At 34.5% G+C, this 72,089-nt stretch overlaps 1 protein-coding gene across 1 annotated transcript; it reads right to left on the bottom strand.

Moving 5' to 3' along the window:
* Positions 1–17,170: 17,170 nt before the first annotated feature.
* LOC129230611 (uncharacterized) lies at positions 17,171–64,506 on the bottom strand. Its single transcript, XM_054865027.1, has 3 exons — positions 64,389–64,506; positions 21,691–21,824; positions 17,171–17,570 (listed from the first exon to the last, which is right to left on the bottom strand). Exons 1-3 carry the CDS (start codon positions 64,414–64,416, stop codon positions 17,400–17,402), a joined length of 333 nt encoding a protein of 110 aa, XP_054721002.1. The 5' UTR covers positions 64,417–64,506; the 3' UTR covers positions 17,171–17,399.
* Positions 64,507–72,089: the final 7,583 nt, after the last annotated feature.

Raw genomic sequence — 72,089 nt, 5'->3', positions numbered from 1 at the left:
ATAAGTCAATGGATAGCTGAAGCTTTGCAAGGCGAAATTGAAGGCGAGGGTTTTTACTTGTAATTTTGTCTTAGCTTAGCACAGGGATTCGCAAACTTTGAACCTGTGGTGGACAACAAAATAATAGCTTGAATAATACACATTTATAAGCAAGCATTTTAGTTTGATATACAAGAATGGTAAATTTAATTTATTGCTATTATAATAACCCGATAGAAAATTTTAATTATAAAATATTAATCTTACTTAATAAGTCTGTAATATTAATTAACACCAAACTTGCTTCTTAAATTTTGTTTCCATAGTCGGGTTATTAATAAATTTGTTTAAAACCCGCGCCAAAAAGTCGGTCAAAATCATAGAGTAAAGAAATTTACATAGAGAGGTCTCGTCTATGGTAAAAAGGAGATGAAATTGAAACCGGAACTATGGAATACAACGGTGCAATGATAAGCGGGATTATGATATCATGATCTCTTCGCGAGAATAGTTTTCACCAATCTCGCAAAGGGACCGAATAAAGTAGCTGGCTGATTGGTTTGCATTTTAGTTCATGTTTTAATACAATTTCAAAACCGTGCTTTATAAATTGGAAAAATATCTAAGTTTAAATTAACATCCAATTGAGATTTAGTAATGGAATGTTTTGAATTAAAATGCATCTCAAGAAGCTAAGGATCTTGGGATACAGCGGTGTAATTTCCGGCTTCAATTTCTTAGTATACCGGGGCCTCTCTAATGTAATTTCTTTACTCTATGGTCAAAATCATAGAGTAAAGAAATTTACATAGAGAGGTCCCGTCTATTGTAAAAAAAAGGAGTTGAAATTGAAGCCGGAATTATGGGATACAGCCGTGCAATGATAAGCGGGGTTATGATATCATGATCGCTTCACGAGAATAGTTTTCATCAATCTCGCAAAGAGACCCAATAAAGTAGGTGGCAAATTGGCTTGCATTTTAATTCATGTTTGAATGCAATTTTAAAAACCTGCTTCATAAACTTGCAGCAATATCTAAGTTTAAATTAACAACCAATAGAGATTTAGTAATAGAATGTTATGAATCAAAATGTATCTGAAGATATTTAGTAAGAAGCTAAGGATCTTGGGATACAGCGGTGCAAAATCCAGCTTCAATTTCTTAGTATAGTGGAGCCTCTCTGTGTAATTTCTTTACTCTATGGGTCAAAATCGAGAATTACAAGGTAAAATCGAATCTCCCAAGGTTGAAATCTGTTAAAATGTTACCTATAATATTTGGGTCATAATAACGAATCCATTGACGTCTTATTCATTAAAATTGGATAAATATTTCAGGCGCTAAGGGGAAACATATGTAAATACAAGACTGCTAAAATTAAAACAATTTTTTTAAAAAAAATCGTCTCTTGCGATTGTTGCAGTCGGTTCTAAAATGTAGCCTATGTTACTCGTGATATAATAACAAATCGATATACACCTTATTCATCAAAATCGGGTGGATAATTTAGGCTGTTTAGGTGCTACGGTGGAACATACGTAATAAATACAGCAAACATACACACTGTTTGACCGCGGATTGTATATAATTTGGAAATCTGCCAAGTAAAGACTATTCCATCTGAATGAATCTAGCAGGGGAGAAGGGAAAATAACGATGGGATTTTGATGCACGCGCTTTATAATGTCACTAGTGCCTTATTCATTTATTGCATTCTCTAAAATAAAATAAGGGAAAACAAAAATAGTTCCCATGGAAACAACAAAAAGAAAATAAAATATTTTCATTTCGTTCAGGAACGTAAAAGCAAAATGGTAAGCTCAAAACTTTGTTGTGGCTAAATAAATCAATTAATTTTTGCCGTGAGAATATAGATAGAATAGACTTCAGATTTAAAAAAAAGGTGCTGAGAGCAAATTTTCATTTTTTACAAAACTAAGGCTAAATAATAGAGGCAAAAGTGCACATCTGTAACAAACCAATTAACACCCCCAACTAATAGATAGGTCCATTTCTGCCTATAAACCGGATATTAGCTTTTCCGTGTAATCGATGGTCAGACAGTATTCAGTAAGTTACTGCCCAATAATAGGGCTAAGGCAGAAATACATCGCCAGCTCAGTCATTCCAGCCGACGACTGCAGTTTCGTGCTTATTAGCACTCATCAGCCCGGCATAGAAAGCAGGGTTGTCAACCTTGGACAAACAATTGGAGGAGCATCTGTTGTGATTTTGAGGGGCAATTTAAAATTTTGCTGAGCAGTTTAGTATTTTGTATGAAAACTAGAGGACCCGACAGACGTGCTTCTGTTCAAACTTTGTAAATTGAAAAGTTAAAAAATTTCAACAAACTATCAAGTGTTTGCATCCTTTTCTTGAAAAAAAATAAGTTAAAAGGAAATGTTTTAAGCTGCTTGGTGTCAGAATGCGTATATTTTTTACAACTTGATTTATCTAATGCCCACTTAGCAGTTGTTTTATAAACAATTCTTTCTCGCGTACTTGAAATATCTTCATCATAGATTGTATGATTTGTTTGAGAAAACCACTCACCCTCCCCCCCTCCCAATGTAAAATGAACATTCTTCAACTAACATGACTAAACACTCCTTAAGAACCGAAAACAATTCTTTGCAATTTGAAATATTTCGCTAAATAAACAGAATTACAATAAATTACACTAACAGTAGCTTTAAAATGCAAACAAATAATCCCGCAACTCTATTGTTTATGGCAAAAGTCGCCAAGTCAAAACGTTACTGCAATCCAACCGATCAGTTAGCGAAGCGAACTCCAACCGATTAGCGGTCCGATCTTTTGAACGAAAACTTTTATATACCACTCTCTTGCTGGGAATTTGTCTCACATACTATCTTTCCTTGCGTACTTGAATGGCCTTCATATATTTCCTAATTAAATCCTTCCGCCAAGGATAAAAATCATCTAGTGCACTGATCTTTTGTTGTAATTTATCTGGACTAAAATAAAATTTGTTTCGTCTGAATTCTGCCGTATTTTCCTTTAATAATGTACTGATTAGTTTGATAATCCTTGCCATTTGTCCAAAAACTCTGATGGATTTGAGATGAGAAACTAATGTTGCTAGGTACGGTACTTTCTGATCATTTGGTTAGTGAAAGAAACTAGATTTCTTCCAGTACTTAACTTTAAAATAGTATATCATGGGACCTAAAATCGTTGCTTTCAAGAGAAATGATGGCTTCACTCTCTCTACGTTTTGTCTGGTCTCAACTGAAATGTCACAGTAGAAAATTTCAATGCAAAAACCAGAACTAGCTTTCTTATTGTCCTTCGGCAACGGGTTAAATATTTATTTCAGTTCTCGCTCAACAATAGGTTAAAATAAGTATTAAACATTTGGGAGATATAATCATCCAATGTTTAAATTGATTAATTAATTAACAAAAACGTTTCTGATTCGATCCATTGCTCTTCTAAACCATATTCGCCACAACTCAATTACGCACAAAAAATTTGATTAAAATCGGTCCTGCCGTTAAAAAGCTTTATGGTGACAAACGTCTGCACAGAAGATTTTTATATATAAAGATTAATAAAAGTATCTAAAACCATCTACCTAAAAAATGATTTTATAGCTTTAATAAGTCATGTTAAGTACGGGTATAAAAACAATTATTTTTAAATTAATAAAACAGCTTTGAACACCATTTTAATCTTTTAGTATGGGTATCTTCAACTTCCCATATCAACCTGCTTGTTATTAATAAAATAGCAATATTTAAGCTTTTGAAATCTTTTGGCCGGGAAATGCGGCCATGTCTTGCCTTCAATCTTCGAGTTGAATCGAACCATTGCTTCGGTCACTCGTCGTCTGGTCTGTGTTAATTCTATACAGTTAGACCTTGATATATGGTCACCCGCTTAGAAGGTCACCTCTCATATAAGGTCACTTTTCGAAAGTCCCGGCTAGCTGAATAGGAATTCTATGTTATGTATTATCGGATATATGGTCAGGCCATAATACATTAATCGCTTATAAGGTCACTTTTGTCTAACTTTTTTAAATGATTTCATTGCCTTATCGATTCACTTCCAAGAATTTCCCGCGATGTACGATCCTTAAAAAGTGAAGTCATTTTTCCTATTAACATAGTAAATTAACAGCAGAAAGTGAGTGTTACGAAGGTGATACTAAAATATGAAGCAAAGTAACGTGAGCACTCAGCATGTACATATACCAATTTTTTACCTGTCATTAGAAGCCGAAGAAATTTTTCCTAAGATACTTAGAAACCATTGTACTTAAACTAAAGAAATTGACTGCATTCAAAATTTCTTATTAATTCCAAAAATTTCAGTTGGTTCAAATCGATTCAACTGTTATAATTTAATTAACAGATGTTTTTGGACGTATTAAATTTTGAAAAGAATTAATGTATACATCCTTCTAAATACATCCTTATTTATCAATAAATACATATATGAATCGGTTATAAGGTCACCCCGCTTATAAGGTCAGTTTTGTGAAGTCCCGTGGAGTGACCTTAACTATATCGAGGTCTGACTGTATTAGCTACCAGTTTGGCACTTTTGGCTTCCTTAAGAGGTTTTCCACCTCCAGCTCAGTCACTCCTATGCCGGGCTGATGAGTGCTAATAAGCACGAAACTGCAGTCCTCGGCTGGAATGACTGAGCTAGCGGTGTATTTCATGTATTTCAAACATACTGTCTAACCACGGATTGCATGGAAAGGCAAACATCCGGTTTACACGCGGAAATGGAAGGATGTCAGATTTTGCAGATGTATGATAGCCTTCAAATTAAGCAGAGTCTCATTCAAATAAGCAAAATGCGCGCATAAAATTTTTATTTTTCCCCTCATTCAGATGGAGTCGCCTTAACTAGATGTTTGCCAATTCCATACAATCCGTGGTCAAACAGTACGGTGGTCAACCGTGGTCATACACTGTTAAAATCATAATTCTATATTAGCTACCAGTTTGTTTCGCACTCTTGGCTTCCTTAAGAAGTTTTCCATCTCCAGTTTAGTCACTTTCCTATGCCGGGCTGAAAAGTGCTAATAAGCACGAAACTGCAGTCCTCGGCTGGAAATGACTGAGCTGGCGATGTATTTCGTGCATTCCTTTTGGCTCGGCAGTAGTCGGGTAAAAGAAAGCTGAGGACATAGCAAAGAAAGTGAATGGAGTTATAAATCCCGGAAATTTATCCCTTCATTTTACATTGCCAAAGGTAGGCTAGCAGGGTGTTTTTGTAATTTTGATTTTGAAAGAAAACCCCGGGGGAGAGTTCTCAAGCCTCATCCTTTCCACTATCTTCATCAGAGATGTGTAAATATGTAACGTGTGTTTATGAGAAATTTGTTATATAAGTGTTACACTGCTTTCAAATCTTGAAAAAAAACACACACACAAACACACACACACACAGTTTAGGTGCTATTCAGGCAAGAAGGAAAAAGAAGAGCGAATTTTTTTTCTTCTTTCCGTTTTTAAGATATGCTCTTCCGAAACTTCGAATTTATAAAACGGAGCGGTTGATTTTATTAAGGGATGATTCTAACATGTGTTGATGTAGTAATGATTCTGTTCCTCCAGATTTGGTTTTATAAAGTGGCAGATTTCATATTCTAGTGATCCCGCTTTAGAACTGGCCACTGAATTATAGGTGACAATTTTCTACCAGTTTTTTTTAACGGCTTGTTGTATTTATTAAGAGACCTGCATCGTTAGCTTTTATAGAATTAAATAAAAGCAAATCATTATTCAAGTGCAGATAGAAACTCATGTTTCTCGTCTGTGTAAAACATAAGATAAACATCCCTTTGCGAATCACATTACATACATTTTTCTGAATTATTGCATCGTATTATATGCTGGAAGCAAGTTTGTTAATTTTCATTCCCTGTTCAAATGTATGAAAAAATAATCCTTTTTCCAGTTTAAAGAAATAGGTAGGCTAATAGAGAAATGTTATATAAAAATTATAAATGAATAACTCTGTTCCTAGGCTTGCCAGACGTACCGGTTTGACCGGAACAGCTTCGGTTGTCAGACAAAATCCCGGTGTCTCGGCCGGTTTACTTTATGTCCCTTAAAAAGATAAATTTGATTACAGATGACCAAAAAATCTAAAAATAATTTACTAGGAAGGATAATTACTTTGTCATTTGTGACAATGACTTAAAAATTAGTACCGCGGATAAGAGCTTGTGAAGATTTTTACAACAAGATTAAAACCAAAAAAGACTTCCTTGCAAATGAAAATTGTTCCAATTTTTATTCCTCGTTCAAAGTGTTTCTTCTTACAAAATAATTTGTAGATATTAACATGCAAGAAGTAAAATTTTTACTTTTTTACTTTTTAATTGGCTTTTCAAACCAAAGTAGCAGTTTGCCATAGCCAGGCGGCAATTGATTTCAATGCTAATATCATTGTTTCTAGTGATGACACTTCCAAGATATTTAAACTCTTCAACGGATTCCAATGAGTAGCCATTAACAAAGAATGGGGTAGAATCAAATGATTTATGGTTCATTTCCATATATTTGGTTTTGTCAGCATTAATGCTAGTAAACTTTTTTACCAAAATAAATAAATAAACATATACGAGACCCTTTTAAGACCAGTCCTAACTTATGGAAATGAGTGTTGGGCTTTAACTAAAGCAGAAGATAGATATATTCTTCGAATGGGGGATAGATCGTGGGATTTCGGGTCCCTTTATCTTGTCTCATTTTTACAATTACAGTTAAGTCGATTTAAAGTTAAGAAACTTTAAAACTGTATCTTCACGGTCACAAGTTAAGCTTGCGCCATCTAGTGAATTGCTTCAGAAGAAGTTTTATTTGTTTTTAAATGTTTAACTATTGGGATAATTTAATATTTAAATAAAAAATTTAAATAATTTCGAAATATGATGCATCTCATTAGTACAAAATTCAAGTTCTCTGATTGGGAGAATGCAATGAACAGGGGAGCGCTCTCATTGGCTGGCTGCAAAGCCGGTTGGCCTCTTTTCAGGGAATTGCTGTTAATTTTTAAATTTTTTGATTTTTAATTGAAAAATCGGTAATTAATGATTTATTTATTACTACTGGTAATTATAGAGAAAGGTCGAGTTACCATAGTAAAATTTAGTATGGTAGTGTTTCAGTGATATTAGAACTTGGAGTGTTATTCATTTTTCCAAGTTCTTGTATTATTGTTTTGATAGTGGTAGTTAGCGTTTGGAGAAGAGGATTTTCTGGAATATTTGGGACTTTATTAGTGTTTTCAGTTTGAGAAATTTCTAAAGTCCTGGGAATAGTGTTTTCATTTTTATTTCTTTGGTTTTTCTTAAATCTAATCTTTTCAATGATTAACAGTCTAGCTGGACAATTTGAATAATTTGCAGTGTGTTGTGCACCACAGTTAATGCATTTGGGGGTTATTTGTGATTTGTTTTTACTGCAATGTGATGTTTTATGTTCCCCAGCGCATACCAAGCAAACTGGGGGACGGTTACATCCGAATGAAGAGTGATTATATTGCTGGCAGTTCCAGCATTGTTTGACATTGTTAATTGTGTTCAATTTTTCTGTGGAGATTGGAATTTCTCCCAAATTTTAAATATCCCAAATATTTTTATTTGAGCTATTTTCATTTAGGTGAATTAGGAACAGTGGCAGTTTTCGCTTTTCTGGTCCTTTATGTAGTTGTGATAGGTGTAAGATTGAGAAATTTTTATCTTCAAGTTTTTCTTTTATCCAGTCAAGGTCGGCGTTAATTGGGAGGCCTCGTAGGATAACTTTCATGATTTTTTCAGTTTTTAATCTTACGGCGTGGTGTGACATTTTGTTTTCTGTGAGAAAATTTTTAAGTTTATGGTATGCTTCAATATTAGGTGCATAGCATAATAGTTTATCATTTTTAATTTTCCCAGTAATGGTTTCATTAACAGCGTTTGAGAACATTTTTAGTTTTCCTTCAGTGTTTTTTATATCGTCAACCCAAATGGGCGGGATTTGTGTCCTTTTTGATTTTTCAAAACCCTGGAGTGAGCTTGTTTCACTACCAGAATTTACATTTTCAGATGTATTAGAATCAAGTTCAATCTTGTCATTATTTGTTATGCATTATTCATTATCATCAGAATCAGCTTTTGATTTTTCCCCTTCCAAAAGGTTTTGGTCCCCGGGGATGTCGTTAATTTGGGTGATTTTGTCATTTGAATTATTTTGTTCAGTTAAAACTGGTTAATGAACTTTTTCTTCATTTTTGATATTTGAAATCCCAGTTTCTTCATTTTTATTGATTTCGGTATTCAAGACCGTTTCCTTTGCTTTTTGTGCTTTTTGTTTTTTATTTTTCTTCTTTTTACTGCCGTTGGTAGAATTTTTTACTTCGGAATTTTCCTGCGGTTTGTAGTTAATATTTAGGGATTTTACCCGTTTTTCTTCAGGGGGTTTATCTATTTGCAATTTGAGTAAATCAATTGTATTTTTAAGTTTTTCAACTTCTGAGAATTTATTTTCGTTAATTTTTCCCATGAGGAAATTATATTCATCTTTATGCCTTCTTTCGGCAGCAATTATCTTATTTTGCAATTTATCGTTGATGGTTTTTGAAAGGAAAATTTTGAAAAGAATTTTTGGTGCTGTCCAGGAAAACAACAGATGGCGCACTCTCTATAACTTTGAGATACATAAAAAATTCTATAAACAGCCAGATATTGTCCACTTTATTAAAGCCAATCGCATCAGATGGCTGGGGCACCTCTTTAGACTAGGTAGTAGTGACCCAACCCATAAAGTCACCTTCACAGTTCCAGATGTTGCGCGCAAGAGCCCATCAACCAGATGGCTCGACTGTGCCGAAAAAGACATAAAAACTGTTGGCCTCAGTGGATGGAGGAAATCTGTTTCAGACAGGGCTAGAAGGGACTCTAGACAGGGCGGGATGGAGGAAACTGATTGAGACGGTCTTGGTCTGCCTTAGGCTGTAGTGCCGAAAAAGAAGAAGAAGAAGAAGTAAAATTTTTAAATTTATCTGCTTGAGTCATTTCTTATTACCCTCGTTTTAGTTTCATAATTAGAAACAGTTTACTCCTAGCATTGAGAATGAACTGCCCCGTAAAATACTCTAAAAGTCAGGCAGGGATGTTTTCTATAGTCCACACATGACGCTGTAATCACAATGGCCTATCCATAGCCTTTATAATGTGATTCGAAGTATAGAGCGATAAGTACGACTGTTGGATGATGAAAAGAGGCTAGCTAAGAAGTGAAATAATGTATTTCATTGAAGAACGTGTTTTTTTTTTTTCTTTTTTCTTTTTTTTTTTCTGGAACTGGAGTTCCACCGATTACAACGTCGTCCTACGACAACACGTCGCAGCTTTCAAAACCGATTCAATGTTCTACTGAACGTTACGTTAAACTTTTGAATCAATATGTCAGCAATCAGCTAGCGTTGGAAGCTTGGCCAGGCATCGACTGGTCTTACTGACACAGGTACAGATCGGCCACCATGTTCTCCTAATCTGACTCCTTGTGACTTTTTTCTGTGGGGCGCATTTAAAGATGATGTATGTGGAAACAATCCCGCTTCTCTAGATAAGCTTGAATCGTTGATTGGTGTTACATGTGATTCCATTTCCGTTGAGACATTGTAAAATGTCTCGTCGAATTTTATTGCTCGTTTACGCCACGTTATTGCTTCGAACAGTGAACACTTTGAAAAAATTGTATTCTGATTGCAAAAACAGCTTCACACACACACACACTTTATTTGGTTCTTTTCAGATTCCTTTCAAAGAAAAAGTTTTCAGCGCAGAGTGCCATCTGTTGACGATTTTCGTAACTAAGTTTTCTAAACTATTGTGCACCATTTTTACAGTTTTGCTAATGAACGTACAGTTTACCGCATAATTCTATCGATCTTTGTTGTAGAGATATTTAATTTTGAAATCAGGGCTTATTCGCTGATCAGTGATCACCCTGGATATAACCCTAAAGTTTGGGCTTTAAAAAAAATCTTGAAAAACTTGTATTATTTCACAGCACGATGACTTTGGAAAAGTCAAGGAAGGATTGTGCTTTTATGAAAATTCAGAGAAGCAGTTAGCGAAATAAGTTCGCTTGGGGTCAGAAGGACCCCTTTCGTAACTCTAGTGTTAAAAAAGCATTACTGGTCATTCGAGAAACCTTTTAAAACCCTTGCCGAATACTTTCCGCTCACCCATAACGACTTTGGATCGACGTCATTAAACCCGTTTACCAAATGGCACTGATCACGATGGGCGATTAAAGACAGAAATATTAATCTTAAAACGTTTTACGTCCAGAATCATCAGAAAAACGGTTTATGATGAAAATGTAATTCTTGCAGAAAATTCATGTGGCGAGCCGTAAATTTTTCCCCCTCCAAAGTAGCAAATTTTAGTTCAAAGTTTTTCCAATAGATGGCGCTGCAGATAGTAAGCCTGTAAATCACAGAGAGATTGAACATTACATCATACTTTTTCGAAAAAGTTTTTAATGAACAAAATTACGTAACATTTTTTTCAAAATGTTGAGCATCGACTGTAATCACATGTCACAATCGAAGGAAAAATCTGTGAATTTCAATTCTTCGTTTTAGTCTTACAAGCTTACCATCTGCTGCGCCATCTATTGAAAAAATTTTGAACAAAATTTGGAACTCTGTGTGTGGGGGGGGGGGGGATTTACTGCCCACCACATGATTTTTCTACAAGAATTAATTTTTATCATTAACCGTTTTCCTGTTATAATTTTTTAAAAACAGTCAGTCTGTTTCAGGACACCCTTTAGTTGAATATATATTACTAAATGTTAAGGGAAGGGTATGGCAAGGGGAGAGGGTTAAGGACTATGAAAATTATATGTCGTTCTTTCTTCCAAAAGCTGAGATCCAATTGAGAAGCTTTTTGCAGCTAAACAAGGTTTTTCCTTTCACCTCTAAAGACGTTGTGCCCACTAAAGTCCCTTGTCACCCTCTTAATTTCGGAACGGCTGCTGCTATCTCTATAAAAGTGGCATCTCGAAGGAGTAAATCGGATATGCGCTACAGAAAGAAACCGCTCACCACGCCACCTGGAGGAAAATTGCGGAGTTAGAATTTCTATCTCGAATACGGATTGGTATAGGGTAAAAAAAGTGATTTACAAAATAGTAAAGCATCATCGATTGAACAAAACGACACCTTGTGAACATCAATGCAAAAGTAGAACGATAAAACGCGGATTTGTTTTTCGTTAATTCCAACACTGAGACGTGAGAAAATGATCTGAGATAGAAAAAACAAATACCAAGCTGTTACAGATTACCTTTGTTTGACATTTAGGTGTCATGTTTAACCCGGAAGATTATTGTATGTCATTCCTTCCAAATTTTGTGATGTCACAGGAACGTGAATCCGGGGCGTTTACGTGAAATCACGGAAACCAAGTACACGTTTTAACCGTTCAACTTTTCACATCCTTTTCAAAAAGGTGTTTTTTCGTACTTAATCGATAACGCTCCACAACTTTGTAATTAACTTTTTTTCCCTATCTCGTTGCGTTTTCAAGATACGAAAGCTTACTCCGCTGTCTTCCGCCTAGTGGCGCTGTGAGCGGCCTCATTCGGTAGCTCTTATTCGATTTAAGGGCAGTTCACTTATCGGCCGACCGTCCCGTCCATCCTGTTTTTTGACGTGACGGACTGCCGACGAAAACAGAGTAGCATTCACATACGGTCGCTGCACATCAATCACGTAGCTGAAATCACCCGCCAGAGAGAAAAGTGCCCTGCTTGGCGGGAACCAATGAAATGCTGTCCTACTTTTGACGGCCGTCAGATATCAAGGTTCTTCTGATCCAAGATGACTTGCTGTCACGGCAACCAGCAAAGAAAACCTGTTTCGGGTGGAAAAACTCGGGATTGACGGGAGGGACGGCCGACGAAAACATGGTAGCACTCACATACGTTCATAAAGATACATCACGTTCATAAAGATAGCAGCAGTCGTTCCGAAATTAAGAGGGTGACAAGGAACTTCAGTGGGGATACTGTATGTGCATGTCATTAATTGCTGATGTTTTCCTTAGTTAACACTGTTTTCATCGATTTTGATTTCTCCAAAAAAGTGCTATGTAGTTTCTTAGCATAATTATTTTTTTTTTTTTCTAAATCCAACATAACATTTTATTTTTAATTCAAGTACCAAGTTTACATCTAATAACATGCTCTTTACTTACATAAACTACTTGCATACAGGAATTAAATGCTGTCACCAAGAAATCATAACAACTGGAAGACTGTACGTTAAATTTCAAATTTAACCGTTCTGTCCTTGCGTTTCTTATGTACATTTCTATAAAGATACGATCTTCGAAGAACAATATTTGGAAATGACAAAAGGTGAACTCGTAACTACAAAACTAGCATTTTGCTCTTTATAACATAGTGTTTATATAAAGTTAAAGGTCTATCACTCTCTCTCTCTCTCTCTTTAAAAAATCCAATCAACCAATGACAGTTGTCAAAGCAATCGCCAAGTTATCGCCAACCCTGGATGAATGTCACTTCAATGCGTAGCTATAGGGATAATGTTTTCTTCTTTCCTTGTGCTACTTTCGTGAGAGTAATTTCAATTGAGAAGCAACATTCAACAATTTAACATCATACTGGATTGGGTTAATTCGACCAAAGTTAATTACCTTTTTTTTGCGTTATGTATTTATTTTTTTTCATGTCATTCGTCTTATTTATTTATTTATTTTTTATTTTGGTTAGTTGTGAAAAAACAGATAATAAAAAATAAAAAAATGAAAAGTAAAAAAAAAAACACTTAAAATTTTGATTTGTTGGCAACTTTCTCCGTGAATTTGAAAATAAAACCCTTTGCTTTTTGCAATGTTGAGGAAAATTCAACTCTTCCAGGTGCTTTAAATGAAATTTAAAAAAATGTGTCAGTTCTCTTTGGTTCATTCTGTAACCGAAATAAATTCACATTCAGTCGAAATAGTGTATTTTAACCAAGGAGTGTATCCCAGTTTCCAAAATGTGCTGAGGCATATTAATAAAAATTTAGTTTCAACTCTATGCTGATTTCACAAATGAAGTTATTTGTTCTGCGCCTGTACGTGAAAGCGGATGAGCAAATATAGAGTAAAACAGAATTCTGCGGTTGCAGTAGTCCAGCGTTTCTCAACCTACAGGGTGTCCTGGAAAAGACTGACTGTTTTCAAAAATTTATAACAGGAAAACGGTAAATAATAAAAAAATAATAATTCATGCAGAAAATTAATGTGGTGGGTCGTAAATGTTTTCCACCTGAGAAATTTTAGTTGAAAATTTTTCCAATAGATGGCGCTGCAGATAGTAAGCCCGTAAATTTAAAAAAAATGAAAATTATATCATAATTTTTCAAAAATTATAAATGAAATAAAAGGAACAATATTTTCAAACAACCGTCGGTTGTAATCACATGTCGCAATCGTAGGAAAAATCAGTGAATTTCAATTCTTCTTTTTTGACTTACAGGCTTACTATGCGCAGCGTCATCTATTGAAACATTTTTGAACTAAAATTTGGAACTCTGAGGGGGGGGGGGAATTTAGCCACATGAATTTTCTGCAAGAATTTGCTTTTTATCATTAACCGTTCTCTTGTTATAAATTTTTGAAGACAGCCAGTCTTTCTCAGGACACCCTGTATTTTGACCCGCGGACCGGCAAGAGCATTTAAAAAATACTTCTGTCATGTGTTTTCTTTCTTTTTTTTTTCTTATTCATCTTACATTTGCGAACAGTTAAAAACACGTTTCTTTACGAACCAGCGATGTTTTCCTCCCCTCCTCCCACCATTTTTGGAGGAAAATAGTTTTATTCTTGTGGAACGTTAAACATTTGCGAAAAATTTCTGCGAACGGCTCAGAGGTTTTTCCATTTTTACAAAATAATAATAATAACAAAGGAATTAATAAATACATATAAAAAACTTTACTTATTAATTAAGAACTGTTACAAAAATATTTGAATGTTATGAATAATATAAGTAATTATCGCAATATAATTATGCATAAGTATAATAAGCATTGCAAAAAAAATAAAATAAAAGAAACTTCTAAAAATAATCTCAAAACTCGTGTAAAAAATGTATGAAATTATAACAGGGTGTCCTGAAAAACACTGACTGTTTTCAAAATTTTATAACAGGAGAACGGTTAATGATAAAAAATGAATTCTAGCAGAAAATTTATGTGGTGGACGCTAAATTTTTTCCCTCAGAGTTCCAAATTTTACTTCAAAAATGTTTTAATAGATGGCGCTGCACATAGAAAGCCCGTAAGTCAAAAAATATATAAATAAATAAATAAAATTCACCGATATTTCCTCCGATTGCGACATGGAATTACAGCCGACGATTGTTTGAAAATATTGTTTTGTTATTTCGTTCATTATTTTCGAAAAATTATGGTGTCATTTTTTTATTTACGGGGTTACTATCTGCAGCGCCATCTATTGGAAAAATTTTCAACTAAAATTTGGAACTCGGGTATAAATATTACGGCTCACCACATAAATTTTCTGTAAGAATTTTTTTTTTTAATCATTTACCGTTTTCCTGTTATAAATTTTTGAAAACAGTCAGTCTTTTTCAGGACACCCTGTATGTGATTGATGAAAGTGTTTTCTTTCTCTCTTTTTTTTTCTTAAAGAATATTTTTTTACGTGGACAAGTGAAAATCTGTAAAGACCGGTCAAATTTTTCTGCGGACCGGTATCGGTCTGTCGAACCACCGGTTGAGAATCACTACAGTAGTCTCTGAGGCTCGAATGCGTAATTCCCCCAATCGCGTTTGCATCACTAGGATGTGTTGACAGGGGCACGGCCCGCGGACCGATGCGCCCTCAAGTCGGAACACCTTTTTTTATTAAAAAAAAGTTTTTTTTCAAAGTAATTTATTTTTTTAATATTTCGGTGTAATTTCCTTTTTTTTTCGCTCACAAACCTGTGCGACTTCCCTTCGATTTATTTTTTTTTTCATTTCTTTTCCTTCTTTCTTTCTCTTTTCTTTTCTTTATTTATTTCTTTTTCTTTTCTTTTCTTTCAATCTTTCTTTTTTTTTAATTGCAGTTTTTTTTTTGCCCTTTTTTATGCACCGTTTTTTCCCCGCCCTTTAGAGGCCAAGGTTGACGACCTCTTGCGGGGATCCAGTCCGCCCCTATGTGTTGACCTTTCTAACAACCTCTACTTCTTCTGATTTCTCTATATATACATTTTCGCCCTGCATTTCCCACAGCTCTCTTTTCAGATTTATATTAATCTGGATCAGTTTTCCTTTTGATATTATACCTTTGCCTCCCAAATGCACATATTGTTTCGGATTTCCCGCCCAATACGGAATTTGGTCAGTTGGGATGGCCCTCTGTCTCAAATTGTCGATATCATCCATCTTAAGTCCGAATTATTGGGAATTTGTTATTATTAATCTAAACCTATGTAGATTCCAAAATCGCCCCTAGATTTTCTCGATAATTAATCAAGATTTTTGTTGTATTTCTCACAAAACTCCATTGCTCCGAATTGTTCGTTCTCAGTTCCAACCAATCGCAATGCTTCAAAAAGCCAAATCTACCTAGATTCGCCAAGCGATCCCACAGTGGTTTCTTGTTCAGTATTTAATCCGGATGTTCGTTAAATTATCCCACATACCTAGACAACGTTCCAGACAGCGCCAGTTCCCTGTGAAAATCAAGCTTTTTTGCCAAAACCTACCTGAATCGCTACAATTTGCACGAATGAAGATTTTAACTGGTGTGGAAAATATTTCTAGTTACCAGTATCAAAATAGTCTCAGCATAAGATAAAAAAAAAATAACCTTTGTGCTGTACAGTAAAGTTAGAAAAACAACGTTAAAAAAAAGCACAAATTTGCCAATTACAGCAGACACGTGTTTCGGCGTTACAGGGAACGCCTTTTTCAATGCAAAAAGTAATGAGCTTATGGATGAAAAGACTTTGCATTGAAAAATGCGTTCCCTGTAACGCCGAAACACGTGTCTGCTGTAATTGGCAAATTTGTGCTTTTTTTACGTTTTTTTTTTTTCTTCTACTTTAGTCTCAGCATCTCGACTACGATTCTTCTAGATTGATTGAGTTCTAAATGAGAGTGTATTGACTGTGGTCTGTAGTTCACCAAGACTTTCTGGCAAATAAGGCGTTATTTATTCTCCTGCAATTTTGTGTTAGCTTTGGCCGCATTCGCTAAAAGGCTCTTGGAGAACCTAGAACACCAGGATGATGCTAATCTAGTTCTGTAAATATATGTAAGTTCTTTAATCCTTCCTGATTTATTTCATACGCGTGACTGTCTTTTATTTGAAAGGTTTTTGAACGGTTCAGAAAGCTTTCAGGTTATTTTCAGAAAGACTTTAGCTTAAAAGCTTCATGTTTTTTGGCGAGATATGTTACTGGCAAAGAATTAGGCGCAATAGCTGCCGATTATTTTTCAGGAAAGTTTTTTGTTATTTTTTTACTTTATTTTATTTATTTATTTTTTACAGTGTACGTGTAGTTATCCCAACTCAAATTAAACTGGATGATCGAAAATCTTTGATGACTCTAAATCGATTTCAATTTAGATTAATGAAAAGGATGATCTGAAATCTTTGATGACTCTCAATCGATTTTAATTTAGATTAACGGAAAGGATGATATAAAATCTTTGATGGCTCTCAATCGATTTTAATTTAGATTAACGAAAAGGATGATCAAAATCTTTGATGGCTCTCAATCGGTTTTAATTTAGATTAATGAAAATGTATTGCAACTTTAAAAACGCAATCTTATTCAGATGAGACTGTCGCCATGAAATCAAACTCATTGTACTAACAAATCTCTACTAATAATAAAGCTGAAAGTGTGTCTGTCTGGAGCTCTGTGACGTGCATAGCGCCTAAACCGTTCGGCCGATTTTCATGAAATTTGGCACAAAATTAGTTTGTAACATGGGGGTTGTGCACCTCGAAGCGATTTTTCGAAAATTCGATTTTGTTTTTTTTTCTATTCCAATTTCAAGAACATTTTACCGAGCAAATTATCATAACGTGGACGAGTGAATTACCAAATTTTCATAACGTGGGACCATACCATGGGCGAGCAAATGAATTTTGCGAATTGGCGAGAAATTCATCATCCATTATACAGGCGAACCACATGACCTTTTAATTTTCTACTACGGGCAAAGCCGTGCGGGTACCGCTAGTAAATAAATAAAGTAACATCGTCATAAAAACTCAAATGTTGCTTTTCTCTCGGAAAATAATTCAACTGATGGAGCAGGGTTTTAATCATAGGAGATGAAAAATTCATGAAGCTAAGTTCTTCGTGCTACGTTCTCGAATACAAATTGTCGAGTGGAGCATCATCAGTCGTCGTGGTCCGCCTCTTGCTGCAACCAGATGTAACCGGTTCTGGTGATGGAACAGTAAGCATCGTAGTACTTCCCCGGAGACCTGCAGAAGGACCAGCGAGGGCACCTGCACCGGAATCGAACTTGGAACTCTCGTTTGCAGACTTCATTCCACCAGCATGTCCTCTTTAAATTGAGAAAAAATGAAGAAATAATAAGAATGGTGGCCATTTTTATCATAGCACAATTTCAGGGGAGGAAGAAAAAGAAAAAAAAAACTATATTTGGGGCAAGCGTAAACCGGCTAATCGCAATGCTGTAATTTAGGACCTGCGGCGTAGCCTTCACAGTGCTCCCAGGTTAGGTTTGCACCGACTATAGGTTGATAAACCTTTACGACCTGAATTTTAATTTGAAAACTAAAATTTCTTTCGTGAACAGTATGCACTCAAATTTAAATATAAGAAACAACAAAATACGTAACAGATATTTTTTCTGTTACTACTACTACACACGTACATTCAGGGTCTCCCAAAAGTGACCGGTCACTTCTAAAAATCAATAAAAACTAAACGGGTAGACAGATATATAAGACTACAATGAGAGACAAGAGAGATATAAAGATGGAGAGAGAGAAGTGAGATATAAGAGAGACATATAAGAACTAAACGGGTAGAGAGATAAATAAGAGAGAGATATAAGACTACACGCAGTTAAAGATGCGGTTTGTTGCAATATGCTTAGGACAACAGTAAATTTTCATGCATACAAACATAAAAATTAGTTACAATGTTCGACGATAGATGGCGCTGCAGGTATTTAGAGGAGGCTTCAGAGGTGTCTCTCTAAAATCTTACTGCTTTTTCAAGCATATTGCAAAGAAACGGTGTATTTCTGTCGCTGTCTTTATTGATTTTTCAAATGTTCCGGTCATTTTAACGATCTTACAGACTGCGTTTTCTTTTATACCTTTTAAACTACCTGTAGCGCCATCTGTTGAAGAACATTTTAACTAATTTTTTTATGTTTGCATGTATGAAAATTTACTGTTGTCCTAAGCCTATTGCAAAGAACCACGTCTTTCTATCTTTACTCGTTTAGTTTTTCTTGATTTTTCAAGTGACCGGTCATTTTCGGGACGACCTGTATATCGCTCCCTCTTTTCAACAATGTCATATCACAAAAAATGTGATTTTTCAGGAAAGCGATTTTAAAAATTAAAAGTAAGATATCATGTAGTAAAACTATATTTCAAGTCACTGATTGAGCTCTTTTTTTACGCATAAGGTTTTTTTTTTTTTTTTTCAAGAAAATTTTTTGTTTCTTCATGAAGAAGAAGCGTAAAAAAGTGTAAGTATTGAAAAAAAGCGTTTTATTTATGACTTTCTTACACTAAATTTTAAAGATACTATTTGAAATATCTTAAATTTGCACTTTGAAATTTAGAGCAATTATTGCAACTAATTGTTCTCCTTACAATACGGACATTAATACAAATATTGCCGTCTTGATTAAGATATAAGGATGAAAGTGCTACTTTTTTGTGTGCAATACTGTTTTCCGACTAAATGATACTATCTTTCACTAAACGATACAGATGTTTCATGCCTAGTGGATCAAACACAACCCAAGATGTGAGATTTTTGAAAAGAACATTCCGAAAATATACTTGAAAATGCAAATGCTTTTGCTCTCTAAAGCATTTGCGAAACTAAAGCATTTGTAAAAACGATTCATGAACGTTGCTGGAAATTAACGGGCAGCTGATGTGCCAATTTCTGCTAGTAACATATCTTGCAAAAACCAGGAACGATTTCTGCTATAATTCAGTAACCTTCCTGAAAGGAGCTTTGAATCTTTCCGAAAGAAATAAAGGAAAGTGGTCAAAACCTTCCACAGCTACTAAGAAAGCTCCAGAAGCATCAATGCTACCTTAACCAGAGCGAGCGCTAAGGCAAAAATGCAAGTAATGTGCCCAATCTACTTTGACTGCAATTCTTGCTTTGCAAAGTTGCATTTATCTAGATGCTTATCGGTTCTCATTGGGAGCTCAGTCAACCCAGGCGGGTCTTCATCGAAATAAAGACGATACACTTTATAAATAAACTCAGTTATTTTTTTTTTTTTTTTACACCTGTGAGAAGTTTGCGTTCTTGCAACTTGAAGCGATTCAGGAGTTTATTTATTTATTATTATTTTTTTTTTGCAAAGATATTTGATTTTACGGGGTAGTGGTGAAAACCCGTGAAATCCCGCAACGTTGCACGGAAATAATCAGTAACGTTTCAGAATTTTTTTTTTTACAATGTAAAGGTGAAATATTAAGTTATAGAAATGCAGGTCTTGCAGAGATATGCTACTTATTCATGGCAGTTAAAAAAAAAAAAAAAGAATAACTCAAAATAGCGATTTTTTGAGTTATAACGTTTTTGAAAGAAGTGAGCGATATATAAGGGCACTATACTATCGCAGCCAGTTTGCCTTTTGTGTGTGTGGGAGATGGTGACATAATAGTCCCTACATGTAGCACTGCAAAAGCACTTATTTTCGCGCGTCGGAATTTTCGCGAATTTCGTAAGGGCAAAATAGAAAGTTTAAGAAATAAAATTTCGCAAAGCTTCAAGTTTCGCGACTGCGTGCAATGGCCTCGTGAAAGTTAGTGCTTTTACAGTACATAAACTACCGTATTAGCGTTGGCAGAAAGTGTTAAAACCAACTGTTCTAGAGAGTTTCTGCACCTAAACCACCCCACACAACCTGCGGCACTAGTACAGAGTGTTATGCTACAGCGGTCATAGAATGAAAATTCGAATCAGACAACATTGCAGGGTTCAAAATGCATTCTTCGTACAACAAAGGTCGTTCTAGGTGTATTCTATCTCCCTTCGAAGTTTGCAACCACTGTCGTGCTATACCGTTTCGTAAGACGGTATAGGGGGGGCGGTATATATAAGGGGAGCTGACTTATCCAACATTTTGGTTTGAAAATTGAGGGGCGAAAAAAATTGTATTTTTACAAAAGCCTCATTGTAGAAAACTGGTGTCCAAGGTTTAGATGCGTTGCCTGTTTGATGTTTGGTTATTTTATTCTGCAGATGAATACGATTTTATTAATACAAGTAAAAAACAAATAAGGTGTGAAAATGAGGTTTGTTACAGTAAACATTTCCCGATACATTTATTGTTGAATTTGTGAACTAAGTTATCTTTATAGATTCACCTTAAGTGACATTTTACCCAACTTACCATTAATCGTTTTACGACATAGCAACCAGCGAATATTATAACGTATTTATAAATACTAGAAATGAGGTTGGATCTAACTTTGTCTTGGAATCAAAATGTCGGCGAAGACAACCTCTCCGTTTCAAGGGGCTCTACCGTCTCGTATAGCGCATTATTATAATTTACGCAGAAATATCATCACGTTTGGTGCAAAAGTTCAAAGGTTGCTGCGTTCATTCATCAAAGGTAGTTGCGTTCAAGGATTCGATTCGGAATCACTTTCATCGAACTGGTTAGACTTTTTAAACAGATAGGGCTACAACGGTACTAATAATGGTGGCAATAAGTTTCTTAGAATGGAAAGGAAGTATAAGCGTATTACTCACTTTTCAGAGTGTGTAATAAATACCAATTTTTTTATATCTTGAAAATCATTGCTTTTCTGATATTTGCTAACACTTTTAACTTTTCACTCCAGGGTCCCCCGAACCTACCGTTTTTGTGCTATAACCAGTTGGATGGGACCCTGAAAGCAGCTCTGATTTTAGATCCAGGCCAGAAGTAGAGCAATCCTTGGTCCAGCACCCCCAGAGGCATCGAACCCGGGACCTTCTGCTAACACTCGCTGAAATCTTACATTTACCATTTTTAGTGTTTTTGTACGAAAGGAGAAAAACACTAAAATGTGCATTTGTATTGCAGAAGCAAAAAAGTAAACACTGCATTAAAGGAAATACAAATGTTGCAGATACTAAGAAAAACTCGTCCTTTTTTTAGCAATTAGTTTTCTACACACCTAAAAAACGGTTTTCTCTATTATTCTTTCCATAGTTCAGAAAAAGAAAACATTTCATTAATTCACTACGCGCATCCGACATTTTATCCAGTTGGTCGTGATGAAGAACGTGACCTGTGCGTCTTGCGTTTTGACTGCTTTCGCATTTCTTCGCTGCATTCTATATCCTGCATCATTTAACGAAAACTGAAAAAACAAAATAGCAGTGTGTCGCAAATGGCATACACTTTGACGACAAATTTTATGTAATTTGGGAATCGGTCAAGTTAAGACGACGTTACTTACTTCGCTGAAGTATGCACCGATTGAGCTGTCGCTGTAGGCTCTCTTACTGCCAGTATCCTCACATTCCACACTTATGATGAGGTAGATGAGTCCAAGAGTGAAAGCCCACGCTGCGCTCTTCTTCTCCTGGGTTTCTACAAAGTTATGCAAAAGGTCAGAATCCTTGACATCCTCATATAAATAATAGCCGATGATCGAGTAACCAGCGTGTTTCAACAATGATACTCGCGCCACGGCATGATAATTTGATAATGTGTTTTGGTAATGTATAACATGCAGGGAAAGGCTTTGTCGTTACAAGGCTGAACGCAATCCGGCAACGTAACAGTTTTACTGGTAACATTGTCGTTTCAGGAGAATGAAGAAACGAAAAAGTGGTCAACAGTGAACGCTACCTACTGAAGTTTAGGGTTAATCCACTGTAGTTAGGGCTTCAACTTTCAAAATATCACCAAACAGGCAATGACTTCATTCAAATGTAGAAGCAATTTTCACCCGTCATACCTTGACGGGCGATTTTCTAGTCCTCTTATATATAATAGCCGATAATCGAGTAACCCGCGTGTTTCAACAATGAAACTCGCACCACGACATGATAATTGGATAATATGTTTTGGTAATGTTTAACACGCTGGGAAAGGCTTTATCGTGACAAGGCTGAACTCGATCCGGCCACTTAACTGTTTTACTGATAAGACTGTGTCATTTTAGTGGAATGAAGAAACGAAAGAATGGTCAACAGTGAACGCTACGTACTGGAGTTTAGGGTTAATCCACTGGAGTTAGGGTTAAAATATCAACTATTGAAATATCACCAAACAGGCAATGGCTTCGTTCACATGTAGAAGCAATTTTCACCTGTCGTACCTTGACAGGCAACTTTCTAGTCACAAAATAAAAGCTGTCACAATGAAAGAGATATTAGAGATAATAACTGTTGTTGTTGTTACTTATACCTTGCGGGTACCCGAGACCGAATAGCGATGCTCGCTTTAAAGCAGAGAGGAACGGTTTCCGTTTATCGAGCATCAATTTAGGTGGAAGTTTGATTTTGCTGAAACAGCACGCGGTGGATGGCAGCACCAACTATCAACATTTCGATATTTAGAACCAAACCCAGAAGCCGAAAGGTCCTTTTGTTATGACATGCTAACATTTCGTTTTCATGCCATGAAAAAAATTTACTCAGCAAAAAATAAATAAATAAATAAATAATACTAATAATAATAATAATAAGTTTTCCTTTCACACATTGCTTTGCATATCAGTTTGTATGAAGAGGATAATTTCTTTACAAAAATAGTGTTCGTTAATGCGCACAATGTTGCAAAATTGCGAGAAAAATTGCCAATTGATCTGCTTTTTCCCGTGGCTGACGATCAAAAATTTTATTGAGTAGCAGCTAATTCTTTGAGAGAAAGTGACCGAAGAATGGAATCATTTTAAAATCTCTGTTTAAGTAAACCGGGTGAAAATTAAATATTTCTTGAACATTGGAGAAAATTTTACTGCATGTAAATCCTTGTTCTATGAAGCGATTGTGTAAGCAGTTCTTGGAAAGTCTGCACTGTAAAAACGATTCAGAAACGTTCCTGGAAAATAATGGGCAGTTACATACCTTGCAAAAACCAGAAACGTTTTCCGCTAGTATTTAGTAACCTTCCTGAAATTATCCCGGAAGCCTCCAGAAAAATTCAGAAATCACCCCGTTTGAAGCCAGTCGTGTCTCTGGACCTTCAGAGTAAACTTGAGTAGGTATAATACACTGTAAAAGCGATTCAGAAACGTTCCTGGAAAATAATAGACAGCTGATGTGCCCAATTTCAACCAGAAACGTTTTCCGATACAAGTGAGTAACCTTCCTGAAATGCTGGGAAATATCCCCTGTTAAAGCCAGTCGTGAACCTTCTACACAAATTAAATAGGTTTAATGTATTTGATTAGAGCCTTCCTGGTTTACCAAGAAGGGTCCAGAAGCATTACCGCGACCATGGCCAAAGCTGCAAAAATAATTGCAAGCGAAAACCAACCATATGTCTTACCTGCAATTCCTGCAGCTATCCAGTGACTTATTTGCTCCCATTAGGAGTTCAGTCAATCTGGACGAGCCGTTATCAAATTGAAGCCGATACACCTTATAAACATGCTCAGTCATTCTTTAAACTGGCAGCAAAAAATATCTTTCACACCAGTGAAATGTCTGCATTCGTGCATCTTTTAGCAATTCAGGAAACTTTTTTGCAAAGATACTTGATTTTGCGGGGAAATAGGTGAAAACCTCTGAAATCCCGAAACGTTCCACGGAGATAACCAGTAACGTTTCGGAATTTTTTTACAGTGTATAATATCTTGGCACCTCCCTGATTTATTAAGAAAGTTCCATAAGCAGTTTTGCAAACATGGCCAAAACTAAGCCAGAATTGCAAGTAAGAAACGAGAATATTACTCGCCCGCAATTCTTGCAAAGCAAAGTAGTTCACATTTAATTCGCTACTTTGGGGAGCTTAATCAGCATGGGCGAACTGACCTGAAATCGATACACTTTATAAATACGCTCCGATAATCTTTAAACTGGGAGCTAAAAATATTTTTCACAACAGTGAGAAATCTGCATTCATGCAACTTGTAGTAATTCAGGAATCTTTTTGACAGTGACACCTGATTTTACCAAGAAGTGGATAAAAACCATCGAAATCCCGAAACGTTACACGGAAATAGTCAGTAATGTTTCGGAATGTTTTTACAGTGTGGTATTGCAGATTCTGTTAAAGAATCTGTACCCCCTCCAGCTAATCCGCAAGTAGTAATCAGATTTCGCAATTGTTTTACGGCAGTACCTTTAACGTTCTGAAAACGTGGTTGAATTATGTTAACATAGTGAATGACTTTTTCAGATGAGTAAAAAAACTAAACAGTCGTTCAAAATAACTTCTCATTTCCAAGTATCTAAGTAAACTTTATTCTCTGCAAAGATATTTTTGCGCAGTACTAATAATTAATTTCATCCAAACAAGATGGTTATAGCCTCTTACTATAGATAGCCTCTTGCTATACTCTATAGCAATAGACTACTGTAGCCACTGGTTATATATATAGATAGAGCATTTTGCTCTTTTCCTGAAAAATATATTTTTTTTTCTTGAGAAGGCTGGGAGGGGAACTCGAACTACAGATTATTCGGAAGGTTTTAGACGGTCTCTTGGGACTCCGAGTTATTGAGAGTTGACTGTACATGACTGTTTAATAGCGATTGAAGTCATATTTCCTCTTACCCCAACACTGTAAAAACAATTCAGAAACGTTCCTGGAAAATAATGGGCAGCTGACGTGCCCAATTACTGCAAGGCACATATCTTGCAAAAACCGGGAACGTTTTCCGCGCAAATTCAGTAACCTTCCTTAAAAAATCAGAAATCTTGCTGTTAATGGCAGTCGTGGCTCTGGAGAATAAGAATCAAGTAAGGAAGATAATATAACAGTATTTGGCGCTTTCCTGATTTATCAATGAAGTTCCAAAAGCAGCATTGCTAACATGGCCAAAGCTAAGACAGAATGGCAAGTAATTAACAAGAATTTTTCTATGCCGCAATTCTTACAAAGCTACGTTTTCCAAGGACTTATTAGCCTTCTTTGGAAGCTCAGTCTGGACGGGCCGTTGTTTAGAACTGATGCCGATTCACTTTATAAATACTTTCAGTTAATCTTTAAACTGGGAGCTAAAAATATTTTTCACAACAGTGAAAAGTCTCCATTTGTGCAATTTGTAACAATTCTGTAAACTTTTTGACGATGATACTTGGTTTTTCCAGGAAGTGGGTAAAAACCATTGAAATCGCGAAACGTTACACGGAAATACTCAGTAACGTTTGGAAATTTTTTTACAGAGAAAGAGTAGGGGTAAATGGAAACACTCTATTGATTGCTCCATGTATGAAACTGTTGACTATTTGACCGTTCAATAACGAATGAAGCCATGTTTCCTTTTGAACCCGCGTGTTTCTTTTTTAGCCCAGAGACTACGTTATAAATGGAAACACTCTGTTAAAGGTTCCGGTGCAGTTTCAAACTTTCTTGAAAGGACGACACAGTTCTTGAGAAAAACACAGGAGATTTATTTACCCTATGAACAGGAAAGATCGTTAACAAATGCTAAATTAATCATCAGCAATTAAGCAAATATCAATCAACACCGTAAACTCAACGGTTACACACGTATTTACATCGAAATACGCAAAAATACAGCTCGAAAGGCTTCACAAGACAGAGCAATACATGCTCTCCAGCGTACCGCTGCAACGATTCAACAGCAAAAACTAACTCGTGACTGACTTTTTATCATGCGGGACGGATATTTATAGACATCGGAAGAGAATTCTCAAATATTCCACAAGATTCCCGAAAATCGTAGACCGTTATCTTATTTCTTTCCATTCACAAATTTTATCAATCAGAAATGAGGGGATCGTATATTTCAGCCGAATGTACGGGGGCTGTGTATTCATTACAAGAAACTATTTACAGGTTACGTTACTACAATAATTTTAGATGAAAGATAATTTAATAAGCTCCAAATTTAGCTAGATTACGATAAATTAATCACAAAAATAATTATTATTCACAGAATTTGTAACAACTCTATTTATTTCCCCATGTGTGAAAGATTTTGACTACTTTCTGTTAGCGAATGAAATCATGTTTCCTTTTAACTCATCAGCGTTTTCCCTCTTACCTCAGAGAGTAGGGGTGAATGGTAACACTCTATTTATTTCCCCATGCATGAAAATGTTGACTATATGACTGTTCAAAAACGAATGAAGTCATGTTTTCTTTTAAGCCCGCGTGTTTCCTTTAATATCAGAGACTACGATATAAGGTAAATGCACCAGTAGTGGCCACTGCTTCAGTAGTGGCCACTTTAAGGCTTATATTTTAAAAATAAGGATTCTAGGGGTTCCAGTGGATTCAAACTTGCAGGAGGTAGATCTCAGGCTATAGTGTAGTGGGCAGTTCAAGGAGGAGTAGGTAGAGCATCATGGAAAATTGTTATCAACTATTTAATACGGTCGCCTGGATTGTCGATGTTTTTTCAACTGTCTTCTAACGCTTCTCCGTAACGTGGTATATAAACATTGTGTTGTATTATGAATAGAACAATGCCAAAAAATAACATTTTCAGAGCTGTAACCATGTGATGAAATGTGAAAGATCATGTTTGCAACGTTTTCAACTCGAAATAGTTGCTTTCTTGACTGACAATTTACCTGGTCACTACTAATCCCAAAAAAGTTGGGAAATTCAAAAGTGGCCACTGAGTGGCCACTACTGAATCAGAAAGGTTTTTCATAAATCAACTCAATTTTCCTTTCAATAGGTTGTAATCTCTTTACATAAAAACCTGCCCCATTTCTGACATAATATTATTGTGTGATTTAGTAGTGGCCACCCGGTGGCCACTTCTAAATAGCAATTTGGCCACTACTGACTCATGTACATTATATAATGGCCACTGATGGATCAAATTTCAGGTTTGAGAAAAAATTAAACAAATTGATATTCTGGCATTTTTAAAAAAGGGACGATTAAGGAAGAGTAGGGCTAAAATGTTGACCATATGCCTGTTCAAAAACGAATAAAGTCATATTTTCTTTTAAGCCCACGTGTTTCCTTTAATATCAGAGACTACTGTATAAATGAAAACACATAATTTGTTTCCCCGTGAAAATTTTTTATTACAAAATTTCCACTGTATACACGATCAGTTTAGAAGCTAAAAAATTTTACACCAACATTACTCAATCTGTGGCACGCAGGTCGCATGAGACTCACTGAGTCCTCCAAATGTAATTGGAAATGGTTTAAAAAGAAAAATCCTACAAAAAAAGTACCTCGCTGAATTTATGTAAAATACACACAACACTGTTATATGCACACAAAAATTTATATGTCCAATAAATAGGAAGGGTCAAAAACTCAGTTGTTTCCATTTACTCCAGAATACAGTAGTTGTGGGTTGGATAGAAACACCTACATTGCACATCAAAATTGGTTGTGAAAGTGAAATTCATAACCTAATGCTTTTAGTAACATTCTCATTTACTAAAAGTAGTTGAAACCAGTTACCCTAAAAATATTGTAACAAATTCTCTAAATAGTAATTATTTTTGTGATTAATTTGTTGTAATCTGGCTAAATTTGGCGATTATTCCATTATCTTTCATCTAAAATTGTCTTAGTGACGTAACCTGTAAATAGTTTCTTTTAATGTACATACAATCCCCATCATTCGACTGTAGTATACGGTCCCCCCATTTCTGAATGAGAAGATTTGTGAATGGAATAAAAAGTAAATGTGAGAAAGTTGTAGAATTTCGTCGAACTTTCCAAAGCAGTATAAAGGCGCGTGGCATTTGAATAAGAGAGTTTAGTTTTTGCTTGTGAATCATATCAGCTGTGCGCTGGAGAGCATTGTATTGGCTCCGTTTTGTGAAGCCTTTGAGTTGTGTTTTTGCGTATTTGGATGTAAATACGTGTGCCATCGTTGAGTTTACGGTGTTAATTGATATATGCTTAATTGCTGCTGATTGATTTAGCAGTTGTTAACTACGTTTCCTATACATAGCTGTAAATAAATCTCATGTGCTTTTCTCAAGAACTGTGTCGTCATTTAAGGAATTTCTTGAAGTGGCTGGACTCGTAACAATATCTTCTATATGATACCTTATCATTTCTCATTACCAGTTAGATTGTCACAAGTAAGGTAACGCTGGAGAGTGAACTGGAAGCGAAAACAGCCTACTTAATTTTATTACGGAGTATCGGCAAGAACGCATAAGCAGTAAAGTCTCGCGGATTCTACCTATATATTGCAAAACGAAGTGCATGAAATACACCGCCAGCTCAGTCAGTCAGTTCCGGCCGAGGACTGCAGTTTCGTGCTTATTAGCACTCATCAGCCCGACATAGGACTGACCGAGCAGGAGGTGGAAAACCTCTTAAGGAAGCCAAGAGTGCCAAACAAACTGGTAGCTAATATAGAATTAGCACTGACCATCCGAGTGACCAACACGACCAACCGAACCATTGTTTCGGTCACTCGGCTGGTCTGCTAATTCTATATTAGCTACCAGTTTGTTTGGCACTCTTGGCTTCCTTAAGAGGTTTTCCACCTCCCGTTCGGTTAGTCCTATGCCGGGCTGATGAGTGCTAATAAGCACGAAACTGCAGTCTTCGGCTGGAATTGACAGAGCTGGCGATGCATTTCTGCCTTAACCCTGGCTATATAGACCAGTGCCAATAGCTTTGAAAATGGTAAAAAGTCGAAAAAATTTAGAACAGGATAAAACCAATTAGAAAGGTAAGAAAATCTAATAACATTAATAGGAAAAATAAATTACGGGCGAGGTGAGTTCGGGAAGGGGGGTGTAGGGGGGTTTAAGGGGGGGAAAACGGTTTATCACAATTTCCGGAAAAAATAAGAGTCCTATCGAAAAAAACTAAATTGCAAAGTTGTTGGTAATAAAAAGATCTACAACTTTTGTATTTGCACTTTTTTTCTATAACCTCAAAATATATGCGAAAAATTCAAAAAACCGACTTTTTGGTTTTTTATTTTTATCTCCCACAAAAAAAAATTTTTTTTCACTAAATTTAATGAAAAGTTACCTTATTATGTCCCAAATACACTGTAATTTTTTGGATTTAAAATATTTATTTTTTCTCCTTATTTTGATTCAGTAGTAAAAAATCATCAGAATTTTCAATCAAAAATTCTTACGTCAAAATATCTGATTTTTTTTAAAAATCGGAGCAAGTTTCTTTCGTTGGAATCTCTACTTTTCGATGGTATAAAAAACAATATACAATACTATAGAAATTTTTCGCAAAAAATGAAAAAAATCAAAAAACTCGAATTTGAAAAAAAAAAAAAGTCATAACTATGTAAAAATTTTAAGCTCCTTATTAAAATGTACACTTTAATTACTCGAAAAATGAAATTTTCCATGTGACATTGTCACAAACTAAAAATAAAAATATATTAAAATAATTAAAAATCAAGCTACAGCATGCATTTGTTTTATACCCTTCTCATCCATCATTAGACGGTGACTGCAGTGCCCCCTATAGTTCTTTGGAGTTACGAATAGCAAGCTACACTGTAGGATGGGATAAATGAGTAATTTCCGCAATTTCGAACTGTGTAACCTTGAATATTATGAAAAATAATCAGTTTTCCAATTGTGTTTGCTGTTAATTATTGTGTTTGCTGTTAATTTAATAAATAGCTTAAAATTCTACATAGTGATGATTTTTTTTTCAAACTCGAGTTTTTTTGATTTTCTTCATTTTTTGCAAAAATTTTCCATAGTATTGTACATTGTTTTTTATACCATCAAAAAGTAGAGATTCCAACGAAAAAAACTTGCTCCGATTTTTAAAAAAAATCAGATATTTTGACGTGAGAATTTTTGATTGAAAATTCTGATGCTTTTTTACTACTGAACCAAAATAAGGAGAAAAAATAAATATTTTAAATCCAAAAAATTACAGTGTATTTGGGACATAATAAGGTAACTTTTCATTAAATTTAGTGAAAAAAAATTTTTTTTTGTGGGAGATAAAAATAAAAAACCAAAAAGTCGGTTTTTTGAATTTTTCGCATATATTTTGAGGTTATAGAAAAAAAGTGCAAATGAAAAAGTTGTAGATCTTTTTATTACCAACAACTTTGCAATTTAGTTTTTTTCGATAGGACTCTTAGTTTTTCCGCAAATCGTGATAAACCGTTTTCCCCCCCTTAAACCCCCCTACACCCCCTTCCTGAACTCAGCTCGCCCGTAATTTATTTTTCCTATTAATGTTATTAGATTTTCTTGCCTTTCGAACTGGTTTTATCCTGTTCTAAATTTTTTTGGTCTCAAACATTATTGGCACTGGCCTAATAGGGCGGTAACTTACTGAAAATGAAGTGGTCTGCCTCTGCTTACAATTCACGAGCCAACCTTCCGGGTCAAGCTTTCATAGTGATTACAGTACACCCTCTTTTTACGCGGGTTTATTTTACGCGTTTTCGATTATACGCGGTTTAAGATTTGACACCTTCATTCTATTTTACGCGGATGAGTTTCGGTTTTAAGCGGATGCGGCAATGCAAAGAGATAACATTTTCCCCACTTTCAAAATCCAGACTCCTAAAGATTGCAGATTACACGCATTAAACTCCATTTCGACGTGCTAATAACCGAACTTGGGACCCTGGAGACATTTTATGCGATTGGTTCCAGAGCTCTGTTATTAAACTCGCACAGTTCAGAACTCATCGGAAGAAAAGCTTTTAAGACTGACAAAGGCGGCCAAAACCAACGAGGATACCGACTTCAGTGACACACAACCAAAAACGTTCACAATGAAAATTCAGAGTCATTTCTAGACAATAGAAATGATATTTTCTGATTTGTTAGTGAAGGAAGAGTCTATCATGGAAATGACGCAAGTGATCATGGATGCGTTAATGCTCTGCAAAGTGTTACAGAGAAAAACTCTTAATGACTGCCAAAAGAAGATCATAGCCAACTCCTCTTTATAAACAAGACGCGATTTTTTTTTTTTTTTTAATGCATGTTGTGCATTAAAGTCGATATAAGTACACATTTAACTTATTATACAATCAGTCATCACTAGAATAAAGTATTTTGTTATCTACAGAGCCAAACCCCTATTTTAACACTACTATTAGGTCTCAATACAGTGAAACCTGTGTAAGTTGAAAACTTGCGGTGCAGTACTTTGGTGGTCAACTTAGACAGGTGGTCAACTTATAAAGGGGGTAATGGTTTTTATTTTATTTTATTTATTTATTTATTTATTTATTTATTTTTGACATTTCTTGCACCATGTATTCATTTTTTGACTAATTGACACTTATTCTTTCTGTTCAACTCACTTTCATTGTTTAGCATTACTTTGAAACAATAATTTAAAATGTTATTTAAATATTTTTAGAGATTATTTTCCCAGAATGACATATAATGTGTCATGTAAATTTAAAATTTCAGTAAATTGATCAAAAAAAGTCTTATTATTTATGAAAAGTTACTCATTTGATATTAATAGTTCCTAAAAATTCATAGCTAATCAAAAATTACAAATTTTTCGCTTTTTTTTTTCTCATATACATTTTTAACCCCATGATGATCTACTCAAACTCAAAAGGAGGTTTAGTTATGCTGCTGTTTCATTTAGTTGGTAAAATGCTGGTCTGACATCAAAAATATTCTTGGAAAGCTATAAAAAAAAATAATAAAAAAAATAATTTGCTAAATAAAATTTTAAAAAATAAACCAAGTGGTCAACTTACAAAGGGTTTGTTACAATACTCCAAACCAAATTTGGTGTTCATTAGTGGTCAAGATAGAGAGGTGGTCAAGATAGAAGGGTGGTCAAGTTACAGAGGTTTTCCTTTATTATATGACTAATTCCGTTCCAGACATAAGCGGTCCACATAGACAGGTGGTCAACTTTACAGGTTTTACTGTATACGCGCTTCGATTTACGCGGCACTTCCGTAGAATGTTACTCCCGCTTAGAACGAGAATCTGCTGTACTTCCATCTCCATTGGCCCGAATTATTAGCATGCCATTGTGTACCATTCGTTCACAAAGGCTTATTTAAACTACACCATTTCCTGGAGATGGCTTACGACCATTTCTTTGACTAAGTTTTTATAAAACAAAGTTGTGTAAATAAAAAAACTGGTAGAATTAACACAAAAGATTTTTTCTTGCCAAAGCCCTTTTTTTTTTTTTTTTTTATTTATTTTATTTATTTATTTTTTTTTTTTTACGTCAGCTGTAAATGGTTCTTTTAGTATAAATATAGAAAAAGGTTTCGGGTCAGAGAAATTGGTAAATGAGAAAATAAATTACTTTTAAATTTAAAAAAAACGCTTTCAAAAAATACCCAGGAACGAAAAAGCAAAAAATAACTGATTACACTTACATTCTATTTCCTACCCAAGCATAGAAATGAAATTTATTTTACAATTCCAGTAGTGTAGACTGGGGTTAGTTGTTACACAGTGTAAGTTGTTACATTCGAATTCAAAATTAACCGTCAGGAGAAACTGACTTTCCTTGCAGTAGATGATAGCACTTACCCATCTGCATTCTCTGACAATAATTGGAGGGCTTGCAGTCAGTAGCATGAAGAGTGCTCAGGGAAAACGGTTTTTGGAGTCTGGAAGTAATTATTCTTTCAGCTGTTATTTTTCTATTTGTGACGAAGCCGTTGCAGATAACGAATTTATTTCTATACCACGTAAAAGCCTACATTTTTAGGTAAGTGCTAACATATTTAAAAGTTTTATACAAAGATAAAATACCAGTAATATATGCCAAGAACTAAAATGGCGTCGTATGGGGTAAGTTGTTACAAATTTGTTGGGGTTAGTTGTTACAAGTAACAACTTGCCCCATGCAAGTTTTTATTTAATATTATGTTTTTTTTTTAATGTGATATGGCGGTTGCTATAAAAACAAGACAGACAGGGACAAAACACCTAAAGAAACATACCTGGATGTGGCTAAAGAAGTAATTGCAGGCAGTTCATTGCGAAAGGCAGCCGATGAATTTCATGACTCTAGAGCAGCGGTTCCCAACCTTTATAGTTCTGCGGCCCATCAATTTTGTAACAAAACACCATTGAGGCCCACTTAACATTATATATTACTTGCGTAGCCAAAATTTACTTTCTGGGAGAAGGGGGGGGGCAACTGCTTATAAAAGCCTCTCGAGTGTCTCAATTCACTGGATAGTCATGCCAGTTCAACAAAGAAGGAGCATTTTTAACTTGAAGCTAATACTAGTTTCTTTGGCAATGGTCTTTAAAGGAGTTTCTGATTCATTAGATTTCATCTTCAATTATAAGGAAAAGTTCTTAAAAAACATGAAACATTCCAATCCTAAAGTTCCTTATTGGCTGTGAGCCTGGGAGAGCTTTTGAGAAACGGCTCATCACAAAGCAAATTTTCTCAAAAAAAAAAAAAAAGAAAAAAAAAAACCCGGAAATTTAGACCCAGGGATTTTTCTTGATTCCGATTCTCAATTAAAAAAAAAAAAAAAAGAAAAAAAGAAAAAATGGAAATTCAGACCCAGGGATTTTTCTTGGTTCTGATTCTCAATAAAGGAAAAAAAAAAAAAAAAACGGAAATTCAGACCCAGGGATTTTTGTTGGTTCCGATTCTCAATAAAAAAAAAACTGAAATTCAGACACAGGGATTTTTCTTGGTTCCGATTCTCAATTAAAAAAAACGGAAATTCAGACCCAGGGATTTTTCTTGGTTTCGATTCTCAATAATAATAATAATAATAATTAAAAAAAAAAACGGAAATTCAGACCCAGAGATTTTTTTTGGTTCCGATTCTCAATTAAAAAAAACGGAAATTCAGACCCCGGGATTTTTTTTGGTTCCGATTCTCAATAATAATAATAATAATAATTAAAAAAAAAAAAAAAACGGAAATTCAGACCCAGAGATTTTTTTTGGTTCCGATTCTCAATTAAAAAAAACGGAAATTCAGACCCCGGGATTTTTTTTGGTTCCGATTCTCAATAATAATAATAATAATAATTTAAAAAAAAAAAAAAACGGAAATTCAGACCCAGAGATTTTTTTGGTTCCGATTCTCAATTAAAAAAAACGGAAATTCAGACCCCGGGATTTTTTTTGGTTCCGATTCTCAATAATAATAATAATAATAATTAAAAAAAAAAAAAAACGGAAATTCAGACCCAGAGATTTTTTTTGGTTCCGATTCTCAATTAAAAAAAACGGAAATTCAGACCCCGGGATTTTTTTTGGTTCCGATTCTCAATAATAATAATAATAATAATTAAAAAAAAAAAAAAAACGGAAATTCAGACCCAGAGATTTTTTTTGGTTCCGATTCTCAATTAAAAAAAACGGAAATTCAGACCCCGGGATTTTTTTTGGTTCCGATTCTCAATAATAATAATAATAATAATTTAAAAAAAAAAAAAAACGGAAATTCAGACCCAGAGATTTTTTTGGTTCCGATTCTCAATTAAAAAAAACGGAAATTCAGACCCCGGGATTTTTTTTGGTTCCGATTCTCAATAATAATAATAATAATAATTAAAAAAAAAAAAAAAAACGGAAATTCAGACCCAGAGATTTTTTTTGGTTCCGATTCTCAATTAAAAAAAACGGAAATTCAGACCCCGGGATTTTTTTTGGTTCCGATTCTCAATAATAATAATAATAATAATTTAAAAAAAAAAAAAACGGAAATTCAGACCCAGAGATTTTTTTGGTTCCGATTCTCAATTAAAAAAAACGGAAATTCAGACCCCGGGATTTTTTTTGGTTCCGATTCTCAATAATAATAATAATAATAATTTAAAAAAAAAAAAACGGAAATTCAGACCCAGAGATTTTTTTTGGTTCCGATTCTCAATTAAAAAAAACGGAAATTCAGACCCCGGGATTTTTTTTGGTTCCGATTCTCAATAATAATAATAATAATAATTTAAAAAAAAAAAAAACGGAAATTCAGACCCAGAGATTTTTTTGGTTCCGATTCTCAATTAAAAAAAACGGAAATTCAGACCCCGGGATTTTTTTTGGTTCCGATTCTCAATAATAATAATAATAATAATTTTTTTAAAAAAAACGGAAATTCAGACCCAGGGATTTTTCTTGGTTCCGATTCTCAATCAGTGTGTCCAAGGCCCAGTAACACGCTGTTCGCGGCCCACAAAAGGGCCGCATCCCATGGATTGGGAACCGCTGCTCTAGAGAGATTGTGCAGTAAGATGAAAAATGCTAGCGGTGGTAAGTAGTATTTCTGATCTTTTTTACTGCATGATTTAATTCATATAAAATACTGTAGTTGGATGACGATAGTAGTAGTAGTAATAATAATAATAATTCTGATATCCTTCATTCTATGATTTAATTTATTGTTAATATCTAAGATTGAATAAATAATAATAATAATTACAACAATGATAATAATAATAAATAATATATTATTCGAATGCAGGTCTTTATCCAACGCTGCAGGCAGTGCAGAAGTGAAGACGGTTCGAAAGCGGAAACCATAGGTCAGCGCCATTTCAACAGATACACCAGTAAAAAATGTTTTGCAAGCCCAAGCTGGGAAACAGAAATCTGTGAAAAGGGAATTGTGTCTAACAGAGAAGAAATCAACAGACAAAGGCAGAAAAAAAAATGAAAAAAGGTGCGTTTAAACAGTGCGTCCTTCGGATGAAGATGATGAAGACTGGTTCTGCATAGAGTGCTCTAAACCGTACTCAGAATCCAAAAAAAAACAACTAAACGGCTTCAATGTCGTAATTGTGACAAATAGGCACATGACCTATGTGCTAAGTTTGATAAATTATATGCTTGTAAAAATTGTAATTCGCGGACAATGATAATGATGATGACAGTTTATTAGAATAAGTCATTTATGAGGTAAATCTGTAAAATCAAAAAGTTTTTAATTTTTAATGTGGTTAAAAAAATTTAAAATTTAACAGAATAAACCAGAAAATGTGTAAAATTTATTTTATTACTAAAATATATCTCATGTAACAACTAACCCCATATACTGTAACAACATGCCCCGTGGTGGGGTAAGTTGTTACAATCTACATCTATTCAAAAAACTTAAAATATTTTGGAGTAGTGGCTTCTGATCATTTTTTTAAAAATATATTATGAATGTTGAACAATCTAGATGCATTTTAAAGTTTCACGCGTGTAAATAATTAAAAAAGTTTAGCGTCAAAAAATATTGAAAAAAATTGTAACAATTAACCCCGGTCTCTCCTACAAAAATCAACTAAACTAAACGCCGAATTATAAAATAAACAATGATTTAAATTACTGTACGATGAATTATTTTAAATACCTAACTAATTATATACGATCTTTTAATTTTTAATAACCTTTTGAATTCTTGCCTCCTATAAACAACTACATAACGTGACTGACAATCCACCGAATCCTAAATTCAGCACTAATTTAACTATACGCGAAATTAGTCTTTAAAACTAAACCTACTCAGTTACGTTAGGTAGTAGTTCATAGGAGGCCTCGACTTCAAAAGGTTATTAAAAATTAAGAGGTCGTATATAGTTAGTTAGGTATTTAAAATAATTCATAGTATAGTAATTTAAATCTGTCTTTATTTTATAATTCGGTGTTTAGTTGATTTTTGTATTGGAATCGTAAAATAAATTTCATTTCTATGTTTGGGTAGGAAATAGAATGTAAGTGTAATCAGTTATTTTCTGCTTTTTAGTTCCTGGGTATTTTTTGAAGGCGGTTTTTTTTCCTTTAAAAGTAATTTATTTTTTTCTTTTTAGTGGTGTAAATAACACGGCGAGCGTCTTGGAGAATTCCGACGACTGTGAAGAAAGACTTTTTCAAATGCGTAACTATGTACAAAAAAAAAAAAAATGTCTTCAACATTAGTTCAACTTTATCAAAGTTTGCTTTCCGAAAGCAAGTGCACGAGTCACTAAAAAAAAAAAAAAAAAAGAAATGAAATCGCTTTAAGTTTAAATTTGTAAAATAGTAAATTTTAGAATTGTAATATTGTAAATTGTAATTTATGTTTCGCAATACGTGTCATGTAACTCATGATAAAAGTCGCATGTTTCTTCACTTGGCCCCACTATAGATGAAGATTAAAAACTCCACTAGAATGAATTTTATGTTTGCTTCAGAGAATCCTTAATTCAAAATTTTCATTATCATTACTCTTAATAATATATTTTTTAATACTTTCTTTAACTATAGGTAAAGAAAGTATATACCTTTGTTTTATGGCCTTTGTTTATCAATGGGTTTTATATTTGATCGTTTGTGAGGGAAATTGCATGAAATTTATTGTTTTACCCTTAACTTTTCCCTAAAGAACAAATAAGGTAAATAAAAGATTTGGAACCTAAGTTAGACCACCACTAAACAAAAAACAAAAAACAAAACAAAAAAAAGCATAAAAACCGGTTCACTAAGTGAGACGATATACAAAGTTAATGAAGTACAAATTGATTTAAATGTGAGTATGATATTTGAAGAGTTCCCTCAATTTCATCAAACCTGAATTTGATTACCATTAACCATTAGACCGCCGAAGAAGTATACCGTTTCAAATAAAAAAAGAATTTTTCCTATCGGTACAGGCACGAGCGTGCACAGAAATTTTGGAGCCCATCACAAATGACTTTTCCAGGCCCCTGTCCATATTGTTTACCTCTATGTTTCACCCTTAGTTATAAAAATATTGGGCCCCCTTCAGGCTCGGACCAACAGGTGCCCCTCCCCCTCCCTATGCAACGCCCCTGGGTACAGGTGTCTTCGAGTATTTATGGAATATTGTACAAAGGAAAAACATATCCGACGAGTTCAGAACCTCCTCCTTTTTTTGAAGCCTGCTAATTAATATAACCCTAATTTCAAATTGAACTGGCGGCATCGTGAAATAGTAAATCTAGAATATTGGTCAAACTTCAGAAATCATTCACAGTTATAATGTATATTATTAAAGAATATAAATTAAATCGCGGGGGAGGGGTGTTCTGTATTCAATTCCCCCTCAATTGAACACTAAATATATTTAAAAATTAGAATATTACATAAAGAACTTTATATTTTAGTGCCTAAATAAAGTTATTTATTAGTAAATAAAATGTTAAGGTAATTGATTCAACTATTAAAGTAGCAAAATGTATTTAATTTACTGCTTTGCTACGCAGTAATAAATACATTAGTAACACCTATAATAAAAAAATTAACAGGCGGCGCAGCGTAGCGAAAATTAATCAACCATGTGCCGCGAGAATTAAATATCGTTCAAGAGAAAGCCAAAACCTTAGTTGTGAAAATACACCGATCACAGCAAAACCACGTGACCGTGACGTATGAAATTTAAAGTTTCTTGGATTTCTCCGAGACCCCTTATCAGATCCAGACCAAATTGCAATTTGACCATCTGGGAAGTATACCCTTGTAAACAATTTTTTTTTTTTCAAATCGGTCCAGTAGTGTTGGAATAATTCGAAAACATGCATAAAAAGCCGCAATACGAAATCATAACCTCCTTTTTTGAAGTCGGTTAAAAATAACACAAATCGGTTTTCAAAATCCAAATACAGTCAACCCTCGTTTATCGCGGTTAATTCGTTCCAGGCTTTACCGCGATAACTGAATTTCCGCAAAGTAGGATTCTGTATTTATAAACCGAATATTTTCTTTACTAAACTTACTTACTATTTAAATAGGTTTTTAACATAGTTAGAGCCCCCTAGACATGAAACAGCACCCTTAGCCACCATTACATTTGTATTATTTAATGTATTACACAAAACATGAGAATATAATATACATTAGACGTAACAGATCACACTTTGTTAATTATTGGGAAATAAAACTTCACACACATATGAAGTTTTTACCCACAACCACTGATCTATGAAAATGGTTCAACTTGTTCTATTAAGAATTAATTGCCAGTTGGTGACCGTATGTGCCTTTGTTATTCTTTTGTGGAAAAAGTTTACACGAGCGCATAAAAAAGGCTCATTGCTATACTTAAAAAAAAAAAAAAAAAAAACCGTTATGTAGTGAAGTCGCGAAAGTCGAAGCGCGAAGTAGCGAGGGACGACTGTACTCTCTTTGATACTTTGGTATAAAGAGGATTTTCATGATGTTAGTTAAGCAGTCTGTTTCTAGATGGCGTTACATAGCTTTTATTAAAGTGGATTATGAACGTTGCTAGAGTTTAGCTACACAAGTGCAGGTTGAGCTCGCTTTTTACTAGTCTTTATTTAACGAAAGCCCGGATTAAAAGATAAAATCGAAAATACTTGTTTGGTTCAATGCAAAATCTGCAAGAAAAAATCTTTTTTTCTTTTCCCGCCTTTAGCGAGTAGTGCATTTTGATTCAAAAACATTCTATTTACTTTTCGCTCTGCTTACTTCATTGCAAAAATTCATTTGACATTCCGAAGAAATAATAGATAGCGATGAGTCACAAAACCACAGAACAAGTGCTAACGAGTCTTTTTTACATCTTCTTTCTTCTATTTCAATTAGAAGACTGGATTCGTGAAAATATTCGAATTTTGACGGATTTGCTCGTTTTGAAGTGTGTTTACTCATTTCGACCATTTTTGTAAAATGTCTGAGTGTGTATCTGTATGTATGTGTGTGACCGGTTTCTTGGGGCTGCTCTAGAGCTAAAACTACCGCAAATAGAACGATATTTGGTACCCCATGTGAATTGGTACACATTTGTTTTGCGCCAATTTCTCCAAGGGGGGTGGAGGAGCGAACATTTCTTCCGTCAAGCGTGCCTGCTATATTTCAGGAAATAACGAGCGGAATCAAACATAACTTGGTTCACATGATGATCTGAAAAGGTACAAGGGCTGATTTAATTTTGGTGACAATAGCTTAAAAGGGGGTTGATCAATTGAACTTTGCTTTCTCGTTACATATGACTGCTATATCTCAAGAAGTAATAAACGGAAACAAACAAATCGATTTTGGCGTCAATAGCTCAAAAGTGGGAATTGCAATAAAAGGTTCGGTACACTTCCGTTAGCCAGATGCAAGCGAAAATCGCCTAATGATTACGCCCAACGCCAAGCGACTTTTCGCCAAATTGATGTAGAAATCTGCCAATTTTCTTACAATTCTTGTTCGGCATATTCGCTTAGCGAATCATTTGGCGAATTATTGCTTGGCGTTGGGCTAACCATTTGGCGAATTATCGCTCGCGCCCGGCTAACGGGAAAGTACCAGAGGTTCTTTCTTGTTATTTGCGGGGGATATATTGAAGAAGTAATGCTACGTTTTAGATAAACTGGGAATAAATATGAACCTACTCGGAAACAGGCGCTGATTTAATTTTGGAACCAATCGCTTCAAGGAAAGGGGGGAGGGGTGATTTTTGACTTTTTTTTCTGCGAACAAAAATAGCTTATCTAAGTCTACAATACGAACGATAAATCATATTAGAAATCGTCTGCTCGAGAAATGCTGTCACGCTATTTAATTGTTGGAAAATAATCGGAAAAATCAATAGAGATATTCAAGGTCAAAAGTCACTGTGAATAACCTTGAAACAGACCTGTAGTAAGAAAGTCATGTTTTATATCAATTGAAAGCTCTAGTCTTTGTCTTAGCAATGGTTTTTGAATTTCTGTTCCATTTTTTTTTTAGGATAGAAGTTACAGTCATTTACATGTCACAACTTTCCGTTTATTTCGCACTTTTTAAGTTTTCGGCAGCCCTGTATTTCGTAAAATTTTTGAAGTAGAGTTCTGAAAATTGGCAGGATTACTTATCTTGTCATATATGTCCTTCATACAAAATTTTACTAAAATCGGAAATGGTGAGGAGGTCAAGAAGGTGACTAAACTGACATATAGAATTCCACAATGTAAAACATGTGAACATACTTGATTTTTTTCTTCAGTACCTTGCCATTGAGATCCCAATCTAAGTTTTGGCGTAGTGGAAAAATAGTGTTAGCGCTAAAAAAATTTTTTTTTTTGAAAAATATCTAAGGGGACATGTTTTGAGATATTCAAGGTCAAAAATCACGGTGAATGACCTAGAAACTTAGACCTGTCGTGAGATAATCATGTTTTATATCAATAGAAAGCTGTATTCCTTAGCTTTACACTGGTTTTTGAACTTTTGTTCCACTACGGTTAGGATAGAAGTTACAGTTATTCAAAACAGCTCTGTATTTTGTAATATTTTTAAAGTAGAATTTTAAAATTTGGCAGGATTACTTATCTTGTCATATGTGTCCCTCACACCAATTTTCGTTAAAATCGGAGATGGTGAGATCAAAAACTGATGTTTCTTTATTGATTTAACGTGGCATTTGACGCCCAGCAGTAACTTTTAGTTTATTTAGTTTTTTTTTACTCATTTAACAATGAATACATAATCTTAATATATAAAAATCAATGTCCTGAGATAACATATATATATATATATATATATATATATATATATATATATATATATATATATATATATATATATATATATATATATAAACGCACAGCCAATACCGCTGAAGCCTCAGACTTGAAATTTGGCAGGCAATTCCACATGAGTACGAAAGTATCCACTAAGAAGCTTTTCTCAAGTCAAATAATGTTTCTGTCTTTTGCTTTCATTTTTTCAAAACTAGAAACGAAGTTTTTAAGAACATCATCACAGGCGGACTATCCTTTTGAATTTAGAAAAGAGTGCAGTTTCCTGTAAAAGTTTGCTTTGCAATAACCGTTAATAAGTCACTAGGACAGACCAGGGGTGCCCACAGGGGGGAATATGGCGCAAGTTGCGCCATCAAAATTTTTGGGGGGGATTTTTTTTCCGGAAGGTTTTTTTTTATTTAGAACATGAAATTTTTGAATTTTGGAAAGAAAAAATATTTAAACTTATTCAACAAGAAATGGATGCATTAATAATCCTCCCCCCCCCTCTTTCTACAGAAGTGCGGTCGACAATTTCATTTTAGCGATGCAACTAACGAAGAAAAAAGAAAACTCTTTGTTGTTTTAAAAAATTAAAATAGTAATTATAAATGAACAAGTGAAATAATAGTGACAAAAAGTATTTTTTCTGTCAAATTTGAATAGAAAATGTAATCTTAAAATATAATTTAAGAACATCCAATGATTCTCTTTTGTCAAGAGTATCTAAGCAAGGGCCGCGGAAATGTACGCTTCAAGCATTTTTATTAACACAAAAAAAAAAAAAAAAGTATTCAGTACATTACACTCTTCACGGCACTCTTACGGTCGCAAAGTGCATATGTCTGCCCAGTCGGAAACTATGGGCTCGGCTCGAATTACAGTATTGTGCATAGAGTAAAATTTGAATAATGGGAGGGAGGACAGGCGACCAAACTAACATGTTGCACGCCTTGTTTCTCGGCGGCCCTGGTGATACAAAACCATGCTTCATGGTTCTGCAGTTTAAAAAAAATAAAAATACAGAAAAAAATAGGACAGCCTATGGGATAGGGGTCGCCGAAACAGTTCCATGTGTACATACTTTTTTTTTTTTTTTTTGATGAAAAATGTTGTCCTGAAAATTATTGCTCCCAACGTAACCTCCGAGAAACGCCCTCTCAATTAATCATTCATCATCATTCAAGTTCGAATAAACTTCGTCCTTTGGACTTTAATTTTACAAAAACTTCCTGAAATTTCCCGAAACTGTCGTTCTCCAAATATTACCGAAGATCCTCAAAAATTTCATTGTTAAGGCTTCAATTCAGAAATTTTTTTGGGGGAGATCTTCAAAACCTTCTACTCCTCTAACAGTATTTAAAATCGTCTACGATTGCGTTAATTGAATTTCAATTTTTTGAAAATTTGCCAGGGGAGGACTCCAAATCTCTCCACCCATTCACATCACCAAAAATCTTCTAAAACTGCAGTTTCAACAAATCAAAATTTTTTCGAGAGAATGCCCCCCCCCCCCCTCTCTCTCTCTCTCTCTCGCCAACATCATCGAAAAATGTCTTAAAACTCGCTTTTAATGCTTTAATTACGAAACATTTCTGGTCTCGAGCCCCTTCAAAACTCTCCCTTCCCCCTTTCATCGAAGGTTGGCTTAAATTACGTTTTCGGAGCTTTAATTTCAAGAAACTGGCGATGCACTAAGTTTTAGCAAAAAAAAAAAAAAATCTACAATCGCGTTTTCAAGGCTTCAAAATTTCAAAAAAATTCGGGTGGGGGGTGTATCTCTCTTCCCCTTAATATCACCATAGATCATCTAAAACTGTATTTTTCAAACTACGATTTTCAGATTTTTCCCGGGGGAGAGCCCCCAGACTCCCCCCCCCTTTGCTTGTCATAATCACAAATTATTCACAATTGGGAATGCGTGCTTGAAGTTTGCATTTTGAAAAATTAAAGAACGATGACCCTGAGTCTCTTCCTCTCTTAACATCACCATAGGTCGTGTAAAAACTGTTTTTCAAACAACAATCTTGAAAATTCACGGGTGTAAGCCCCGGAACCCCTCTTCTGAACATAATTAAATATAACGTACGATTGTGTTGACAACTTAAATTTGGAAAAATTATCGGGAGAGGCTATCCTGGACCTCCTCTCCCTCTTCCTCCCAAACTTAAAATATAGTCTAAAACTGCGTTTTTATGTCTTCGATTTCGAAATAATGCAAGAAGGTAGTCCTCCGACATTCTCTAGTTCTGACTGAATATTATCCTTACGATTAAATGAAATTACTAGTACTAAGGTCTAGTAATATGACTATCCCTGCTAAACCAGAAGCCAAACATTCTCTCTCTCTCTGCATATTGGAACATGCGTTTGAAACAATTAACGGGCCCCCGCCAAAAGCGTCCCCCCCCCCTCCCCAGGTTTTTGACCTAGCGACGGTTCTGGTACTCTATCTAAAATTTAATGACCGTGTCTCTTTTTCAATGAAGGGAGCATCACAGACGTCATGGAGTTGGTGTCCGTTTCAAAGCTGGATCAGACGATTTGATTTGTTTTCAATTTTTTATAAATTTTCTAGAAGTAACACAATTCTGCATGATGAATGCGTGTGTAAAAATGATGAGAGAGAGAGAGGTTAAAAATGTTTTATTGTTTGTAATAACTCTGACCAGTATGCTCTAGTCTTCCATTGGTTCATTTGCACCTCGACAATCATTAAGAACTAATAGTTTTGAAGTTTGCGAATAACATATTTTTTATCCCTCCAATTGACAATTAATATACTTCGTTAACGAGCTTAAGCTTGTAAAGAATTTCTCTCTCTCTTGCTCTCTCATTTCACTCCCATCTTCTCTACCATTTTTAAACTGATTGTTTCAATTTATCATTAGATGATTTTTATTACAACTTTCAGTGATGTTGGTTTCCGCTGATGGAGGTAGAACAGTGTGTTCTTAAGGTGTTTAAATTATGTTTTGTAAATCATATTTACTTTCTTCTATATCTGACATGTATAGAAGGATATTTGATTCATTAAAATTCTCGAGTTCTGATTTTCGATGTGTGCTGAATAGCTGAATCCATTTTTAGGGATTTCCGAAACATATCTGTCACGGTGTGTCTCATCCATCTTTTTTGGATATGCAACTTCAATTTAGGAAAACTTCCATGAGAGCGCCCCCCACTGTAGCGCCAGAATAACACCCTCTTTATCATCAAGAGTCATCTAAAACTGCGTTTGTCGAACTGCAATTTTGAAAAATTTATTGGAGAGAGTTCCTGAATTCCCCCTTTTTCCTTAACATGATCAAAGACAAGCCTAGAATTGCATTTTTAGAGTATCAATTTCAAACAATTGCCGGAGGAATGGCACCGTAATTCACCTTCTACTAACATTATCCAGATCTATCAATACTGCGTTTTTAAAGCTACAAGTTCGAAAACTGAAGTGGAGCGCCCCTCCCCCTCCCTCCCTACTCTCGTCAACATCATTAAAAAAATCGTGTTAAATTTGGTTTTCAGGGCTTTAATTTCAAGAAAATTCCGGGAGAGCTTCCGAAAACTCGTTTTCTTAACGTCACAAAGGTCGGCTACAATTGCAATTTTAGAGCTTCAATTTCAGAAAACTGCTTTTCCCTCAACCATAAATAGCGTTTTTAAGACTTTAATTTTGAAAAATTTCCTGGGGCAAGCCCTAGGATCTCTTCTTTCCCTAATATTACCACAGATAGTCTGAAACTGCGTTTTTAGAATTACAATTTTTTAAAACAAAGGAAATCCCTCTTTCACACAACGTTAAACCATCTATAATTGCGCTTTTAAAGTTTCAATACTGAAAAATTACCGGGAAGGGCACATCAAACCTTGTAACCCCCAAACATCACCAGAGATCGTCTAAAACTGGTTTTAAAACTACAATTTCGAAAAATTTCCGGAGGAGAAACCTCCGAACCCCCTATCTAAGTGACAATAAAATAAGATTCATCTTGTATAGGTTCATATTGTGTACATATAGTAATGACTCCATCCCAAGCCAGAAAGTTGAATCTACTCTTCCTGTAATTGTTCATACGTTTGAAAAAAAAAATAATAATAAGGTGTAACAAAATTTATGGGTACCCAAAAGTTGTTTACTCAAGGTGCACGTTGTAAAATTTGTAAAGGCAAGGCTGGTCAACAATCCAACAATATTTCAGTTAAAATGCTATTTTTAAGCGCTACACCCCTATGAATTTGACTGGAAATTAAACCCGATTGTTATATTTAACCCGATTCGAAAGCGAGAAATTTTTTTTTGGGGGGGGGGATTTGCGCCATTGAGCTTGGGGGGATGGGCACCAATGGGACAGACATTAAAAGTAGCAGGGATCGAGTAGCAGTTAAGGGCATTAAAAGTTTTTTCAAACACGGCCAATTTTATGTAGCTTGCTCCAAAGTCAGTTCATCAAGCAGCTTAATAATTTTAGCGCCAGAAAAAAAAACTAAATATGTTGTATACAAAGAAGTTCTTGCTTAAACATAGGTATAACAATAAAATGTGGATGGCCTGTGTTTGCAAAGATAATCAATACTTTAAAAGGATCGTTAATAACAGTTAGAGATCGGTTAAGGACAAGGGCCCCGGGATCCTCCCAAAATTAGAAAAAAATATAGGTAATAAGTAATTATTATAGGGGATTTTCGAAACTAGGTGAACCAAGCACCGTTAACCCCTGCTAATTCCATTACCCGAGCAATGCAGGGTACGGGAATGCTAGTAACTATATATAATGATTTACTAATGATATTAGTAAATAAATTGTTTTACTTAAACAAGCCATACTTGTTTAATGAAATTATTACCAAGTGTTTGTGACCTATCAAAATACTTTGGGGTGCATAACGTAAGTCTTATTCATGTCTAGGGGTATCTTCGGGAAAGGTTATTGTATGCATAATTCATCAAAATCTTAAGAAAAATCTGAGTTAAGTGAGTGAGTTTAGTCATAACCAGCCCTAGCAAAATTTTGTCCCCCCCCCCCCTTTTTTTTCATTTTATTGCTGCCACTGAAAGTACTGTGGCTTCTTGTTGTCGTTTTTTTTTTTTCCAGTTCCATTTGCCGCCTCTGATATAAAGTAACCTAAAATAAGTTGCCCGAATTTCGCAACTTGTGAAATCGTGCCAAAAGTTGCCCGAATTTTGTAACTTTCTCTTATCCACATATAAATAATAGCCAATGACCGAGTAACCCGCGAGTTTCAACAATGAAACTCGCGCCACGGTCTAATAATTTGATTTTATGTTTTAGTAATGTTTAACATGCAGGGAAAGGCTTCATTGTGACAAAGCTGAACTCGATCCGGCAACTTAATTGTTTTACTGGTAAGACTCATTTTAAGAGAATGAAGAAACGAAAAAATGGTCAACAATGAACGCTATCCACAGGAGTTTAAGGTTCATCCACTGGAGTTAGAGTTAAAATTTTAACTACCAAAATATCACCAAACAGGCAAAGGCTTCGTTCAAATGTAGAAGCAATTTTCACCCGTCACACCTTGACCGGCGATTTTCTAGTTAATAAGAATCTTTTAAAGCGACATGATCGCATGTTTCATCCGAGAAATTTTGTATGAGGATAGGTTACCTGGGGTCAACAGAAATATCATTAAGAATTTTCGATTATAGGTGCTCTGGTCACTAATGCATGTCTTTTTCTTTTTCCTTTTTTTTAATATATATAAATTCGATGGGGGTTTCTTTTCCTTCTTTCCCCCCCCCTCTCAGTTTATTTTGATTTTTTTTTAAAAAATTAGCTTTTAGAATATCTAATCAAATAATCAAAGAAGTTTCGGACATTTTTGAGTCCTATAGCACATAAAGGCTCATAAAAAAAAAAAAAAAAAAAACTGCACGTTACATAAAAAAAAGGTGCAAAAACGGATACTGGTGCAAATATTAATACCTTAATTTATCGAAAAGAAACATATCAATTTTCCAAAAAATGTTCAGGAGATCAAAAAAAAAAAAAAAAAAACAATTAGTCCAATGGCAAAACAGTTTTTTCATATTTTCTAGGTAGAGAATTTAGAGCAATGGCATAACAGAGAAAGGAAATTTCGCAAAGAAAGAAAAAGATCAAGGAGATATTGTTATTCTAATTTCTAATATGTGCTCTTTTGAATGAAAATCTGAATGCTAATAGCTCCAAATTCACCTAAATCCTACACTGTAAAAAAGTTTTAAAATTCATTGATTATTTCAGTGGATTGTTTCGGGATTTCAAATGTTTTGTACCCATTTCCTGTGGGTATTAGGAATTCTGGTCAAAAGGTTTCCTAAAGAACTACAAATTGCTTGAATTCAGACTTCAAACTGTTGTGAAAATATTTTTAGCTACCAGTTTACAGATTAACTGTCCGTATTTATTATATGCATCGGCTTGGGCGTAACGGGCAGGAAGGTCCAGCTACTCCCTAATTACGAGTTATCATGATCGACTTCTCCCTGACATTTGGATTAAAATGTTCCTGTTTGTGCAAGACGTGTTAGTAACAGAAATGGGGTACATTAGCTACCCATTTTTTCCCCCAAGAACGTTTCTGATTTCTTTTTCTATTGAATATTAAAGCATCTCATAGCAAAGTGCTTAATCCTCAAACTAAGTGGATTAAATTTAGTCTGAAAAGTTAAGCTTTACCTTTAAGTTTAAACTTCTGAAGATTAGCGAGTTTAATTAAGGCTATCTGAATGCCAGAAATCAAGCTTTTCTTAAAAAAGGATTTATTATCTTTAAATAGTATACTCCTCATAAGATAGCAGCGAAGCGACGATGATACTAGCTTTGAATCAATGATGGGGATAAACCAAACTGGAGCGGTGCGACTTACATCTTTTTATGATGAAAAGTTCTCTGAAGATGAGAAGCATAAGTTTTAATGTGCCATCGACCAAATATGAACACACTTCCATTTTAGGAGGCTGACAGATCCAGCTCTCTATCCTTTTGACATTATTTTTTCCTTTTTACAATATTTTAAACTCTTTTTTGTGAGTTTTTCTTTCTTTTTTTTTTGAGCAATCACGATTGCTTATTGTTCTCACTTGACTGTTTTTGACTTTCCTAACATTTTATTTTCCCCCCGCCACCCTCCGCACCATCACCGTCGACCGGCTCCTCACGATGCTGCTCCAAGAGCGAAAGCCGTCTCCAGGTTGCACCCATGTCCTACACACACGCGCATACATACACAACTACACACACATGCATACATACAGACACCTACACATACACACACACAAACACATACATACACAAACACATACATACACAAACACATACACACACATACACACGCATACATACAGACACCCACACATACACACACAAAAACATACACACAAGTACACACAACTACCCACACATTCATGCCTGCACACAGACACAAACACATATGCCTACACACACATACACATACCCCCCCCCCCACACCTACATACGCATTCATACACACAACTACTCACACACTTATACCTGCACACAGACACAAACACATTTGCCTACACACAGATACACATACCCCTACACACAACACACATACCCCCACACACAAACACACACGCCTACATACACACACTCGTGATTGTGAAAAACATAATTTAAATTCAAGATGTCAAAATTCAAATTAATTTTTCTTTTTTTTTAGTCGAGGTCTATATTGGCATCCGATTTTTTCCGATGCCGCTTTATAACCTTTTTGTAAAGCATCGTTTCAGCCTACTCTTATAAACTTGCAAAAGATGTTAGTTGAGTTTAAGACTTCAGAATTTTTCAAAATTTAAGCAATTTTAAGCCATAAGAAAAAGTGGAGCCCTTATTTACTTTTTCCTCTACACTGTAAAAACGATTCAGAAACGTTCCTGGAAAATAATGGAAAGCTGATGTGATCAATTTCTTCCACTTACAAAAACCAGGAACGTTTTCCACTGAAATTCTGTAACCTTCCTGAAATTATCCTGGAAGCCTCTTGAAATATTCAGGAATTTTAAAGCCAGTCGTGCGAGACCCACGTGATAACAGGCCAGACAACTCCCCTCCCCCCCGCTTCGTTACGCCACCAGTAGTCGATCTTTGAACTTGGCGCGAAACTTAAAAACAGTGCAGTTTACCAGTAGTGTTGCTTGCTCTGGTTGATATAGATGAAATAGGAAATATGTAACTTCGGATGCACATTTTTGAATACAATTCTGTTGGATTTATCTCTTCCTTCCCACGTACCGGAATGTAGAGGCAATTAAAAAATATATGTATAATATAAGTCTTAAGTATCTGCTGAGTGAAAAGTGAGTCAGCGAGTTCCGCTGCCGAACAACCTGCATGTAAAGCAAAAAGCTGGACGCCTCATAGAATAAATTTTAAAGTTCGGAGGTAAGTACTCTTTTCTCAGATAAACAAATTTACATTTTATGCAGTTAAGATTTCTTAAGTTTTCCTCCATTACACAAACAACTGTCAGTTTCCTTTCCGATATCTTTGTCTGTAATTTGTAATTTCAGCATACTGCTTTAATATTTGAAACGGTTAACTTGCAACTTTTTATTTCTTTATTTTTTCAACTTTGAACACGCATTTATTCGAAATGGATTTTCCAAACTAACAATATACATATGTCAAAATTTTCTGCGAATATACTTGTTGCTATCAGAAGCGTAACTTGGTGTTGATATTCAGTAAAAATGTAAACAAGTTTATTGAAACAGGCTTTTAACTGAACTAATCTTATATTTTCGGTTTCGATTAAATTGTTTTATACGCTAGCATGTGTTATTTTGATCAAAAAACATTCCTTGATGGGTTTCCGTAGTTCTGAGATAAAAGATTAGATTTGAACGCCGGAGGTCGTGGGTTCGATACTTAAACATTTCCCCCCAACTACGCCCCTGCAATGTTATTCAAACAAGCTGGTTCTGTGCGTAAATTAAAATATATATATATGGTTTTTTTTCACTGTTGTCTTTAGGTTTTATGATATTTATGCACACATTGTGGTTAAGTTAACGGTATTCATAATTTCTGGGCTTGCGAAAGATTAATTTTGAGCAGTGGATACACAACGTGTTTTTGCCAAATGCTCTATGCTTGTTTGTTTATGCTTAAAAAGGGCAAAATGTCTTGAACTACATATTTTTTGAACTCCTTGGGTTTTCTGTTAATAAGCTTTCAGGAACTCTGAAACTGTAACATAAATTGAATTAAAGGGCTGTCTATAAAGTATGTTACAAACTTTTGAACAAATCCCCCCCCTCCTCCTTGTTACATGTAACGCTGTTCAACATGAGCATATTGTTATAAACAACGCGTGATGTCACACTTCTTGTTATCCCCTCCCTTCCCCCTGTCACAAAACTGTCACATTGATTTCCTAAAAGAGCATACTTAGCAAAATGTTGATCTAAATTTAACATATATGAGGTTTTAAGTATTAAAGAAAGTTGCTAAAATGGTCATTCTATGAAAAGTTTTTTGAAAAATATTACTTTGTCATCAATTAATGCTTTTTAAAATAATTTTTCAAAAGCCTAAAATGATGAACAATTAAAGCCCCCCCCCCCCCACACACACAAGAATCATTAGCAGCAGAAAAAGCTAAAAATGGGAAAGTAGCCGAATTCCAAAAAAAAAAAGGCTGTTTAGATATTGAATACATTTTTTGATATACAACATACAGTATTCATGATGTATCATTCATTCTTTAATTAACGTTTTTCAAGTTGAATTCCTGTGTAATTTTTCGAGAGTGCCCACCGAAGGGGGGGGGGGGTCGGAATCATAGTCTCATAGTAATGATAGCTTTTCAACGGCTATAGTTATAAATAACTGTGCCCTTGAAATTTTAAGGGAGATGGAGATGTTTTGGTTTTTTTTTTTTTTTTTTGAAGGTTTCATAATTGAAGGGGGTAGGGCACCGTCTACTTTGGGGGATGGCACCCAAGCATTCACGTCTTTTTGAAAGCATAAATTTGCTCAGCTAAGTTAACATTAATAATCTGGTATTGTGTACTTTAATTTGATGTTATGTCTTTGAAACATATTGCAGTCCTGTTTCCCGTTTACTTAAGTAAAAATGTTTATTTATTTTTTAAAATTTCTTTTAATTCTTATTCAAATACAATAGTAATATTATTTTTTGTTTTGATGTAATTGTAAAATGAAAGTTCATTTATTTATTTGAATACTTCTTAAGACTTAATGTTTCAATACAATATACGAGTACTTAAAATGCGATTAGTTAAAAAACAATTTCTAATGAAAAATAAAACTGTGTTTATTTATCACTTTGTTTTAACATGATTGTAAAATAAAATCGTGTTTAGTTATTTGAATACTTTGTAAGACTATGAATTAAGCTCAGTGTATTTTTTAATGTATGATTATCGGTTCCTTTTTATGTTTTCAAATGAAAAAGTAGAACTTGTAATGCTACTTGAATAACAGAAGACAATAATAAATAAACCAAATAGTTTTATTTAACCAAAATATTAATCGAAGTGCTCCCTTCCCAATATCATTGTGGATCGACAAACGATGACGTCATTTGCTAGTTGGATGGCCTTTTTATCTCGAAGGCCTCGAGTCGTGTCGCTGGAGTAAACTTTAGGTAGATGTAACACGGCCAAAGCCAAGACAGAATTGCAAGCAAGTATCGTGAATTTTTATCGCCTGCAATTCTTGCAAATAAGTCCATCGACTTATTTGCACCTTTCGGGAGCCTAATCAGTCTGATGGGCTGTAATCGAACTGAAGCTCTTTCTAAATACGCTCAGTTAGTCTTTAAACTGGGAGCTAAAAATATTTTTCACAACAGTGAGGAGTCTACATTCGTGCGACTTGTATCAATTCAGAAACCTTTTTTTACAATGATACTTGATTTTTCCAGAAACTGGATAAAAACCGTTGCAATCCCGAAACGTTACACGGAAATACTCAGTAACGGTTAGGAATTTTTTTGCAGTGTACTTATTCAAAGTTCAATCACTAATTAGAGCATTTCTAAAATTTAATTTTACGTAGAGCATCGTAATAAATGCAAAAAAAAAAAAATTATTGGTGATTTCCTGTTTTTTTTGTACGAAAACAAAACAAAACTAAACACCATCTTTTTGTTCAGTGATTTTTTTCTTTTTTGCGTGTAAACTCCCACCAAATTGTATCAGGCAAATCCGAATGTTTTTGGAGTACACCCTGTATTTTAGACCAATAAATAACTTGTTGACTAATGAATATAGTCCGACCGCGTACAAATAGTCTTGTCAATCATTTGATAAAACGAGTCCATTCTTTAAAATAGTTAAGAGAACGAAGAGAGGACGCGTGCCATATTTTCGAGTTCAGCGACATTTTGGCGATATGAAAAAAAAAAAAAAAATTACTCCTAGTATATTTTCGTTCTGTGATTATTCAGACCTGAAATACTGTCCAACCACGGATTGCATGGAATTTTCAAACGTCCAGATAAGACACATCTATGTGAATAAGGGGGAAAAGTAAAAATTTGATGCGCGTATTCTGCTCATTTGAATGAGACTCTGCTTCTGCAAAAGCTGACAGCGGTAAAAAATAATAGATTCGATCATTTCTGGCTGTAAAACGGATGTTTGTCTTTCCATACAATCCGTGGTCAGACAGTACTTAAATTGCAGCAATAACTGCATTAAGTTGGCGAGAAAGTAAAAATGACAAGCTCTGCAATCTTTACGGCAACCCTGCTCTCCGCAATTTTCAATTGAAATTAATTACAGGAGGCGTTACTGTCTCTAACTAATGGCTGCTGAAAGAAGTAAAACCAAGACCCACCCACTTATGTAGGTTGTGACCTGTCCAATGAGGCATCTGCCTTGGCCGCATACAATTAAAATGTTTTGGCTATTTATGGGGTAATGGAAACACCCTAATTGCGCATCGAAAATAGCTCGAAAGTTGAAATTTATTAATGAATATTTTTAGCAACCTCCCAGATGACCATGCGTAAAGCTAGTTAAAACCCGTTTCTTCGCATTTTTAGAACTTCGGGAGAGGAAACTGTTAATCACTAAACCTTAAAAAACAACTTTTTTTATGTGTCATCTTCAAACAATGATGACGCCTATGCAATTATTTGATACTACTAGTGACACTCGTACGGCTTTGCCCGTAGTAGAAAATTAAAAGGTCATTTGGTTCGCCTGTATATTTACAAATATAGGATGATAAATTTCTCGCCAATTGGCTACGTTCATTCGCTCTCCCATTCCACGTCATGATAATTTCGTAATTTACTCGTCCATCTTAGGATAATTTTGCTCCGGAAATTGTTCTTAAAATTGAAATAGAAAAAGAACAAAATCGAATTTTCGAAAAATCGCTTCGAGGTGCACACCCTCATGCTACAAACTAACTTTGTGTCAAATTTCATGAAAATCGGCAGAACGGTCTAGGCGCTATGCGCGTCACAGAGATTTAGATATCCAGACAGAGAGACCTTCAGCTTTATTATTAGTAAAAGATAAAGATAAAGATAAAGAAAAAAGATATCTCGCCAATTGGCTTGCGCCCATGTTACGGTTCCACGTTATGATAATTTCGTATCGCGCCAATTGGCTTGTGCCTATGTTACGGTTCCACGTTATGATAATTTCGTAATTTACTTGTCCGTCTTATGATAATTTTGTTCTTAAAATTGGAATAGAAAAAGAACAAAATCGAATGTTCGAAAATTCGCTTCGAGGTGCACACCTCCATGCTGCAAACTAACTTTGTGCCAAATTTCATGAAAATTGGCCGAACGGTCTAGGTGCTATGCGCGTCACAGAGATCCTGACAGACAGAGGGACTTTCAGCTTTATTATTAGTAAAGAGTAAAGATAAAGATAAAGAAGATCGTGCGAAACTCATATTTTCTTCTATACGTTATCTAATCATCACTCAGCAACAGTTTAGTTTCAAGAATTACCACACACAGGTGTAGTAATAGAGTTCGTTTCCTTTTACCCCAACCGACCATGCACTGTAAAAACAATTCAAAAACGTTTCTGGAAAGTAATGGGCAGCTGATATTAAAGCCCTCGATCCGTCTCTTTAAGTGGCGACACGCTCCAGCGTCCACCATTTTGTGTCGTTCCGCAACTTTCTCCCTATCTCAACAGTAGAAAAATGAAGAGTTTCACTCATTAAAAAGTATATTTTTATCAACGAATGTTTGCAGATTTTTGACCGTAACTTATGTAACTGATAATAAACATACAAAAATGTTGAATTTCACCTTAGTAAAATATTTTTTTATTATTATTATTAAACCGAATATTAGTAAAAAGGTGTTTTGAAGAAATTCTCGACTATTTTTAAGAGCAATTTCTTTTTTCCCCCTCATATAGACTTTCTGAGTTACAAATCACTTGAAGTGTTTTAAATATGCGTTTTATTATTAGAAAGTTGGTGTAGTAGAAACAGGGGCGGATACAGAAAAATATCTCGGAGGGGACCCGGGAAATTGAATAGCACAGCCTCCTTCCCCCTGACACATACGGTGTTTCATAACAAAGTTTTCATTACTTTATTTTAAAATGTCTTTTTTAAAATTTTTTTAGGATCCCTTAAGCTAATGATCCACTTCTAAGAACATACATATTATGTACCAATATACTTTGAATGTGGACGTAAAACATCTTTAACGTTTCAAGCCAATTAAATACTAAACCATAATAATGTTACCGAAATGCTATACAATTAGCGGTTTTAATTTTAGGAACAATGTCGTAATGATTATAACACGAGGGTAAGGTTATTCAATAAAAAAATATACCCATACCTCATTTGAGGTTTTAATATTATTTTACAGTATTTTAACTATAAAATATTATTTAATTAAGAAAATCATAGCTATTAAACATATAAGTTGTACTGAAAAATTCAGGACAATTTCTGTGTGGATTTCGAAGCAGTTGCTGATTGTTCTTGAAGCCATGATACAGTTGAGATAACATATTCATATTACATACCGCCTCCATTAATATCATGGTTTTCTCAAAAAACTACGATATGATTTTTTTCATTTTGCATTTTTTATAAGCTAAAAAAGAAAAAGCTATTATTTCGCAAACAGCTTCCTGGATCAAAATAATTCTTTTAGGCACGCCTGCACATTTTTTGAAGAATGTTAGTTATTGATTCCATCAAAGAAAAATTAATGGACGAATTGCGATATTACGTTCCCTTGAATTCAAAACCAGCGAGTTAAATGTATAAATGTATTCTGCCATCTAGGACTCCAGTATGACTTCTTTAACAAACAAAAATGCTATTATTCAAAATGTGCTCTATGTGTGTTTTGTGTTCTATTTAATTAACTATATAAAAAAAACGCTATGGAGAAGTCAATTAAAAAATTGTGAATAAAATATTTAAATAAATTCATCCTTTTGGGGGGGGGGCACGGGCCTTCCCCCCTTAAATCCACTACTGAGTAGAACAGTAGTGAGCTAAATTAATTATGTCATAAATTATTTGTGGGCAACAGTTTGAACTTATTCATGCAAAGCAGTATCATTTATATTACTAATGTGTGTAGTTTTCTTTTTTTTTTTTACCAGCACTTTCTTGTTTCTCATGACGATTTTACATTAAAAAATGCCTTTCATTTAAACCTGATTTTTAAGGATACTACTAGTTCTTAAAAATTCAACGAACTGATAATAAAATGTAACCAATTTTAAATCAATATTAAAAAAATTAATAATAATTGAAATATTTGATACCAATAGGAATTCAAATAAAAGAGTGCAGATTACATCTGTGACGAACTGTTATAAATAGTAATAATGAATTTGTAAATTAACAGATACTGGGATAAATTTTATATACATATATATATATATATATATATATATATATATATATATATATATATATATATATATATATATATATATATATATATATATATATATATATATATATATATATATATATATATATATACATATACATATATATATATATATATATATATATATATATATATATATATATATATATATATATTATTAAAAAAGTTTTCACATCAAAATAAAAATTAAACGAAAACTGATTTTTTTCCGGGAAAAAAAAATCTTTACATAATTATATAATTTGGCTTGAGTTACATGTTACTGTAATCTCAAAGAAGCTTAATTTTTTTAATGAATAATTTCATACTTTTAATATTTTTATTTTTACGCGCAAAATAGATAAATAATTAACTTGGCAACACACTGAAACTCATGGCTATGACACAATTAAAAGTAAAACGACGTGTTCTTAAGATAAGTTGGCTACAGTTATTGAGACATTTTGAAACAATAGAAAATTTACATTAAAAATAAATAAAATAACTAGTATATTTAAATTTTGGTGGTTTTGTTATCTTAAACTCAGAAAAATCAGTTTTGAAAACAGGGCAAATATTTTACTACTGCTAGCAATTTATTACGTGCCGTTACATAATTGAGCTTTACAATATTTGAAGGAACTATTTATGATGATTTTAGTGAATGTCCTTATTATCCCATGAAAATTAACAAACCATCAGACAGTTTCATGAAAAGTAAAAATATATTACAATTTCAACAAGAGTTTCATAAAGTATCTGAAATTGCGCAGCAGTATTGATGAAAACATTTAAAATACATAAATAATCTTTCAATGTACTTTGATATAGTAATTTTGAACTGTTAGAACATCTTAATGCATTACACCAAGGCATCTTAACATTAAAGATAGCGTTTGGTGGAAAATACGTACAGTGGCTCCCAAAAGTGTTCGTACACTTTGAAATTTTTTAGTAAAACCAAAATAACTCAAAACTGAATTCGAATATAAAGTCCAATATTTTTTCACATCATTCCTATGTCATTCTAAATATAACCTATTGGTTTTTTTCAAAATATTGACGGATCTTCTTTTTGAAATGGGTCAGAAAACGAAGAGACAGAGAAATAACACACCACAAAAGTCATCGTACACTCAAATATTTTCGAATAAATTCATGATTAAAATTATCATATGCCGTTTTATTAGTATTTTTGCATTGTGTTGACCCTTATAAGTCATTTGGCTTTAACTTTTTGTTTATTTATTCCATAATATATTGCTTATTACTATAAAATGGCTGGTATTCGTAAAAAACTGCAAACGCCATTAAAATTTGAATTTTTTCCCCACAGTAGTGGTAAATTGGTTTGAAATGTCTCTAAATCAGTTAGATTATTTGTTTATATGGTAAAGTGCTTGATAAAATGCTTTAAAGAAAGAAATCGGACCGAAAACAAGGTAAGAAAAGGTCAATCGGAAAAGTTGACAAAACGTGATTGTAGATTTAAAATTAAAAAAATTATGAAAAATACACATTTGAGTACTGTAAAAGTTTCTGCAGGGTTAAATGAAACATTTTACATTTAATTTTCACCTAAAATTGTTCGCCGAGTTCTTTGATTAGCTGGATTAAATAGGACCTCTTCCCGCAGAAATTTTCTTGGTCGTGCGAAAAACAGAAAGCTTACGCTTTTCGTCCCAAAATCAATGATAAATAAGCTAAAAACAGTTTAGAATCATGTTTTACTTTCAGATAAAAAGTAATTCAACATTTTTGGTTAAATTGTTGTATAACTGTAAGTAGAAGAAAAAATTAGGAACTTAATCTTAAAAATTTAGTTGGATCAGTTAATCAGGACGGTGAAGGTGTTTTAGTGTGAGGGTGCATATCAGCATCAGGACTTGGTAGTTTGTAATTTTTTGATGGAATAATGATTCATGCTGTCCTTTTAAATATTTTAAAAATCAATTTTGAACTCTTAGCCAAAAATTTGGTTATTGGAAACTACTTTGTGTTTTATCAAGATAACGATAAGAAGCACACGGTTTTCAACGTTTGCGTCTAGTGCCTCGAAAATTGTCCTAAATTTTAGAAAATACCACCTCAATCTCTAGATTGTAACTCAATGTAAGGTATTTAGAGATATCTGGAGGCTAGATTACGAAAATAGGGCTTTAAAACGAAAATAGAGTTAGAAATAGTAATACTCGAAGTGTGGTAGAACACTTACTCAGAAATTACGCTAAAAAAAAGAAAGAAAAAGAATGAAATCTATTCCCAGACGTTTAAAAGGTGTTATGAATACTGTATGATATTCTACTAATTAATAACTTAATCAAAAGTTAGATTATTCACTAATATATAGACATTTTATAAAGTGTACGAAGACTTTTGTGAGATAAAATTTCCGGCACTTTTCGGTTTTTGATTTTAAAAAAATTAAGTTTTAATATTTTTTGAAAACTTTTCATGCAGTTTTGTTAAAAATTGATCATAGATCTTATAATTAAATACCTATTCCGAAATATCAATTCTAACCAATGATTTGGGGCCTGTTTCGTTCAAAGTCGTAGGTGTACGAAGACTTTTGGGAGCCACTGTATAGCAAAGAGAAAATATCTAGTATTCCGCACAGTGAAATCACACAGGCAACGACACAAAATGGCGGACTGAACCCACGTGACTGCCCGCCTCCAATCGCAGTCGAAAGCGGCGCGCAGTGCATGGATCAAAGTGTGTCGCCACTTAAGAGACGGATCCAGGGCTTTAGCTGATATGCCCAATTTCTGCCAGTAACATATCTTGCAAAAACAGAAATGTTTTCCGCTAAAAGAAAGGCCCCTATAACTGGGAGCCGACGCATCCGCCATTTTGGATCAAAGTGATCGTCTGTTCTTGAGCCATTGCCATAGGGTGAATTATTAAAAGACTCAAGAAAGAATGTTACGATCGTAAAAATAAGTGAATGTGCCGCAGTGTACTGTGCTAATAGTTCACAGAAAGGATTTTGTTTCTTTAAATTTTAAAATTAATAACCCAAGATAAAAAATCAATTTTATTGCCAATTGCTGGAAATCCGAAGCTAAAACTCGGCAGTGCGAAAGCAGTAAACATTGTTATGTAGATTCGCGGTACGATTTTTATTGCTATGGAGTAATTTAGTTTGAAGAAATATGCTTTTTTGTTTTTTTTATATAACTGTTACATTTTTAAATCAGTTGATAAATTAAATGCTAAGATCCAAAAATGCAATGCTGCCAAAAATAGGTCTAATTCACTTTAGTGGAAATTCAAGTATATAGTATTAGCAGATAAAAATATATAGTTGCACTAATACTACTAAGAGCATTGATAATGTAAAGTAATACTAGTTTCATAATTAATTAGCAAGTTAATTAATCATGCAAATAACCGAATAATAATAATATATGTAATATTTCACCAATTGAAATGTTTTCGATTTTTTGATGTTTGTTGGTTTGTTTATTTTTTTAAAATATGACACTCTGTTGTTCTAATGTCAATTTCGGACAAAAACGAATGCATTACCCTAACATAAAATGAAGCTGAAATGAATATATTAATATAATGGGAGAAATATTAACACATCTAGTGTGGTAATATTTCTCCGACTTTTGATCGAAAATGGCGCACAGTTCGGCCTGGTATATGTAGGGGCTCTAGCTAAAAGTACAGTAACCTTCCTGAAATCATCCTTAAATCTTCCTAAATAACACAGAAATATCATCAATTAAATCCATTCATATATCTGGGTCCTTCAAGAAATAATTTGTAGGTTTAATGTAATTGATTAGAACCTTTCCGTTCCAGAAGAGTCCAGAAGCTTAATGCAATCACGGCCAAAGCTAAGGCAGAATTGCGAGTAAGAACCAAACATGCCCCTCGCCTAATATTCTTTCCTAGCAGTATTGCAGCTATCCAGTGACTTATGTACTCTTATTAGGAGCACAGTCAAAAAGTCGATACACTTAATAAACACGCTCAGTCATTCTTTAACTGGGAGCTAAAAATATTTTTCACAACAGTGAAAAGTCGTTTCATAAGAACGAGAAGAAGTAGTATTTAAAAGGTTTACTTTAAAAAGAATTAATGAATAAAAAAAAAAAAATACTGCAATGTTTTACATTTCATTCATAAATTGTTTCAACTCCTTGTGAGTGCATAATAGTGTCGCCGGTTTACAGGGGCGGATTAGCCCGCCAGCTGGGCCGATGCGCAATCCCGCCTGCACGCTTTCAAACGCCCTCTGAGCACTTTTTTTTTTTTTGTTTTGCGCCCTTGAACCTTAGCGCTTTTTTTTTTCTTTCAGTCCTTGAACCTGTGTGCTTTTGTTATTCATTGAGCAATCACGATTGCTTATTGTTCTCACTTGACTGTTTTGATGTCCTTTGATTTTATTTTCCCACCGGCACCCTCCGCACCATCACCGTCGACCGGGTCCTCATGATGCTGCTCCTATAGCGAAAGCCGTCTCCAGGTTGCATCCATGTCCTACACACACGCGCATACATGCACAACTACACACACACACACACGCAAACATACACATATACACACAAACATCAACACACACATACACCTACACACACATACACACACAAATACATACAGACACCTACATATGCACAAACACATGCACACACTCATACAAACAACTACCCACACATTCATGCCTGCACACAGACACAAACACATATGCCTACACACACATACACATACCCCCCCCCCACATACACACACATTCTTACACACAACTACCCACACATTCATGCCTGCACACAGACACAACCCACATACACACACATTCTTACACACAACTACTCACACACTTATGCCTGCACGCAGACACAAACACACATGCCTACACACAACACACATACCCCTACACACAACACACATACCCCTACACACAACACACATACCTCTCACAGACAAACACACACGCCTACATACACACACTCGTGATTGCGAAAAACATAATTTGAATTCAAGATGTCAAAATTCAAATTAATTTTTATTTATTTTTTTTTACGTGTTTTTTTTTTTTTTTTTTCGCCCTTGATCCTGAGCAGTGCATAATTTAATTTTTTGCATGATTTTTCTTTTTAAATGAATTCAGATTACATTTGGGGGATTCAGCGGGTCGCATGTAACCGACGGGCCACGTATTACCGTTGGTGTCGAACTTCTAAACTGAGAGAAATAAATGGGGTGTTTCCATTTACCCCGTAATCTCTGGAGTAAATGTAAACAAGATTTCATTCGCTAACAAAGTCATGAAGTCCAATTGTTCATCCTCAGTTACTCTCAGAGAGTGTAGTCTTAGACACATTGCACAAAATTTTAATTCTCAATTAATTAATCTGTATAAACAAAACAGAATACATATATATGTATGTTCCCAATACAAATCCACAGTTTTCGTCGGATCTGGACCAAATTTGGCAGGGAAGTACTTGGACACCTGAGAAGGAACGTAGGGGGGTTTTTGAACGCCAAAAAAGAACCGAGCCGTTCGAATTTTGATTTTATGGCCCGAAAATGGCACTTTTTAACTGCAATAATTACCCGATTTCTTTGATTCAGGTCCCATTCGAAAGCCCGCGAAAAACACCCAAAAAGTACCTTTATTTCCTTCGAATTTCAAAAAAAAAAGGCTGTAAAATCACCGGGAAAAAAAATTAAAAAGCACACTGCTAAGCCTAATGGAGCAGAAATTTTAAATCGGAAAATTATCGTTTGCGCGGTCTCATTTTAAATTAGCGTGAATAAAGTTTTAGAAGGTTTCCACTTTTTTTTCCTCGACTGCGACGAAATCATAGACTAATAATAAGAGTAGACCGAGCTATGGCAACCCTTTTGCTGCTCATAAACCAAACCATGTGACTGGTGGATATCCTAGCAACAGCGGGCGTTAATCGTAGCAGACGATCAACGCCAGCGCGAAATAAAATAAATAGAATTGATGGAACACAGAAGAATGATCTTTTATGGAGTCCGATTTGTAAATTTGTTATTCTAAGTTGTAAATATTTTGTGAATATAATGAGTTTTTCGTTTAGATAGTATTGTGCATTTTCTTTAGTCAATTTCAATAACTCTCTAAGCAATAAAAGATGCAAGCGACCAAGAGGAATCAGCAAACGGTAAGATTTTTACCTACAGTTTCAATTTAAGATACCGATTAGTACATTTTTGCGTTAACGCAAAACGTTTACGCCATTTCGTTCACGCCAACGCTGACAGCTCCAAATGAAATAAAAGTTACCGAAAACTGATCAAAAACTATTACTAATGTCAAAATAATGCATAACTAAAAGAAAAACAGTTCAATCTCTGCACCTGGAAGTTTTTTTTAATGAAAACACATTGTCTTAAAATACATGTCGAGTGCCAAACTATAGATAATGCTGCCATCTAGCAACCATGCTGCCAAAGTCTTCGCCAAGCCCTTCCACTAGTCACATGATACATCTATGAACCAATTTTCTTTATCAGCAAGAATGAGAAAGCTCGGTCTACTCTTATTATTAGTCTATGGACGAAATAAAATTTTGTTTTGAGGTAAAAATTTCTCATTTGGGTTATTATTTGGCGATTTATCTTCTTTTATTTTCGAGGTAGCCCGTGGGAACCCAGGCAATGCAGCTAGTCCAAAATAAAGGAAAGAATATAGTTTAAACATTAAAATTCTTTCCTCCTACCGCAACCTACCGACCCAACAAAACATTTTTTCTTGTTGATAAACCTTTATACTGTAAAAATTAAATATTTTTCAGCATCAACAAAATTTTATTTCGCAACTACTTTTTTTCGCAGTTAAAAAAAAAAAAAAAAAGTCTCCCGCATTAACAAAATTTTATATTGTCCTTATGTTACGAAAACTTCATACTTTCTCAAATTCGGAGTGAGTAAGAACGGGCGGTAATAGTAGTTCTGATCCTACTAAGTAACGGGTCTGATAGTAACGAATCTGGTAAATTTTTTATCACTTTTTCTAAATATTTCTTCTTCTTTAACAAAATTTCCTATACTTACTATACATTTTTTTTCATCAAAATTCTAAACATTTGAAATACAATAATAATTAAAATAACCGGTCTTTTATTAAATATTTCTCCCTAAAAATATTTTGAATCGGACACATAATAGATATATTTAGAAGGTATTATGGGCCTAAAACTAATTTCTGTTACATTTTTGTTCCAAATGTCTAAATTTCTAAAACTCTATCGCTCCAAAAGTAAAAAAAAAATAAAAAAATAAATAAATAAATGATGAGTTAATGAATGAATCAATAAGAAAAAAAACACATGTGTATACCGTAAAAGCACTTGTTTTTGCGAAGCTTTAACTTTCGTGAGACCATTGCGAAAATTTCAGCCTCGCAAATATTTAAACTTTATTTATATAACTTACGTTCACACTATTCACATAAATTTTGTGAAATCACCGATATCTTCACTTTCGCAAAAATAAGAGCTTTTACAACAATGCCGACTCCATTAGCAAAAAAGATAATAAAACGCAAAGCTATTTTTTTTCTTCATCCGAACAAACACTTATACAGCATAAATAAATACGCACGACGCTTACAAGACTTATATCAGGACAATCTTTTCAGAGACTGCAATCGAAGCAAGTTGCGCTGCCAATCTATTACATCAATTTTTCAAAAAAAAAAAAAGAACGTCGTTTTAAAAGTTTCGCAATTTTACGCTTATCACTCTTCTCAAAATCGAAGTTGAAAGCACACAGAAGCAGTCAGGGGAAAAAATTACTTACCCGTTCTTCCAGTGCTGTGACTTATCATAGCGAAAATTAGAAACAGCAATCAATCAGAAAAAGAGTTTGATGGCAGAAAGCGGCAGTTCGCGCGCTTCTGAAGTAGCAGACGATAACCCCGATCGTTTTGAAAAGTCAGGTGAGCCCTAGCGACGGAGACAAGCAACAACAATCTATCTATCCCCTTTTCGGCTTGTCATAAAATGGCGATAAAAACTTTTGATTCCTTTAATTTTACTACTGCATTTATTTTTTATTTTTAAGTTGTTTTTTAACGTTGGTTTCCTGGAAAAGTGTTTGGAAATTTGTTAGTTAAAAACTTGATACAAAAATACTTGAAAATACTAATATTTCAGTTAATAATTGCGAAATTATTATTGCAGTTCATATTATGTTTTCACACTAAACAGCAATAACTTAATCTTTTATTTGATACCAAAGTACTTTATTACTGTAACTATTAGCTGAAAAGTTACGAAACTATACATGCAGCTCATATTACATTTATGCACTAATCGAGCACCAATTTACATTTTCTGTTGATGAGAAAGAAATTTATTATTTTTATTATTAGCTTATGAATTTCTAAACAATTAATGCAGTGCATATTGCGTTCATTAAAAAACTTTTTTTTTCCCCCAATGGCACTCAAAATATGCACAATCGTTCTTGTCATCGTTTTAGATTTTCAAAAAAGTTTAGAAAAGGAATAGGCTACATATTATTATTCCTATTCCTATTCAGAGTCACAACTGACTACAACTGTATTTATGTCGAGGACTGCATACTAAGTGCCTTGCCTCCATTATTTTATATACCGATGGATGGCAGCACCATCAGCGGATCGAACAGTTAATGAGAATTTAGAACTAGTCCAAGAGCTAATAGCTACCTGGTGCTAGCACCCCCAGAGGTATCGTTTCACTTGGAGGACATTGAGACCACGATCATATTTAACGTCGCCCAGTCCCCTTTAATGACGACGGTGGGTCTTCGACCAGCGAGGATCGAACCCGAGACCATCCGGCCCCGAGTCCAATGCCTTACCGATCAGGCTACCACGGCCCCTACATATTACTAATTTATACAAAAACGAGCTGATGTGTGCATCACATGACTTCCTTTTACTCCAATTTAATGTCATTTCCCCATTACTGGCAATTTTAATGTGATTCAATAGTTTACTCTATAAATATCGACAACAGTGGCCAAATTAAAACAGATTTTTAAAAAAACCGCCAAATTTGTTGCCAAGTTGGCGACAAAATTTGGCGACCAAAACACTGGCGATCTATTGCCAAGTGTCCGCCAAATTATAACACCACTTGAGTTTACATCGAAATTAACAATAATTCCCCCCCCCCCCACCCCCAAAAAGGGGAAAAAGACCCCTTTAGAAACACCCGAATGCAACCAAAAGGGAAGGTGCACAACTAGACTCCACTAGGAGTCTACGTACCCAATTTCAACTTTCTAGGACATTCCGTTCTTGAGTTATGCGAAATACCTACGCACATACGCACATACATACGTGCATAAAGACGTCGCGAGGAAACGCGTTGTAATTAACTCGGGAATCGTCGTTATGGATATTTCGCGTGTCTATATGTTCTTAGGCACTTATCCACGTGTGGTCGAGTCGAAAAAAAAAAAAAACTCAATATTCATTCGGGGGTGAGCAAAATGGAAATTAAGGCCGATTTTTGGGTGAAAATTTTTTTGCGAATACAATACTTCCTTTTTTTGTAAGGTCGATTTTTGAGTGAAAATTTTTTCGCGAATACAATACTTCCTTTTTACTTCCTTTTACAAAAAAAAAGGAATTACAGTCGACTCCCGCTACAACGCGTTCCGACTTACGCGAAATGGCTATAACGCGATTTTTTTCCCCCGGTAAAGAATTTTATTCCTAACGCGAATTCTTCACCCGCAACACGAAAATTTTCCGAAGGGAATCGCAGTTTTTTCGTGAATGGACCTTCATCCCTTTGGCATCACTAAGAGTGAAAGTTCCCACACCGTACTAGTCTGAACATCACTTATTTTGCGTCTTTCTTTCCCATTGATCATTGATTTTGTGCATCGTAGCAGTTTTTTATGTTAAATAAAACGGTTTTTTTTTTAAATACAATAAATAAAAATTCAATTTTTTATTTAGGAAACAGTAATGTATAGTTGAGAAATGGTTTTTAACAGTTTGAGGTGGTGTTTACAAGTGTCTTTCATCGTATGGGCATGTTTATAAAAGTTTTTACACATACCCTTTTCCACAACGCGAAATTTCAACTTACGCGAAGGGTCTTGGAACGCATCCCTCGCTTAAGTCGGGACTCGACTGTATTGTATTCGCGAAAAAAAAATTCACCCAAAAATCGGCCTTAATTTCCATTTTGCTCACCCCCAAATATATGTTGAGTTTTTTTTCAACGCGACCACACGTGGATATGTGCGTAGGAACGTACAGACACCCGAAATATCCATTTTGATGATCCCCGAGTTAATTACGAGTTTTCCCGTGACGTCTGTATGTACGTATGTATGTGCGTAGGTGTGTACGCGTGTCGCATAATTCAAGAATGGAATGTCCTAGAAAGTTGAAATTTGGTACGTAGACTCCTAGTGGGGTCTAATTATGCACCTTCCTTTTTGTTTGCATTCGGATGCTCCAAAGGGGGTCTTTTGCCCTTTTTTTGGGGAAAATCATTGTTAATTTCGATGTAAACTCGTGCCACGGCATGCTCATTTGATAATATATTTTTGTTTAACATGCAGGGAAAGGCTTTATTGTGACAAGGCTGAACTCGATCCGGTCGCTTAACTGTTTTATTGTTAAGATTGTGTCATTTCAGGTTAATGAAGAAGCGAAAAAGCGGTCAACAATGAACGCTACCTACTTGAGTTTAGGGTTCATCCACTGGAGTTAGGGTTAACATGTCAACCATCAAAATATCGCCAAACAGGCAATGGCTTCGTTCAAAAGTAGAAGCAATTTTCACCCTCACACCTTGACGGGCGACTTTCTAGTTCAGATAGAGTCGTCTAAATGGACGTTTGCCAATTCCATATTAGTCTAGTCATGAGTGCTCAAAAGACGGGTGTGGTGCAGCGTGCATGGAATATGCGATAACTTTTGACCTCAGAATATTGTTAGGGGTAGTTAGTAAGTAAACATACTAAAACTCCCCGCTCTTAGGGGGTGGGCTAAAGATGAGAGGGAGGGGGGAAGCATATTTTGGGGTTTTTTAATACATGTCGGAAACGGTGGAAAAAATGTGCTCAAAATAAAAAAATCCAAGCGAAATAAAGTTCTTATAACACTGTTTCTACACATAACTGTCAAATTTCCAATAATTTTCAGGGTATATGTTATGAAAAATCGATGATTTTCGGAGAAATTCTCTCTTTTTGTCAAACATTTGCTCCTAGTTCCTCCCAGGATGAGTATTCATAAAATTTGTCAATTACAAAAGTGCAGAGCTTTAAATTTCCTCCAATTTAATATCCTACATTGTTACATTTTATTCAACCAATCAAAAGTTTTAGTATTTCAAACACGCACCTTCATGGCAAAAAATGGAATAGTACATACTTGCCATTCACAAATTCCAAACTGACTCGAAAGGACCGCGTACTTCCTCTTTCCTCAATGCATTCGACAATCCTGATGGACAATAAAGAAGTATTTGTGGATTACTACAACACAAACGATGTCATGCTTCTAGGGGGAGGGGGGTTCGTGAAATTGTGACCTTGTGACAAGGGGGAAGGAAAGAGTAAGAAGAAGTGTGACATCAAGAATTTTTTAATACGAATTTGTATATGAAAAGTAGTTTATAAAATGTGCTTTGTGACAAGGGGGAGGGAGTTTAAAAATGTTGAAAAATCGTGCGACATCATTTATATGAACTGCCTTCGAGCTCTTTTAAAAACACATTCTGATTTGAAATTACAGTTCGCAGTCTTATTTTTAATTATTTATTTATTCCTTTACTATTTATTTTAATTTATTTGCTTATTTATTTTATTTAATTTTATTTATTTTTTTTTTTTCAATTTATTTATTTGAAAAGTATTTGTATTATTTCTAAATGTTTTAATGTAATGTAAAAGTATGATTTCTAAATGTTTACAGGAATTTCTATGTAGGTGATACAAAACAAAATTTTATCTAAATGGCGGAAGCATAACAACGGAAATGGCGAAAACACTTAAAAAATCTGCTTGATCCCCTTTCTTGACAATTTGAATCGGAACTCTTATCTCTATCTGAGAAATGTATAGATAAGAGGTTTTCATGAATCGGATAAAAACCTTATGCAAATAAATATCCTTTTCATGGGATAACAATTATTGAGAACAGATATTGAAAATTAAATATAAGGTATGTGTAAGGAAGTATAAAATACGGATAAAGAAGAAAAGCTTTTAAAGTCGCTTTTTAAACACTTGATGTAAACCAAGAAAAACGTTAAAAACCCATAACCCACAAATCTACGTTATTCTTGCTTTAAGTTCAGCTTTGAATGAATTTAATTTTACTAACAATTGACTTTATAATTACTATCAAACAATTTTATTCCTGACATTAATTACAAAGCTAGTCCCATTCATTTTGCACCACCGACAGGGCAAAAGTACAAGGGAAAAAACAAGTAACTAAAATTAAAATTAAAAAAAAAAAATTAATTTGAATTTTTGGCATCTTGAATTCAAATTATGTTTTTCGCAATCACGAGCCTGCGTGTGTATGAGTGCGCGTGTGTTTTTGTGTAGGCGCATGTGTGTGTGTGTTGTGTATGCAGTGCTGTGTGTGTATGCACGCGTTTGTGCAGGCGTTCGTGTGTGTGTGTATGCATGTGTGTGCGTGTTGTGTATGCAGTGCTGTGTGTACGCGCGCGTGTGTGTAGGCGTTCATGTGTGTATGTAGGCATGTTTTTGTGTCTATGTGGCATGAGTGTGTGTGTGTGTACTAGTGTGTTTGTGTCTGTGCACAGGCATGAGTGTGTAGGCGTGTGCGTGTATGTATGCGCGTGTGTGTAGGACATGGATGAAACCTGGAGACGGCTTTTGCTATAGGAGCAGCATCGTGAGGAGCCGGTCGACGGTGGTGCTGCAGAGGGTAGCGGTGGGAAACTAAAATCATAGCACGCCAAAACAGTCAAGTGAAAGCAATAAGCAATCGTGATTGCTCAAAAAAAAAAAAAAAAAAAACTACGACTGACTCGCAATTGTAAAATTAAGAGAGAAAATTGAAAATCCTTTTAAAAGCCTTATACTATTAAAAACCAACTACAAGAATTTTATTTGTTAACAAATAGAAACTGATAAAAATTTTAAATCTTATCGTTTTATTTCCTTGTCGGCCAACAATGAATTCGGTTACCAATCGCGTGAATAAAAGCTTAGCCGAATTTAAAATATGTCTTAAAAAAAGTTACAATTCAAATTCTATACAACATGGAAGTTCTAAATGCATTCGATCAGACGCAGATGATTACTTTTTATTTTGGTACATAATTTTAAAAAAATTTTAAATATGTTCTCACTGCAAAAATCATAAAAAACCTTTCAAAGATTTTTAATTACCTTCGTTTAATTAATGTCATCCAAAGACGCAACCTAGCTAGAAACACTCTCGATATCAGCTCTCCTTTCGAACAAAAACAAATTTTTCAAAATCTGTCCATCCGTTTAGCCGCTATACACAGTAAAAGAAATTTGAAACGTAATTGATTATCTCCGTAACCCGTTTCGAGATTTCACGGGGTTTTATCCACTTCCTGAGAAAACCAAGTAAATTTTTCAAAAAAATTACTGAATTGCCACAAGTGGCACGCATGTAGACTTCTCACTGTTTTGAAAAATATTTTTCGCTCCCAGTATAAAGATTAACTGAGCGTGTTCAATAAGCGTATCGGCCTTCATTTGAATGCGGTCCGCACAGATTGATTAAATTCCCAATTTGAGCGGATAAATCATTGGATGCCGTAGCGTAGCAAGCATTGCAGGCGAGTTATAAGTTCATGGTATTTGCCAGCGGTTCTGTATTAACTTTGGCCATGCTTGCAATACTGCTTTAGTTCAGAATTTCCAAAACTGTGGTCCGCGGACCCCCGGGCTCCGTAGTGCTATCCAGATAAAACGTGAAATATAATTGAGATTGAAGGAGGAGTAAGGATATTTTAATTCAATAAGAAAGCACATTTAAGGAAGGCAAACACCCCAAACTTCGAAAAAAATCGATTTTCCGATTTTGAGAAATTCAGAGTCCCAGTGTTCTTCTTCCTAAATCCGCAATTGTTTTTTAAATCGGTAAATTATTGAGAAAATTAGAAATATCCATTAAATTATCCCACATTTCTAAAATTCAAATTTATGGATAGTACAAGCCAAAAGTTCTTTTACCAACATTTTTGAACGTTTTATTGAGAAGAAATGAATTATATATATATATATACTAGAGGACCCGACAGATGTTGTTCTGTTCAAACTTTGTAAATTGAAAAGTTGAAAAATTTCAATAAGGGGCACTCCAAGGTATTTTGGACATTAATGTAGAGTCCGTAACGTGACCTTTTTTGCCATAACTTTTTAGTTTACTGTTTGATTAGCATATTATTTTATTTTGATCTTTCCCTACCAACACACCAGCTCAAATTAAAATAATTTGCAAATCAAACGGTAAATTAAAAAGTTATGGCAAAAAAAGATCACGTTACGGACTCTACATAATTTTCAAAATACCGTGGAATGCCCCATAAACAATCAAGTATTTGAACCGTTTTGTTGAAAAAAATAATTAAATAGAAAGTATTTTAAGCTGCTTGGTGTCAGAATGCGTATGTTTATTACAATTTGGTTTATCTAGTGCCCACTGATCAGTTGTTTCATCAACTGTTTTTTCTTGCGTACCTTGAAAGATCTTCATAGATTGTATGATTTGTTCCTTCAGACACACTCAAAGGATAAAAATAATCCTCAGATATTAAGTACAAAAAATTAACAACCCATCTAGAAAAACCGGGAAATCCCGCTGCAACGTCCCCCATATGAAAAAGAATAAAATAATCCAATGGATATCGTTTAAAAAAATAATAAATGTAAAAACAGTTCCCTGAATAAGCGAAAATCAGCCCTCCCCCTCTTAAGATGTAAAATAAACACGTTCTTCAACTAAAATGACTAAACACTCTTTAAAAACTAAAAAACAATTATTTGCAATTTAAAATATTTCACCAAATGAACAAAAAATACAATAAATTACATTAACTGTAGTTAACAAATAATCACGCAACTGTATTGTTATGGCCAATGTCGCCAAGCCGCCACGTTCCTGTAATCCAGCCGATCTGTGAGCGAAGTGAATTATGACCGATTAGTGGTCCTATCTTTTGAACGAAAAGGTCATATATTTGCCTAATTTGTTCTTTCCACCAAAGATAAAAATCTTCCACTGCACTGATCTTGTGTGTACAGAACTACCCTGTTGCAATTTATCTGGACGAAAATAAAATTTGTTTCGTCTTCAAATTCCACCATCTTTTCCTTTAATAATGTACTGATTAGTTCGATAATCCTTAAAGTATTCTTGCTATTGGTGCTAAAACTCAGATGGATTTCAGCCGAGAAACAATGCGGTCACATGCTTTAACTATGACGAAAAACACGCGTTTTGCGTGAACCTAGTGGAACTCGATTTCT

The sequence above is a fragment of the Uloborus diversus genome, chromosome 9 (assembly GCF_026930045.1).
Source record: "Uloborus diversus isolate 005 chromosome 9, Udiv.v.3.1, whole genome shotgun sequence".
NCBI lineage: Eukaryota > Metazoa > Arthropoda > Arachnida > Araneae > Uloboridae > Uloborus > Uloborus diversus.
This window is presented reverse-complemented; position numbering and strand designations above follow the sequence as displayed.

Excerpts from the sequence above, each read along its gene's own strand:
- LOC129230611 (XM_054865027.1), bottom strand. The coding sequence starts at position 64,416 with ATGATAAGTCACAGCACTGGAAGAACGG. Across the intron at positions 21,825-64,388 it reads TCACAGCACTGGAAGAACGG|AAACCCAGGAGAAGAAGAGC; the intron begins GTAAGTAATTTT and ends ATAACTTTGTAG. Across the intron at positions 17,571-21,690 it reads TCGGTGCATACTTCAGCGAA|AGGACATGCTGGTGGAATGA; the intron begins GTAAGTAACGTC and ends CTCAATTTAAAG.